This window comes from Denticeps clupeoides, chromosome 5, assembly GCF_900700375.1.
Source record: "Denticeps clupeoides chromosome 5, fDenClu1.1, whole genome shotgun sequence".
NCBI lineage: Eukaryota > Metazoa > Chordata > Actinopteri > Clupeiformes > Denticipitidae > Denticeps > Denticeps clupeoides.
The window spans coordinates 31,939,386-32,009,337 of NC_041711.1; the positions used below are offsets into that span (position 1 = coordinate 31,939,386).

General features: G+C 44.6%; 4 protein-coding genes across 14 annotated transcripts; 3 read left to right on the forward strand and 1 right to left on the reverse strand.

Annotated features, from left to right (window-relative positions):
• Positions 1-1,912: 1,912 nt before the first annotated feature.
• cspg5a (chondroitin sulfate proteoglycan 5a) lies at positions 1,913-24,841 on the forward strand. 8 transcript variants are annotated; one of them, XM_028980165.1, is made up of 7 exons: positions 1,913-2,276; positions 8,546-9,497; positions 15,338-15,526; positions 17,980-18,058; positions 19,479-19,535; positions 21,431-21,533; positions 23,361-23,493. In XM_028980165.1, the coding sequence occupies exons 1-6, from the start codon at positions 2,189-2,191 to the stop codon at positions 21,515-21,517; spliced, it is 1,452 nt and encodes a 483-aa protein (XP_028835998.1). In that variant the 5' UTR covers positions 1,913-2,188; the 3' UTR covers positions 21,518-21,533; positions 23,361-23,493. The 8 variants fall into 8 exon arrangements, with proteins under 8 accessions (XP_028835998.1, XP_028835995.1, XP_028835991.1 ...); XM_028980162.1 differs by lacking the exon at positions 21,431-21,533 and having other exon boundaries at positions 1,914-2,276; positions 17,983-18,058; positions 23,361-24,841; XM_028980160.1 differs by lacking the exon at positions 21,431-21,533 and having other exon boundaries at positions 1,915-2,276; positions 23,361-24,841.
• A 4,474-nt stretch (positions 24,842-29,315) lies between these two features.
• elp6 (elongator acetyltransferase complex subunit 6) lies at positions 29,316-31,126 on the forward strand. 3 transcript variants are annotated; one of them, XM_028979829.1, is made up of 7 exons: positions 29,316-29,723; positions 29,800-29,878; positions 29,949-30,019; positions 30,115-30,239; positions 30,327-30,531; positions 30,624-30,782; positions 30,872-31,126. In XM_028979829.1, exons 1-7 carry the CDS (start codon positions 29,670-29,672, stop codon positions 30,992-30,994), a joined length of 816 nt encoding a protein of 271 aa, XP_028835662.1. In that variant the 5' UTR covers positions 29,316-29,669; the 3' UTR covers positions 30,995-31,126. The 3 variants fall into 3 exon arrangements, with proteins under 3 accessions (XP_028835662.1, XP_028835663.1, XP_028835664.1); XM_028979830.1 differs by having other exon boundaries at positions 29,979-30,019; XM_028979831.1 differs by having other exon boundaries at positions 29,316-29,715; positions 29,800-30,019.
• Positions 31,127-31,734: 608 nt separating this feature from the next.
• Positions 31,735-47,369, forward strand: scap (SREBF chaperone). 2 transcript variants are annotated; one of them, XM_028979826.1, is made up of 22 exons: positions 31,735-31,889; positions 33,643-33,844; positions 35,078-35,198; positions 36,445-36,602; positions 36,733-36,953; positions 37,152-37,257; positions 37,332-37,504; positions 38,116-38,242; positions 38,807-38,919; positions 39,001-39,095; positions 39,190-39,288; positions 39,493-39,705; positions 39,971-40,329; positions 40,421-40,567; positions 42,182-42,383; positions 42,472-42,587; positions 42,683-43,172; positions 43,325-43,493; positions 43,585-43,751; positions 43,865-43,945; positions 44,190-44,396; positions 44,488-47,369. In XM_028979826.1, the coding sequence occupies exons 2-22, from the start codon at positions 33,723-33,725 to the stop codon at positions 44,731-44,733; spliced, it is 3,732 nt and encodes a 1,243-aa protein (XP_028835659.1). In that variant the 5' UTR covers positions 31,735-31,889; positions 33,643-33,722; the 3' UTR covers positions 44,734-47,369. The 2 variants fall into 2 exon arrangements, with proteins under 2 accessions (XP_028835659.1, XP_028835660.1); XM_028979827.1 differs by lacking the exon at positions 31,735-31,889 and adding an exon at positions 32,293-32,443.
• A 1,693-nt stretch (positions 47,370-49,062) lies between these two features.
• ptpn23a (protein tyrosine phosphatase, non-receptor type 23, a) lies at positions 49,063-60,592 on the reverse strand. The gene is made up of 25 exons (XM_028981426.1): positions 60,376-60,592; positions 58,755-58,829; positions 58,538-58,665; positions 58,380-58,456; positions 57,850-57,899; positions 57,634-57,765; positions 57,369-57,449; positions 57,141-57,272; positions 56,995-57,042; positions 56,857-56,913; positions 56,708-56,766; positions 55,959-56,038; positions 55,220-55,334; positions 54,767-54,832; positions 54,550-54,695; positions 54,171-54,476; positions 53,932-54,086; positions 53,701-53,852; positions 53,440-53,619; positions 50,599-53,347; positions 50,328-50,512; positions 50,139-50,243; positions 49,900-50,038; positions 49,710-49,823; positions 49,063-49,638 (listed from the first exon to the last, which is right to left on the reverse strand). Exons 1-25 carry the CDS (start codon positions 60,457-60,459, stop codon positions 49,063-49,065), a joined length of 5,991 nt encoding a protein of 1,996 aa, XP_028837259.1. The 5' UTR covers positions 60,460-60,592.
• Between the last annotated feature and the right edge of the window lie 9,360 nt (positions 60,593-69,952).

Genomic DNA, 69,952 nt, shown 5'->3' on the forward strand with positions numbered 1-69,952 from the left:
GTGCCAACTGTACCCACCAGGGGTCCCCGTTCTCCACGACACCCCCATTGTTCTGCATTTCCCCACCTGAGTTTAAACTCTTCAACCTACTTCAGGGACCCTTGAACTCTTCGGAATTCTACATCCACACATTTTCTCCATTTTCTGTTTCTCATGACTGGATAAATAACTGGTCAATCAATTGTATTCTTAGATTGATGGACACTTGATGTGAATAATGGTCAGGGGTCTAAACTTTAAATACACAGTTCAAGAACCTATTGCCAATCTGTTCTTAATCCTATTTCGCATGCATTGCGTTTAGTGACACAAGCCTTCAACAGACATGATTGCATGAAAGCAGCAAACCATATTGAACCGGAATCGGCTGACCTGCTGTGGGAAAGGACTCTGGATTAGCAGCAGGGAGGGCGGCAGGTGCAGAGGACGTCCCCAAGCAGAGGTTCCCGACCGAGAACACCAGTCATATCCTGCTGCCTCCGCCCTGCGGCCTGGGCTCCAATTTACAGTCATCTGATGTAACTGTCGAGGAGGGCTTCTATAACAGGTTTGATTCCATGAACACAAGGCTGAGTTTCCCCATCGCTTTGGTTTTGTGGTGTGGTGCACACCACTGTTGGTCTACTTTGTACAATGTAGACCCCCCCCCCCCACTTCACTCTTGCTGCTCTCCAAGACTCTTTTGAAGCAAAGCCTCTTGGAACTCCACACACACTCGGGTCTAGGGAGCGGCGTCTCTGGCCATGGAGACACAGGGGACCAGGAGGGAGTGACGGCTCTGGGAGGAGGACGCAGGGGAGGGGCTGGAGTGAGTTGGGAAGACTGAGGACTGGGAATCGGAAGATTCTTGTGCCGCCATGTGTACGGTGTGATTTCTGTCTCGTAGCAACAAGCAAATCGTTGCCTCTTTGGAGCTAAAAGTGTCCGGCTGTGAATTTATCCTTCCCCACAGAGGACCCGAATGCAAGCAGACTTCACTCGTTTCGATTTGACACGGTCTTGCCGGTGTGTGTGAAGGAATATTCCTGTTTTGAGGCACAATAGCTCTGCGAAAAACAGCATTAAGCAGTGGTGGTAGTAGCCCAGTGGGTCACACACTTGCCCATGAACCAGAAGATCATAAAGTCTCGGGTTCAAACCCCACTTAACCCTGAGTGTCTCCAGGGGGGCTGTCCCTTTAGCTACTCTGGACAAGGGAGTCTGCTTAATGCTGTTAACGTTTTAAAGATGATGAGGTGCCAACATTGTTACACGCTGGGACATTTAGGACACCATTTACCCTTTCACCCTCTAGATCAGAGCAGAACCCTGGTACGCTTTGGTCTGGAACTGCAAGTGAAGACCGACCCCATCCTGCACACACCTCCTCATTTCGCCATCAACACTAAATCTTCTGGTGGAGTGTAGTCTCTCTGTCTCTCTCTCTCTCTCTTGCACACACACACACACACACACACACACACACACACAACCGCCTGTTGCTGAGGTCTTTTCTCCCACAATGGTCCTGTGTGGAAGAATGCCGGCGACCCCCATCTTCACATTCACCAGCCGTGGCGAGGAGGGTCTCACGCCCACCGCCCCTTTTATTCCCTTTGACGGTGTCTCTATTAAGCCGACATCTCCGCCGCAGCGGCCCCGAATATCGACCGAGCGCAGCCGCGGACCTGATGGGGACCCGTTACCCGGATACTTTTTGCATCGTTTAAACCCCTGCAACCTTCATCGCCAGGGCGTTAAGAAAGTAAAAGAATGAATTCACAATTTAAATAAAAACCTTTCAAATGATTCACACTATATATTACAATACAATGTAGCAAAAAAGAACAGTAGTGAAGAGGGAGCGCGGGAGTGGATTGGTCGCGGCGTGGGTTAGGAGGGGGGTGGGGTGGGGTGGGTTTGGGGGCGCGGAACCGAGGCGCGGACGCGCGAGCGCGCCAGACGCGACCGAGTCCCGCGCGCCGCCCGTGTCCTCCTCGAACGCGCGGCGATGGCGCCGTAAAGGACGTCGTCCATCCGACAGACCCGAACCGAGCCGGCGATGGAGCAGAACGCAGACTGAGAGGCACGGAGGACCCACCGCTCGCTACGCGCACCTTTAAAAGGGATTTTTTAATTTTTTCGTGTGTGTGCGTCTTTGTTGTTGAGATTTGGGTTTTTTTCCCCCCCGCCGCTTAATTCTGTAACCATGTGCGGAAAGGGGATTTGCACGGGATGCTGGAGACTGCCGGTGCTGTCTGTCCTGATTCTGCACTTCATCCCGTTGTTTGCACATGGTAAGAAACCCCCCCCCCCCACACACACACACACAAACAACGGCGCATTTGGACAATAGTAACAGACACAGCCTCATTAGCCTTGTTCATTAACTGCCACTCGACACGTAATTACGCGTTTTACCTCCACGCCGCGATCTGCAAAAAAAAAAAAAATATATATATATATATATATAAAAAAGAACTGCAGGACACCTTGACCTGTCGGTCAGTGATAGCAGATAATCAGAACGAAAAGTCATTCTATAACTCGGTTTGTGACACATTCCCTCTGCGCGACGTGGTTCTATTGTGCGCGTCCCAGCGAAAGCGAGTGGAGGGTCATGCGGGGCGCGACGATGCTCAGGGGTGACGGGAAATAATAAAAAATAAAAATAATAAAACGAAACAGGGGTGTTAATCATCCCCGTTTCCGTTCTGTTCATTTATCGTGTTAAATTGGCATTTAAAAAAAAACGAAATGCGTAAAGGTCACTTCTGCGCACGGCGCTCCAGGCTCGGACCCACTGACCGTGAAACCGGCGGGAAATGATTCTGGTGTTGGTATTTGTGATTGCTTTTTGAGGAGGGGGTGTAAATAGATCCGATGGGCTGGATTCATGGGTGGGTCATCGACCGCTTTATGGAGAGGCGGCTGGGGGACAATTGCCATCTTGCATTCCTATGGTGTGCATAGCATCAGTCGCCAATGTCCACGGGGCTGGAGACACTAGAGGGGGGAAAATGATTATTTGACGCACGGTTAGTCGCGGTTAGTCGTTGCTGTTACGTGGCTGTTAACGTCAACTGGTCCACTATTGTCCACCGGATTCCAGACTCCATTTCTGCGCATCTCCGCCCAGCAACAGGACAGCGGTGCGTCTCACGGCGATTCTCATCACGTGAAAATGCACAAAATGCACAAATGTATAACTCATGTCATTATCACATGCAAAAAAAAATGGCTCCCCTATTAGAGACAAAAAAATCCTCGCGTGTCCATGATGAAAGGGAAGTGTCCTGTGCCATAATTCGCCATTTCCCTTTGTTTCCCTCGGAATAGACCGTTTCTTTGACAGTAGTAGTGGTGGAGTAGTGTGAAACAGCCATGAATGCGTGTTCCCATCCATCTTTGGTCCAGAATGCACGTTGTCACGGTAACCATCAGGATTTATGCCGCGATGACGAAACTGATTAATCAACACAGATTTATTTCCTCTGCTCTAAAATGATTTGCGTACGTCGACGGTCCATATGCATGGATTATGCAGCGTTGCCACCGTATGCCGTATAAATAATTTCTGATGGTCAGGAATAATGGAAGAGGATGTGGTGTGGGATTACAGATGCTTCCAGATTCGTAGACAGACCATCTTAGTCGTCCATAAAATTTGCCCTTATATGGTCTGCTGATTACAGCGCTCCCGTGGCAGAGACTATTTAACCCCTCCTCCATTTAATCCAAAAAGCATCTCTACCCAAATCCGCCATCCCATCCCAATTATCCCATAGCTGGATATCTGCTTGCAAGGTGGCAGGTGTTCCAGAGCTTCACCGTGGCTTCATTTCCTCAATGGGGCCCTTGTGGCAGCCAGTGTTTAAAAGGAGCTAATTTCTGAGCCGCTGTGAGTCCCAATCCCCTTTAGAGTAGCGCTGCAAATCTGATGGACATTCTGACCCAACGACCCTGAGAACCATGCTTGTTTGGCATGACCCGATTTTGAGCTGAGTGCGTGGCAATGTGTTTAAACGATATGCATGATAACTGTACAAAAAAAAAGATATCTTGTGTCATAAGTTACACTTATTTAATGTAAATGACAAAAAAATCCACAAACCAGCCAGCCGCGCCAGGTAGTGAATAATGCAGAAAAATCTTTTCTGCAGTGAATAATGCAGAAAAAAAGCACAAATTAGCACTAATCTATGTGAGAACCGCTTCTCAGAGAGCCAATAGCTCTTGTAAGTTACATCACTGAGACAGTTGGGCCACATCATAAGAGTGTTCATTCACCACAGCTTCACGTTCGAGGGGAAGAAAAAGCAGCGCGGGGAAAATGAACTAACCACATTACTTGCAATCGGATGAATTTGGCCTGAGTGATCTCCACTTCATTCAAAAGCCTGGAGTTGATCAAATCCCCAGAGCCACGATAGCCAATTGGTCAAACCATTTCAAACAATTAGAGGAAAGGCTGAAAGGTGGCCATTTTAAAATGGTTGGGTTGTGGTCTGGTCGTCCCAATTGGGCTGTGCGCAATAAATCAGTGAGAGGAAAGAATCATTCAAACTCCACATCCTGCCCGTAGTACGTCCAGAAAGCTGAATGAAGCAGATGTCAATGCACAGCAATAACTTGTATTTAAGTACATTGCCTGAGATAATGGCCTCGATGATTCGCACTGTCTGTGGTTTATTTTGAGCCTCTGATGTTCCCTTTTCTAGGTATAACGCTCCACCTGAGAACCAGGTGTCTGTGTAAGTGTGTGTTTTGCATGGAGTGTGTGTTTGTTCGATGCGGTTGTGCTCAGTTAACGTTGCTGCATCAACTCTCTGCACAGCGAGGGCAAGTCCGTTGCCATAGCAGCACATCCCTCCTCAGACCCGCCACCTGTTGAGTGGAGAAATGAAAGGATTTATGTGAAGGGAAAGAGGGGTGTGGTATGAAATCGATATGAAAGCCTTGTAATGAATCAGAGAAACCGTTTCCACTTATTGGTTATTAAATTAATAGGCCTAAAAAAAAAAAAAAAAATCTCTCGGACCCTCATGATGTGTAGTCTGGGAAATCTAGGAAAACGTAAGGGTTCGTTATTAATCAGCGAAGTGTCTTTGGCGCCCCAGTAGAGCAGTAGTTCTGGTTCAATTAGGGATTTATGAGGCCTTGCCAACTCTCACCACAGTCTTTAAAGATATGGATGGGATCTTCATTCTATTAATAATTGTGATAGGAAGTGGGATTTCTTCTCCTTTGCTGCCCTTGCCTCTATCTAACCCTCCTCCCCATCTTCCATCCTCTTCCCTTCCTCCTCAGCGGCAAGTTCTCGGCGTCCCTCCCCCACCGACTCGTTCTTCATTTCTCCCTCACTGACTCCTTCCTTCCTGACTCCAAACCCTCTGCAGTCCAGCTCAGATCCTCCTTGTTTCCCCAGGTGATAGATAATCTGTCTGGATCGATGGCCCTGGCGCTCGGTTTCCCTCCATGTTCTTCTCGCACCACAATCTCTGGGCTTGGTGGAGACGCGCTGCACAGAATTGTTGGCTGAGCAGCATTGTGTTGTGACCCATTAGACCAGTTAAAAATCCGTACGTTTCCACATCTTTCTGAGCTCTGCCCACCATCCAAGATGTACCTGAATAAGACTGCCGCCTCGTCTTCTCCAACGGCAAAAAAAAATAAAGCTTGGCATCTCACAACAGTCTACAAAAGCTCCGTTCTCCTCCACAGCCCAGACTGCTCGAGTTGTCAGCTCAGCGCTGCCATCGGCTGCCGTTCGGATCATAATTAAAAGGGGGAGCCGAACGTTACGCAACAAAGTTTGATTAGAAAGTGACACGAAGAGCATAAGGACCCAATTGTGCTGGTCCAGACCGCGGGTCCTGGGCCCTGCGGTTGTGATTTGTTCCTGGTCTTGCCAGGAGGATAATGAGATTTGGTGGCAATAGAGATTTGGATTCATGAAAGGACTCTTCCAAAGTGACCCGAATACAAGCATTAAACCTGCAATTCTGCCGGGCCGCACTCATTCCTGCACACCCCTAATCATAACTGGTTTAATACTTGCGGTGCCCTTCCATTTACATTTACATTTACGGCATTTATCAGACGCCCTTATCCAGAGCGACTTACAATCAGTATTTACAGGGACAGTCCCCCCCTGGAGACACTCAGGGTTAAGTGTCCTGCTCAGGGACACGATGGTAGTAAGTGGGATTTGATCCTGGGTCTTCTGGTTCATAGGCGAGTGTGTTATGCACTAGGCTACTACCACCCCTATACCACCCTTCCAGCGGTTCCTCGGCGCAGGTGTCCCTTTAATAATAAGCTTTCGAAATATTTCTTACGTACAATATTCACTAGTCGATGTTGAATAGTGAAAGGCCATTTAAGTGCCATGTAGTCAAATAGACCCTCCCGCTGCACAGCTTGGCTCACCATCTCTAGTTACGTCACCCTCTGTGTGGCTATGGTGTCCACTTTCATCTTTCAGGCTGAACGCGGCTTCTCAATTGGCACTTGAAAATATTTTTAAAAAGTGTGTCATTCACATGCCATGGCAGGCATCAGCTCTGCATTTATAAATCCCTGGAATTGTGATCCACAACGATGACCACAGTTACCACACTCGAGGCGTGGAAAATTCATGTCCTGAATTTCATTGAGAGATCAGTACATTAAACCCATACGCACTGTCATGTCCAGGGCTGTGGACATTGTTATGTTGATTAAGATATGCCCTGATATTCTTCTAATCATATAATCTAATCATGTAATCACATAACTAATTTGTCTTCAATTGCTATCTGTCCACACACTGATATACAATATCAATATTTCCCTTGTATTTTCTTTTACCACAGTTCAAACAGCAAGGCCACTCTCTTTCTTTTTACCTGAGCAATTCCAGAACTCCTGTTTCCTAACAACTGTACACTTTAATCAAAGTTCTTTTTTTTGGGTCAATATAAGAAGAGCTGCTTGTGGCACGGTATTCATGTATCGAATATACGAATATTCATATTCATATTCAGGTGAAACGTTTCAGCAAAGGATAATTCTGTGTTCTGTTTTTGAGGCAGATTGTCCGATGTCCTGCAGTGATGTCGAGCTGGAGGTCTCCAGGTCTCTAATCCAATTAATCTGTCAGGGAGACGTTAACATCAGAATGACTTTGTTAACACGCAGCGTTTCTCCAGAAAAGCTCCACCTTGGCTGGCTGTGAAGATTCTGGAAAGGCCGTTGGAAAACAAGGTGGAATGTACTCTGATTTGAAAGTTTTTAACAGGGGGACTCCAGAGTTACTCAAAATGTGCGGATGACTCATTCAGGGACCTCGTCCAAATTGTCCTGCTCAGTGTTTCCATTTAGGATTTCTCCACGGCCCCTGTTTCTATGATGAAGCAAACCGAATGAGAACGTCCTGAAAGCCGCTCCTCCATGACGCGGTATTAAACGACGCCCTAAAATCCGGCTTCACTCGTCATGCTCCAGATCACTTCTCCTCACGCAGTGCCGCCAAAACAAGGTCTCCAGCCTCGTTCAATGTTTTGCGCCGGTTCCCGCCGAGCGCCCGTTGTCGTCTTTTGATTGGTAGCTCGGAATGGCGAAGACACCAGGCGAGCGCAGAAATCGTGCTGCTTATTACCGCTCAAGCTTTCAGGTGAGCACTCGAGGGGGCTCTCCGAGTGCCAGCAGCGGGTGCCGAGTTCGTTGGTTAATGGCTGAGGGACAGTTGTCTGCTCCGCTGTGGTTCTATAGCTACACTGCGGATAATGTCTTTTTCGGCAGTAGAGTAACAGTGGCTGGGGGACGGATTAGCCGAGATTTGACCCTAATTTTAAAAGCCTGCTTTTTGAATGCGGGGCCTGAAATAAACACAGTTGTGTTCCTGTGTGCCGGAAAACTCGCTCATATGCCCTTCAGTGGTCACTAATCTGAAAAGGTGTCTGGTCTGGAATGACATACAACAAATATAATATAAAGACTTTTCATACAGCTCTAGGGCGTATACATTTTTTTTTAGGGATTTGATGCTTGATATTTGTACACATTTACATTTACAGCATTTACCAGACGCCCTTATCCAGAGGGACTTACAGTCCAGGGGGGGACTGTCCCTGTAACTACTGATTGTAAGTCGCTCTGGATAAGGGCGTCTGATAAATGCCGTAAATGTTAAGTGTCTTGCTCAGGGACACAATGGTAGTAAGTGGGATTTGAACCTGGGTCTTCTGGTTCATAGGCGAGTGGGTTACCCACTAGGCTACTACTCCCCTACTACACTGTTGTTAGGGATGTTTAGGAAAAAGGTCTGTCCCCTCTGGTGTGTCTCTCCTCTACAGATCACCGTGACTCCCTGTTGGGAACCCCTGTGCTCTTAGTCTCAAAGCCAAATCCTTAATCCAAGATCCTTGTCCACCCAAAGTACATTAGTAAAATTATTACACTTAATCCTGAGGATTGCTTTTTGGAATGTTGTTTATTTGGTTGCTTGTTCTTTATTCTCATGTTCTAATGGCCCCCGAGATCCCAAGTAATTTTATTAAAATAAACTGTTTCATTTTCACAGGGAATTTAATTGGAGAAAATGTCACTGATCCAGGGAGCCCTCTGAATGTGACCTCACTGCCTAATGAGAATGACGATGCAAAGATGGTTGAGGTCCTTGGCGTCACCGAACCTGACAGCCTATCAGCTGCACACAAGCCAAAAGTTGGAGAGGATGGTGGCAGTGGGATGCTGGGAGAAGACCTCCACCCGGTCACTGTACGACCCACTGAGAAGGCCAGAGGGCAGGAGATAAGTCCAGATTCAGCTGAGACTGACCACTTGCTTCCCCACGAACTTGCCAACACTCAGCAGGAAACCACAGAAGTAGACGAAGAAGAACTGAAGCAGACGGTGCACACCGACCCGCCCTGGCTGAACAACAAAGATGACCAGGAGAGCCAGGAGACCACTGTCTTTGATCTGGACCGACAGGACACCCCAATCACCACACCTTCCTCTGCTGTGCGACCCTCCAGCCCAGACGTCCTGACGGTTGACTTCTTTGACCCAGGCTCCCGCCGCCGAGATCTTGAACCCCCTTCCCCATCTGCCCATGAGCTCCAGGGACGTGACCCCACCTCCTATGACTACTTCACCCCCTACTATGACAGCGTCTTCCCCACCCCTGATGAGTACCTCTACAGCACTACCACTGACATGTACGATGACGAACTCACCACCACCCCGCCCTCCAAGCCCCCCAAGCCCCCCAAGGCTGCCAAGCCAGCCAAGCCCATCAAGCCCAGGATTCAGAGCTCCTTTAACCTTGATGACATGCTTCCCAGTGGAGCTGCTGAAGATGAGGATCCTCCTGCCCCTCCCGGCGTGGTGGATTCGTCCAATGGGTCGCAATGCCGCCAGGGCTATGAGCGCAGCAATGGAACCTGCAGGTCCATCTGTGACCGGGTGCCCAACTACTGCTTCAACGGAGGCCAGTGCTACCTTTTAGAGGGAACTGGAGTGTTTTGCCGGTAAGAGCAAAAATAGTCATGCAACCTCATTGTAGACACATACACTTGTATATATATATATATATATGCCATAACCTCCATATCAACAGTTTGTCAGGGTATCTGAGGGTTTCAAGATCATTTCAAATTGAGGTCTTGTGAATATTCTAATCCGGGCAAATCTGGATTTGACATGAATGGCTGTGAAACTCTGTAGGTTTGTCAGAGGATTAAGGGATTGAGTTAGCAGATGCGGTGATCTATAGATGAAATCTGGAATAGATTACTCCTACTTTTCTATATTGCTTGTCTTTTATTCATAAGACACAGAAGATAATTTTGTAACATGCAAAAAATGAGCTCATTTCCATCCTGTAATACACCAGGCACGTTTAAAGCACTTGGCCAGTTTGGATGTCAGCTTGCCAACATCTGCCCTGATTAACATGCAAATGTATTCTGTCTACCTAAACCCACTATGATAATGACTGAATGATTGCCTTGATTGTCAATGATGGCAGTAATGATTTTAATATAAATGATCAAACTTTTAGAGTCTGAGTAAATGGCTGCAATGTGAGACTGAGCATTTGAACTGGGTAAATGTAATAAAAACATTAATGCATATCTCACCACATTTACATGTAGCGTTAGGGACATTTGGCAATACGTTCTTGTGTAACATAGGACATAACAAAACATTTAATGGATTTCATGATGTCAAGTACACCCCTTCTCAGGTGTAGGAATCAATGGTTTTATTATTTTATCATCCTCAAAGAACCCAGATCATTATTAATGGAGGTGAGAATTGTTGTTTTTTTTACCTCGAGGCGGGACATTTTAATGACCATCAGCTTCACAGCTACCACAGCTGCACGGTCAGCCTCACTGACTCCAGGTGGCTCCTACTGTGCAGTGGTGGCCTAGCGGGTAAGGAAGCAGACCCGTAATCTGAAGGTTGCCGGTTCCGATCCCGAACCGCCAAGGTGCTGCTGAGCAAAGCACCGTCCCCACACACTGCTTCCCAGGTGTCTGTCATGGCTGCTCACCAAGGGTGATGGGTTAAATGCAGAGGACGCATTTCATTGTGCACCGTGTGCTGTGCTTGCTTGCAATCACTTCACCTTTCACCAAACCTGCTAAAAAAAAAAAACACTTGAACTGAACCTTATCCTTTTGTGCATAGTCGAAGTGGGATGTGAACGTTTCCCACACTCTGCAGTGACCACGTCCCTGCTTCAACGCACATTTAGGCTGGCCGGGTGTTTAATAGTCCCCAGTAGGACATGATGTCCCTGTTCGTGCCCAGCACTTATCACTGTGCCCAGTGGTTCAGTGTGCTCTAAAAGTGGGTCAGTGGAGCTATGGGCAGCTGTGTGTCCCATGGTTTTTTTGTAGCTGCCCACTCTAAACAGACGGACTCATTCAGTACAACAATTTGATTATAGTAAGTGCAACTTCTTGGATCTGGTGTCTTAATATAACCCCTTTCTTTTTCCGGAGCACCACCATGCGCTATGTCCATGAATTTTCTTTGAACCTCCTAGCTAAACACATCTGTAAGTATGCAACAGAAGGTTTGATTTTTTTTAGCCCAAAATGCTTTTACTAATGTTGCCCTATGCTTTTAATAATGGGTCAGGATGGTAAGTACAGAACTGTTTTAAAGAACTATTTGCACCAGCTCGGGAGATAAAACAGTGTCTGGTGATACTGAAAAACATGTGCCAGAAGGAAGTTCCCAAGAAAAATGGCCTCATTCTCCCTGCCAGATTCTGTTCATATGTGTGCATATGTGCATTTGTGGTAATGTTTGTGTCTTATGTACACTCAAATTTCAATCAAATATATATTATTGTGTGCTGAGTACGTGTTGTGTGTGGTTTGTAATCTGCAGAATTTAGTTTATCTGAGACGTTAGACAGTGTGCACATGTTGCAGGCTTCAGCAGCTTGTTGTAATTACGTGAAGGCAGAGCTAGTGGGACACACTGGCCACCCTCCTCTCAGTCTGGCAGCAAGCTGCTACAGATACATTTTTGACCTTGTGGCGCTCACTTGCAGCAAAATCTCCATATTGGAGATGCATGGTTTTTATTTAATACAATATTTGGAGATTTTAGCATAGACCATAGGAAATTGGGGTACAATTTAGCACCCAGTACATAAAAATATTAATCAATCTACGGCCTTTCATTTGACAACTGGGAGCTGGAGCATATCCCAGCAAATTTGGCTGCAGCCAGGGACAACCTCTGGGCTGGACTCCATCACATATCCAGAACCATTAATTAGCTGAGGTCAAAGACATGAACTGTGTCAGATCATAGTCTTAATATGTGACTCCAACTAATTTAATCCACCCATTTGTGCTAATGCAAAAATTTAAATGCAAGGCTGGACAGTGTGCCTTTGGAAAACAAGGTGTTTTTTTCACTCATTAGAGTTGATCAATGGGTTTGATATATGGGTGGAGTCAGTGGCCTGGTTAAATAGAACCATGTTGTGATAGACATGCCGATTAATTATAATGCTTAATCCAGCACTGATCCCCCTCCTCTGCAATCTGCTAGGTTGCCTCCAAACGGACCATCTAGGGGACTGCCTTTGCTTCAGTTTGGCAGTGGAGGGGGTCTGTGACGGGATATGTTAGGAGTGTCCAATCAACTAAATATCAAGGTGTTCTGTTGACATAATGTTTGTCATTACCCTACCCTATCCTAATTTTAATCTGTCTCTCTGAAATATTGCAAATTCCTGTAGTATTTCCATAGTCAGTCTCAGCGGAGAGAGTACGATTACTGAAGGGCAGGGAGGATTTGACTAGAAAATCCCCTTAGTATTGATTTTTTTAAAAATGCATTGGTGTAAATTATTGATTTGTTAGGAGGGAACGAGCTACTGAGAGAGACGGGCGAGGGGGACAGTGTTTGATAAAGACAGACAGGTTTTAAGATCTCATCACTCATTTTTAATGAATAGGCTGAAATGAATAGACAGATTGACTGCCAGAACATATCAAAGCTCTGCTGGCCCAGACCCGCTCCTGTGTCCCCCGAATCTGTCAGTCCTGTGATTTCGTTATTAAAGCCAACCTGCACCCCGACTACATTACTGACATGACATTACCAAAGACAGAAATAGTCCCTGAATGTGTAGACAGTGCCCCCTCCTCGGCTAGATGAACAGGGGGAGGAAGAAAGGAGCGGAGTGACAATGACACTGGGGAAGAAAAGCAGGATGAATAGCGAGGCAGAAGGGGCACTGGGACTGTTGTAAAAAGCCAGAGGTGTTTTACAGAGCCCACATTTCAGACAGGTTAAGGAAGCTTTTGAATGTAACCTCAGTGCCACTCATCAGTAGCCCTGTCACTTCTCCTTCCTGTGACTGAATGCCCGCCGTGGCCTCGTGCCAGACCTGGCCTGCTCCTGCCCCCTCCTCTCCAGCCCACAGTTGGCATGGGCACCAAAGCACAGGATACAGGATGCTGCGGTGAAAAGAAGCGAACTCGACGACCCCCCCTCCATCGCGACAGCCCCCCCGTCCTTCTCCCTGCGCTCGACCGACGCCGTGAATTGGAAAGACACGTCCCCTCCTCCTTTCACTATTTACACTCTCGGATGTGTGAGTGAGAGTGTGAGCGAGAGCAAGACCAAGTGAGCCAAACACCAGTGCTTTTCATTCCATACAATTACTAGTGTGTGTGAAGGCCTATAGACAATATGCAAAAATATGGTGTGTGTGTGTGTGTTTGAATGAAAGCCTGAGAGAACTGTTAAAAAAACACCCCGTGTCCCATTCATCCTACACATTTACATACCGTGGTGTGTGGCAGCAGTGCATTAGAAACACTGTTCTTTGTTCTGATCTCTCTCAGATTTTTTTCATTTCCTATTTTAGTCTCTTAGAGGGCAAAAGCCCACACACAGTCAATGTCAGTGTGTGTGTGTGTGTGTGTGTGTGTGTGTGTGTCAGAAAAAGCAAGAGAGAGAGAAACAGAGATAAATTGTGAAAGAGATGGAGAGAGTTAAAAAAATGTGTGTGTGTGTGTGTGTGTGTGTGTGTGCGTGTGTGTGTAGGTGCATCACATATCTGTTTATATGACATTCAGTTCGCTCTCTCCCTCATGTCCAGCTCTCATCCTGCGTTGGTGAAAATGACAGCGCAGCTGCACCCTGCCGCTCAGTCAGATGCTGTAAATCTCCACAGTGCCCACACAAAAACCCTCTTGTGTCTCAGTGTTTGTGAGTGTGTGTGTGTGTGTGTGTCTGTGTGTGAGTCTAGATATAGAGTTTACTTATCCTACAGAGCAAGAAATCCAAGTAGTAGCAGTATCCCAGTGAAGGGATTCTCTAATCTAATGTTCTTTTTTTTAACGGAATAAAACGATAAAACATTAAGTTCATTCAAATAAAATAAATAATAAAAAAGAAAATGCTTCATTTATTATTCATTATGATCAATACTAACACATATTCCACTAAATAATTTAGTTCATTAACAGGATACGGTTGCCTAGCAACATCAGCGAAAGTAGCATAAAAGCAGCTCTTGGTGCATTGATGTACATTGCAGTTGACAGAAGTCAAAGGTTTTTGTGATGTGATGGTGAATATGGCAAACGCCAGTCTTATTTTACAAGAAGTCACAAAGCCAAATGTCACTTTGCTTGGCTGGGAAAATGCACGCCCTGAACCAGTTCTTCTGTGCAGTGACACACCACAGCACAGCACCCAGTGCACACGGTGGAATGTGGTCTTTAAACCCATTCCCTGACGGAGCAGTGGGCAGCCATGACAGCAGTCCCCCCTGGACCCAATTCTGGACTCAAGTGCACATTGCAATTCAACAACAGCTTCAGAACCACCTGCTGGTGTGAGAGCTGTGAGAGCTAATGTCATGATGAAGCACGGACATTGACATTGCCTCCGGCCGTCTCCTTCACTTTTTCTCTTTTTAACCCACCACACAATTGTCTCCCCAAATGGAAGCTGACTGTTCCCAAAACGCCACCGTTGGCAGACCCCCTTCGTCCTTTAAACCTATTCGGCTGATGCCCCTGATTTTTGTTAATGCAGTGCTTGACTGCCTGCCACTAAACAGACCAAGGTGAGTGGATGAGACTTGTCTCCACCCATCTGTCTGCATAAATGAAGGCAGAAGGTGGCGTGCGGCGCGCATTTTAAGTTGCCCGTGGGTCACGGAGCCCGCTGATTCCATGAATAATTCAGTGGGACAAATGAGACAGTAGAGACTGCGCTGAGAAACACTTTGTGTTTTCTGGGAGGTCAGGAAGGATGAGAGGAAAGTATATCATTTGTGTGTATTGGGGGTATTTGTGGGTATTGGGTATTTTGTATATATATATATATATAATTTTTCAGAACGTAGATAAAATGTATGTTTATGTGGATAAAGCAACTCGCATTTTGTCTTGTAGTCAGATGGACAAATAAACACACAAAGAAGTCCAAGTGCACAGAATACATTCAAGATCTTGTGGTGGGTCCCGAAATATGCATTATAGCAACCTTCAGTCTTCAGAATGAATCATGATTAATTACAGTTAATTCATAGGAAACTGTGTCATTAATTATTTGCAAGTTTTCAATTGATTGACATCAGTACATAAATGCTAAGGTAGCATTCACTTAATTAGATATTATCAATAATTTAGATATTTTATGGAAACCCAGTCATGTGCTTTGGGTGCAAACAAGAGGGCTGTCACAGCCACCATCACTGTCATCTTTTGGGTCGTTGGAGCCCTTTTATGAAGAAATGCAGCCAGACCAGTTAACCTCCTCAGATGTCATGTTTTTATGCTCATGCCCTCTATCTCCTCTCCTTCTCTGACAGGTGTAACGTTCAGGACTATGTGTGGAACAAGGGGTCGCGGTGCGAGGCGGTGATCACGGAGTTCCAGGTGATGTGCATCGCCATCGGAGCCTCGGCCGTCATGCTCCTACTGCTCTTCATGATCATCGTCTGCTTCGCCAAGAAGCTGCACGTGCTCAAGACCGAGAACAACAAGCTGCGCAAGCGCAGGTGAGACCCCTGGCCAGCAGGGGGCAGTACAGCAAAGACGTGGAAGATCTGATAAAGAGTCGCGTTTTTAGGATGTGGGTTAAAAAAATTACGTGTGAGGCATAGATGGAGGAGAGTACGATCTGATAAAAGATATGTGGCTGAAAGGCTACGAAGAGGAGTGTGGGGAATGATGGACACTTGTAAGATGAGATGGGAAGTGAGTACAAAGGGGGAAAAAAGGGTTGAAAAAATATAGAAAAGCATCAACACGTGGAATTATGAGACTCACTGTTCACTTCCTTTTTACTCCCGTGTTGGTTTGTGATGGAAGAAAACATCTGTGTGAGCGAGGACACGTCCAACAACAGAGCCGATCGCGGCGGTGACGCTGCAGAAAAGTGGAACAGTGGGTGGACGGTGCCCTAATGCCCGCCATACGCGGCCAGCAGCCCTGCACTGTGCCGGCGCTCCAGCGCCAGCTGAAAGTAGGGCAGTGAGCTGGGGAAAGGAAAGGGTGGGAGGGGTGACCTACATACAGCTGTGAGCCTTGGAAGGATTTAAACAGCAGACTGCCTGGCGAAAAACAGTGGAAGATGATGCTGTCAAAAGACGGGGAGTGGAGGAGGAATATGGGAGAGAAGGATAGAGGGAGAGGGTCGCCATGGACAGCATCCATAATGGCCGCGTGAAAAGGCCGATTGTGAGTGGAGAGAGGAGAGCAGTGCGAGCCTCGTGAATACATCTGACGCCCACCTCTCCATCTGCTGCAGATAATTGCAGTCGGCTGTGTGGTGCGCACCATCGTTGAGCCAAGATCACTGCCTCTCTGCTAGGGGAGACGTTGCAGCGAGGGACGTTGGGAATGGGCGGGGTGAACAAAGATGGAGGGGAAGCAGAACCTACCCAGTGCCCTGGAGAAATGAAAAACGTTCATCTTCCCGGTGAAAATGGATGCACACACATTATAATCTCACAAGTAGGCGAGAAATAGGTCCCGTAATCCTGTGTGACTTAAAAGTCGTAACCGCGTGGTCCCACTGGGGATGTTAAAAATTTAATGAGTGGTTTTTATCCGCAGTCATCTAGCGTAGTTCTTTTCTGTTACCACATGCTGGGACACTTAAATCCGCTGAATTTGGACGTGCACAGCCAGGCCTCCAAAGACATGGCTAATTGGCAGCTCCTCGCCTCATCTTCGATAGAGCGGCTTTCATTAGTCAATCATGCTGATCGTTATATATATATATATATATATATATATATATATACACACACACACACACACACACACACACACACACACACACACACACCTCTGTGCAGAGACTAAGAAGAAGATGGAGCAGGAGAGCTGATGAATGGTGGGAAAGTGGATGAGAGGTTTCGGATGTTGGGATTTGAGGACATGGTGCTGTGAGGGTGGGGGTGATGAGATGGGAAATACTGACTCAAGTAAAAAATAACTAAGTTAATATATATTATGCAATTTAATTAATGTTCAGGAACAAAAAGAACAGATCCTATTTTTTATTTGAAGTTGGATTTGCACACAACATTAAAACCTTCACTTAAAGCAAATCCTTTAAGTGAAGTGAAAGTGATTGTCACTTGTGATACACAGCAGCACAGCACACAGTGCACACAGTGAAATTTGTCCTCTGCATTTAACCATCACCCTGAGTGAGCAGTGGACAGCCATTACAGGCGCCCGGGGAGCAGCGTGTGGGGACGGTGCTTTGCTCAGTGGCATCTCAGTGGAACCTTGGCGGATCGGGATTCGAACCGGCAACCTTCTGATTACGGGGCCACTTCCTTAACCACTAGGCCCCCACTGCCCCTAAGTTTAAGTTATGAGATGGGACCATCATGAATTTTTCCCACTGATGCTTCCCACAGATCTGGGAAATTTGGAGACCAAGTCAATTTCTTATGCCAGTCGGTTCTAAAGCAGACTCAGAACCACTGTTCTTTCACACTTATGTTTATGCCATGTATCAGAGCGGCTTACAATCAGTAATAACAGGGACAGTTTTGCTCAGGGACACTGTGTTAGAAAGTGGGATTTGAACCTGTGACTTTGTGGCCTTCTGGTTCATGGGTGAGTGTCTCACCCACTAGGCTACTACTGAGAGGCCTTCCTAGCAGATGTCTAGACTCTTCTACGCTGTTGCATCACTGATTGCTGCTGGTGTGTGAAGCTACATGTCCTGCCTCCAGTTTGGTCCTAGATTTGCACTAATGCTTCTCTTTCTTGCCTTTTCTCCCCTCCCTCCCTTCCCCATCCCCAAATCCATCCTTTCTAACATTTTGATCTTCTCTCTATCTGCACGCTGTCCTTTTCTCTCCTCCATTTTCATTCTGTCCTCATGTCTCTCTCTCGCGCTCTGTTTCCCTTCACAATTCCTCTTCCTTCGCTCATCTTTTTCTGCACCTTCTCCCCCTCCCCAACGTCCCCTACCCCTCCTTTGCAGCAGTAAGTACCGTCCTTCCTCGGAGCAGCACAATGATAATTTCTCGTTGTCCACCATCGCTGAGGGCTCCCACCCAAATGTAAGGAAACTGTGCGACACCCCTCCTAACCTTCCTCATGCCCGTGCTTTGGCTTACTATGATAACATTATCTGTCAGGTAACGTGTTTCTTGTCTCTCTTTCCCTCCTTTCCCATCCTCTCTGCATGGGCCTGAGTGTAACCTTTTGGGGTGGGGGGGCTAAAAAAAAAAAAAAAGGAGGGTGGTGTGCTCTCCCTGTCGAGCGGGTCTGCTCTCTGACAAGCCCACGGTTACCGCAGCAACTGCTGTTGCCATAGCAACTGGATTCCTGTAAGAGAACCTGGCCACCTCCGCTCAGTTCGTGGAGCTAGCGGCACAGTTTAGCTGCTCAATGCATCACCGATGTGAATCACCTTCAGCCACCACTGTCCACCCCGTTCATCCTCTGCTCCGTCCTGGAGACTAGTGGCCACTGTACTGATAATACACATCAGAAGAGCCAACAAACATTCACAGTATTCTATATCATTTGCTATATTTTCAGTAGGTGTCTTGTTTCCGAAGTGTCTGGTGGCCAGTCTGAAACAGGGAGAGCCCCCCCGACCTTCAACCCCCCGCCCCTGCCCTCCCTGCACCCATTCTCACCTCTGCATGCTCTGTCTCTCACATGTTCACCCCAGTGGCCATGTGAGTTGCTGCTGCTGCTGCTGTTTCTGCTGCTCCCACCGCTTGAATCACTTAATATTTATATGTTTGTATGTCGTTTCACTCGTTTATCCTGGTTCTGGGTGTGGGTGGCTGGGTGGGTGGGGCAGAGCCTCACAGGTGAGTGGGACCTAAAGAGCAGGATAAACATCTGCGATGCAACGCTCCACAGCTGCCTGTTGGCGGCGTGAGAGGGGCCTGTCACATCTAACATGGCCGCAGCATGGGTAGAAATAGAGCTAACATGGCTGTAGTTCTCTGTGTGGGATAACCATAGTACAACATCAGGTCTTTCTAAAAAAAAAAAAAACGATCTCATCCTTCCAACCCAGCGCCACTGGAGAAAATAACTCTTTATGGACTGTGTATGAGCTGAATGACTAAAACACCAACGAATGCAGTCATATGGGCCATCAGTTGATTAATATCAGATATAATATCGCCATCATCACTCAACAGCGTCTATAAACACAAGTAAACCCAGAAAAGTAAAGAAGAACTGCTGACTGTTTCTGTGTGGGCCAGTCATACAGCGCGTCTAACTACTATCACTGACACCCCCCACCCCCCAGGAATTTTTTTTTTTTATGGGGGAACACATTTTTATATATGTCCAATCAAGGGGGTCTCATTCCTGTCCCTCTTTATCTTTCTTTGTCCGCACCCTTCTGTCTATCTGCCCATCAGTCTTGCTTTCAGACTCTTTTATCTGGCTGTATGGGATTCTTTGTTATCTCTGAGGTATATAATCCTCTCCCCTGCCCCCACCCCTCAGAAAACCATGAGCAGATACACCTGGGAGTGTAAGACCAAAGAGGAGCCCGACTGCGAGGTAAGATCAATACCACCAGACTGCCCCGCCCTCCGCAGAAACTGTCCTCTCTCATTGTACTGTTGACCTGTCAATCATCTTCTCTCCGGACTTCTCCACGTGCCCCAGTCACAGTGATGTGGAAGAGTGGTCCATATAAAAATGTATACTCTTCACTTGAAGCAACTGCTGCCATTATCTCAATATTATAAAACGCTGATAATAAATATTAGGTCATAATTGATCTGACTTTAACCAAATATATATTAATTATATTTTGATTGCATTTAAAAAAAAAAAAAGAGTAAAAAGGCACTTAAGGAGCTTGCTACATTACTCTAACCGTCAGCTCTGAGAGATGTTTCTCTTGGAATAAATGAAGACCGTTACATGTTCCACTAAGTAGGCATTGTATATCCATCCTGACTGAAATTTCCTTCAAGTGTGTGCAGAGTAGAGTGACCTTTAAGCATTGGTAGAACAAGGCTATTGATTCTCATCTCAGCCCACGGGAGATCCCGATGCTGAAAGGAAAACACTCCTGTAAATTAAATGCATGCAGCGAAATGAGAGAAATCTCTTTAGACAGCAAAAGAGAATAAAAAACACAGACTGTCAGGATTTTTATTACCATCAACCAAGTGCTGCTGCTGCACGATCAATATCTGTCTGAGTAAAAGTGCTGAGTCTGGGCCATGGGCCAAAAGCACACACATGTGTGGATACACACACAACACTGTTGTTAACCGTTGCAATATATGTACATTGACACCTGCTTTATGCATGGTTATGTGGTGATACGTGATGTTTAAAACACACACGCGCACACACACAGACACACACACACACACACACACACACACACACACACACACACACATATCATATAAAATTAATACGCAGCCTTAAAATCAACCAAGAACAAAAGGTTTTAAATGACTGGCATCCCTGATCACCCCATTGATATTATATGGACCACACTTCTGATTGCATATCAGGAATGATAAACCAGACAAGAATCATTATTGACCTGTCCTGTCCCTTCTTTTCAGTCCTGGTTTGTGGGCAGTGCTGTAACGGTGCTGTGACGCTCCGAGCCATTCTGTGCTGTGTTACACCAACAAGTAGTGAATCCCTCTCCGTATAGAACTGTGTGATTGTGTCTTCTCTGTCTTCTTCGTGTCCTTCCTCTATTTTATCTGCATAAAAAAAATAAATAAATAGATAATAATAAATTAATAAAGAGTGAGCGACTGCTGTTAGCTGCATTTGTGAAATGTCTCACAATCTCAAAACCTAGAATGGTTCCTTTTGATTAAAAAATGAGTGTTCAAGTAACTGCCCTCCTGCTCATTACTGTTAGAGTCTGAAAAAAAAGATGTACGTTACGTTAGATATTCAGATTACGGTCTTTTTGGAAACCTCCAGACTTTTTATCACAGTTGAGGGGAGGTTTTTTTACATTATTTTGCAACCTGTGATCATGTAAAAACAAATTCATTAGTAATGATTTATACATTTATGACATTTATCTAGAGTGACATAATCAGTAGGGACATGGACAGTTTCCCTGAAGTCAGGGTTAAGAGCCTTTCTCTGGGACACAATGCTAACAAGTGGAGTTTGAATCCGTGACTCTTCTGGTCTAGTGGTCTTCTGGTTCATGTTACCCTCTGGGCTACTATCACCCTACTGTTCTCCAAAATATTGGATGGGTGGAGTCAAAAGGAAGGAAATTCACATTGAAGACCAATAATGGTAATTAAGGGGAAGGATACAAAGATCATCACAACTTCATATCATCAACTTGCCCTTATATCTGTGCCATTTGAAAGTAAAAAGATCCCCAAAATCCCCCAAATGAAACCCTCTCCTCTCCCAAATGGCCTGAAAACAAAAACAAGCACGTTTTCCAGTTTCATGTCGACGGAAGAAAAGAAGCCCCCTATCCCGTAACCTTGGAGGTTGCTTATCCTCACGTCCTGCCCGAAGTTACAATCTAAAGCCAGCAGCCAACGGGTAAATCTTCTCACATTAACTTCTGGGTGCTGAAAATGTGACACACTGACACACTTGTGCCTTAGCCCAGTTTGACTACACTTGCTAGGTCTGGCAACACTGTGTGCAAATCTGTAAATCTGTGTGAATGTGTGTGTGTGTGTGTGTGTGTGTGTGAATGAATCTTCTCACACAATGTGATGATAGGCACTGGTGGGACGCTGTCGCCTGCGTGGATAATGTGTGGGCATGACGCACTGTACGACTGCCATATTCTTCTCTCTAAACTAGGCCTGCACTGAAGCGAGCTACTGGATGAAATAAGCACTTTCTAAAACCTCACTTAACATTTCCAGAAAAAATTAAGGGTTTAAGGGTTATTGATCACTGCCCCGATCGGGGTTTGTTTGATGGTTATTCCACAGAGAGTGCGTGGGGTTTTGTTGCCTTTTGCAGTAGTTGCTATGTAAGGACCTGAGGAGACGGGGACAGAAGAGATGCAGAGGACTGTATGAGGGGCTGTGGGGGGGCTGCATGCTGCATGCTCATTGGGTTTTGAGGGGGAAATGCCTGTATATGTGTCTGGAATATCATGCAGCTCTCTGACATCCTTCTGTAAACCCTGCCACAGTGTGACAAAGTTTTTACATGCAATTTATTTTACATACAAAATGGGCAAATGTGCTTCTTTTGTATAATCTTTCCTTTAAAAAGTCTCATGCAACCGGAAAAAAACAGGTAGTGTTTGTGTGTTTGTATGGGTGTAAACGTGTGCTCTTTTATTGGCTCTGTAATATGGGACATGGGATAGCGTGGAGTTAATTTGTCTTAAAAATAATGTTATATCATTTTTTTGGGGAGACACGGCTGTATTTTAATAGCACGGGCCTATTGTTCATCAAGAACGTGTTCAGACTTTCCAGAAATAAATATACACAGCTATGAAAAGACTGGCTGTCAGGCTTATTAACGCTGGCTGGAAAAGGACTCATAACTGCAAAATTCTTCTGCCGCAGATCCGGCCCATATATAATACTCTCTCTAGGCCCTGATGCAGCAGAAATTATGGCCCAGATATGAGACGTCAACACTAAACACAGATGTGGGCCAGAATCTACTTTACAAGTCAGGGTCGGCTCTGGCCTGAAGCCTTTGTGCCAATTTTCATTTGACATTAGCCAGAAAAAGTCTTAATAAAAAAAAAAACTGGCCCATAAAAGGAATGTCATATCACATTATCCAGTATTTAGGCAATGCCGGACAAAATATATATCTGCTCTACCTGCTGGAATCAGTATCAGAAAATATTATTGATCCCGAAGGAAATTGCTTATGCTACAAATGCACAGAGAGACAGACATACATTTATGAGTATAAATAAAATAAGCACTAAAAATAAATGGCTCAAGCAGCATTGCACATTGTTACCTATTTACCTATTATTTACCTATTATTTAGCAGTTGAACAGCAGATGAAGAATCATATTGCACAACCCCATGTTCTTGCCCAACTTACAGGTGGTGAGTGTGAGGTAGAGAGAGTGGGCCACTTTTTGTGTGAGTGAGTGGCAGAGGGGTGAGTTTAAAAGTCTGATAGCTGTGTGAAGGAAGGATTTTGGAGTGGGTCCACATGTACTTGCTGTGTGTGGAGGAACACACAGTTCATTTAATTGAATATCTGATCATTCAAAATGTGTTTTATTTAGTGCCATTAAGATACAGCCGAAGGTGATAAAATAGTTGGAATTACACCAACTAAATAAAACCAGCATTGTAAATCGATGCTGGGATGAAGACTCGAAAAAGTGATTCGGATGAGGGATCTAACAAAGAGGTGTTGTCATTCAGGATGATCCTAATGCCCAGAACAAGCTGGAGGACCCCGTGAAGGCTCCCCCTTCCAAGGAAGACGAGTCGCTGAACATCCAGAACTCACTCACCCCCAAGCACGAGAACCACAAGGGCCTCGGCGAGGAGAATTCCTCTGAGGTAAACTCGCTGCAGAACAACATGATGTAGAACCGCATCGAGCACTCCGCTCTACTGCCACCATCTTCACCGTCACCCAGAGAGAGAAAAAGAAAAACAGCCAGACGCTGGCAGATGCCACTTCAGCCACTGTCACGACACCGCCACACCACGACCCAGACTCTGGAACGAGTTCACTCTCCTGCCCCCTGACCCCCACTCAGACTCCGCCTCGCAGCCCCGCCCATTGTCACAGTCTTTTTTTCCCCCCCTCTCTCCTGTAGACCCACCCCTAACCCAGCCCTCACAAACCTACACACTCATACAAACACACACACCTTCCCCTGCCTTATTGAATAATGGCATGCGTTGGTGTATTTTGTAAAAAGAATAAAAAAAATATACATATATGGGGTTTAAAATAAATCATTGTCATAAATGAGATAAAAGAAAAAAAAAGCTACTGAAAGGGTTTTGATGTTCGTCTGACTAATTCAGTGAGTATGTATAAATATATTGAGAAAAAAAATGCTTGGATTGATATAAAGGAAAATACACAATGTGTCTTCGTTTTCATTGATGTGATTTCTAATCCTTTGATGTACTTGTTTTATTTTGTACTTTTTTGGGAAATCAGTACAAACAGAAAAACCAGACAGTTGTTCAAATAAACCTTTTTAACATGAAAGTCCTTGTCCCAGTGTTTTCCTGGTCAAAATGTCTCACCCTCCCCACTGCTGCTGCCCTCTTCCTTCGGCACTAAGGGCTGGGCTCTCAGCCGGATCAAGTTTAAAACGGCAGAGTTCAGCCCACAACTGCTCTGTAATCCAGGTCTGGGACACTTGGCCCTTTGGGTTTTCTTGCTCTTGACTGTTTTTACGACTGTGCATGGCTCCTTTTCACACCTGCCTCTCACCCTGAGCTGCACGTGCTACCATCAGACACCACGACAGGAGGTGTGGCCCTCGCGCGTCGGTCACACTGGCGCCCTGAGCGGGGCGGAGGGTCCCCGCACGCTGACAAACTCGGGAGAGATGAGCCATAGCAACGTTGCTCTCCTCGGGCTCGTTTCCTCGCTCGCGCCTCCACGCGCTTCTCTGTGCCCGCATGCTTTTACCTGACTCTCACGCACAAGTTCCTGAGTCCCAACACAACACTGAAACCCCCACAAACACACACACACACACACTCACTGCTGTTACACTATAAACGTGCCCCATAGGACAGAATCTGTATGTGTTTTGTAACGTTTTCTATAATCCTTTCCATGAGTTCTCTTGTCCCTTGATTGAGTGAAATGTCAGTGGTTGTAAAGATTTTTATTGACTATTTAAGAAATTAAAATGACTGTTGTAAAGTAATTGCATCATTGTGATTTATCAATCTTAGTTGCGGGAATGAACACACTGCAATGTATTTGCACATTCACATCTACTTGCACATAAGCCATAACAATAAGAGCAACACATACAGACTCCCTGCTCAGCCTGAACGGCATGAAGCTCTTCATTATACACGACTAAAAACCCGTTTGGCTGTGAGAAGGTTAGATTTAGCCCCAGCTGGATTTCCCATGGTCCCTACCCTTTGAGAAAATTAATTAGGATCAGGGAAATAGCAATGACAATGCTAATTATTACCCTTTGTTTCTCTTTCTCTCCCTTTTATTATTTTTTTTATCATTCTGTTTTGTCAGACCAGAGGCCTCTGCTCGGTATGTCCCATTGTATGATGGTATTTGCTACAATACTTCTCCCATAGTTATTCGTTTGGATGGGGTAATGAATTTCAGTGTTCCCTGTTCAATGCTTCCTCACTCCTGAGGTTGGCAAAGAGAAGATAACTGCAAGTGGGTGAGGGAAAAAAACCATCTTGTGGATTCTCTATGCCTTTTATGCAGAGCATGCAGATTTACTCAGAGACTCTGAGTCTATCTCGCGCCCACTGGAGGTGGCAAAACACAATTTAGCCCGTGTTTTGTGCTCTCTCATTACAGCATTGCTCAATTGAATTGAATTACTGAAGCCCTGGTGGCTGCCATGGTAACTGTGTTTATTCAGCAGTGGAAGAGGGACTTCGGTACTCTCTGAATATGCTTTTCAACAGAGCCACAATGACTGTTTGCATGTAGTGTCTGCAAATGCATACGCTCTTCTCGAACCAAAAAAAATTGATTTGAAAACTATGAAAATTATTTAACTATGAAAATAATTTGAATTACACACATTTCAGAGAAAGACATCACTAATAATATTAAGGAATTATACAATTTAAACTGACGAATCATGACCTGGCTTCTTTCTCCATGATGTCATTTTTTTCCGACTTGGAGCAAAACCAATTCTATGTTGCTCAGCATAATTCATCTTTCTTTTCAATTCATCTTTTTCTATCAATATTCATCCCTTGTTTTCTCTTGGTTAAAAACCTATTGCCATCAATCATAGACTCTTATTCTAGCCAGTGAGTCCATGCTTACACAACGGTTCTTTAGGTGTGGTTGCCATGGAAATGCCTTTGGATGCTGTGGGGTCAAATTCTGATTGAACAGGAGCCTCCTTATCATTCACGTTGCATACTTATTTTTCTGGTGAGAATTCAATTTTCACCCAGTGGTGTGGGTCTCAGATCTTCAATAAGATCTTAAGATCCTCTTAAAGACTTCACGTTATCCTACATGCCTTACATTTTTGCAAGGCTCCTCCTCCTCCTCTTCACACATAAAAAAACACTGCTGCCTGTAGCCACAGGGCTAGTGGATGTGTGATGAGGAGATCGTCCTCTTAGCTGCCATGAGGCCACTGTGACACAGGCTCTGTCATTGGCTGAGGATGTGGTGGAACGATGTCATACGGAGTGCTTTTCCATTGCACACACGAAGGATTGGCGGCGCTGTTGCCTGGGAGACTGTGTTTTGGAATGAGGAAGAAGTGTATTAGACACTGAACTGATTAACCTATTAAGAAACACTGAATTATTAATGAGGAGTTCACTTGCTATGTGGAAAGAGCATCTGAGGGAGCCCCTTGTGATGGAAATTTGGTCAATAGATTGCAACTCTATAGGAAAATCCATCCCTTTCTTACGAAATGTAATTTGTCCCACTCCGTCTGGCGCTGCCTTTTGATTTTGATCCTTGCAAGACGTACCAAAAAGTGGCAATGATGGCAGTAAAGGAATTGGGTCAGAAGGCAGAAAAAGGAATTTAAGTCAATTGTGGACAAAACAAGCTTAGAACAGTCGTTTAGGTTTTGAGAAATTTGCATTTCTTGTTGAATTTGTAATCGTCCAGATTTGTATCATTATCCATTATGCAGTGTATCTCTGTTTCTTTTTTGCATGCTTGCATTTGTGTGTCCATATCATTGTTCAGCATGGGATGACCATCGACGTGGAGCTGCACTTACCCCAAAATGCCAAGATCCCGCCGCCATCCAGTCCGCATGCACACTATGACGTGTACCTCTACAAGGTGGCCAAATCGTCCCGCAACGGAAGGACGCGGGACAGGGTGAGGTGGGAGGACTGCTCTTACACCCCCCTCTCTCCCTGTCCGGCATACAGCCCAGTCAGCACACGATCTCTGCCTGCAGTGATGCCAAGGCGGTCTCGACGTCACACGCTGAAGACCTGCACGCCTTGAGGCACTCCTCGAGCCCTTGGCACATTTTCACTAATACTGTTTATGGTGAATTATGGTGAAACTTCTGTGGATAAGGTTTTTTAAAGGAAATTAAGAGATTACTGACAAAACATAGAGTTTAATCCTAAACACATGGAATTTAGATACACGTTTGAGGGGTTAATGGTGAAACCAACATTTCTTGTACTCAGTCAGGTGGACTTCATGGCCTGCAAACATAATGGAAAAGGATCGTATGTGGATGCACAAACAGCGATGTGGAGCATCCAAATCATGCTTGTGTTCACAGTGAATAAAGAGTGAATTTTCCAGCCTGTGTGTTTCCTTCTTAATGTTTTATAAAAGACTGTATTCTATTCAGAGGTCAGTGTTTGAGAGTTATTGAGGCATACAAACAGAGAATTATTTAAAACTAGCTGTGTGAGAAATAAATAGTAAAAACCAGGTCAGAGAATACATTTGCACTGGTGTGTGCGCAGTTTTTAAATGAGTGTGAGGGTAGTCATGCAAAGTGTGCCTTTCCTCGCAGTCTTCTCTCCAAAATACCACATTTCCACATCATTTATTCAGCTAATGAAGAGAATAACAATGATTTCAGTTGTTATGTTGCCCTTGCATTATTATGGCTTTCCCATAAAGGGTGAAAAACATAATGATGTCCAAATACCTGTCCCCTGAATGGAGAAGTGTGCCTAGACATGCTTGTTAACGTGGGAAAATGTCTCAGACAGTTCCCCTCAAGGGTTGTGCAAGCATGAGACCCTGAGACATGATTCAATAAAATAATGTTCATCCAAACTCAAGCATGAACATGGGCTTCCACATCCCTCACTGAGGCACTTCGTAAGAAGATCTGCATAACACTACACTACACTACCAGACTTTAAATGCCTTCTGAACATATAAAACTGTACTGGTGCACCAATGCAGGATTATATTGCAAATGTGTTTTCGCTTCTTGGAGTTGTTATGGTTACGATATAAAGGTTCTCTCCTCCAGCTGGACATTACATCTCCCTTGCATGTTTGGTGCTCAACTTTGACAGAACGAATGGCTGCAAGCACCCAGAGTCATTCTGAGCAGCACGTCTCCCTAAACTGTGTGAGTGTGTGTGTGTGTGTGCATGTGTGAACAGTGGCGTGCAGCCAGTGGACCCCTGACTTGGATACAGCAGAGGGGCCGTCTCCCTGGCTGCTGGGAGCTCCAGGGCGCCTTTGTGACACATGGGATTAAATTACCATGCTCCATTAGCCTCTGTGTGACACAAAGACACAGGGGGCTGCCAGAAATTTATATGCACTCACATATCCATGCTCTCTCTCTCTCTCTCTCTACACCCTCACACGTCTTGTTATATTCATTCCAACACATATCTTCATGAACAGAGACAAATGAATTATTGCAGGCCAGAGACGAACGTTCACTGGCATGGAAATACGATGCCAGCGGCTGTTTATTCTAAACTCAGTCAAAAGAGTCATTTTCAAATTTAGAGAGAACTTGACACTGACAAAGAACTAATGGGTTCACATTGTGAGATATGGGAATGGTTACAGAAAAGGTCCGAGGAAAGTGGTGGACAGGACTTGGGTCAGAAGGCCTGCAATTGTAAAAGCCGACTGTCTGAAGTGGAGAACAGCATAAACAAGGCCAGCACTGCCATCTAGTGGCTGGGGGTGGAACCAAATCTATTAGACAATTTATTCTGCCTTGAAGTACATTTGCAGAGACGATCAAATGCAGTTATCGTATACCATAAATGCAAAAATAAATCCAATGTATACACAAGTACGTAAAGTGAAGTGATTGTGAAACACATCACAGCACAACGAAATGTGTCCTCTGCATTTAACCATCACCCTTGGTGAGCAGTGGGCAGCCATGACAGGCGCCCACTGCAGTGTGTGGGGACGGTGCTCTGCTCAGTGGCACCTCAGCGGATCGGGATTCGAACCGACAACCTTCTGATTACGGGGCCGCTTCCTTAACCGCTAGGCCACCACTGACGTAAAAACACATCCATGAATATACATTGCCCAAAACAGGAGCAGTTGACAAATAATTGCCAAAAGCCACATTTAACATCAACAGTCACATGGTTGTACCACGGTTTTCTATTCAGAACCTGTCCAGTGTAAACCACATGCGAATAATAAAACGCGTTTCTCACTTATGTCCCTCCTCGGTTCCGTTACGTCGATCATGCTTATAAGACTGAAGTGTGCTCAGGACCGACTACGAATTCGTTTTTATGTTAAAGAGAAAAAACGCCATAGTTAAACATTTGCGTGAACGTGCTATCAAAGTACATTGACATTAAGATACGAAGATATTACGAAGTAGGGAATTAAAACGAACAATACAGAAGGCTAGTACAATTACGGAAGCTAGCTAGCTAGCCATTAGCCATATTGCCCATGTTGCTCCATAATAAACAGTTGGCCGAACGCTTATTGTTCTCGTAGTTCCGTTATAAGTAGAACGTAAATCGTTCGTAAGAGGTCACGCATCGGAACATACCAGGCTTACACACTTCGTGAACGTCATGTATGCAGAGCTGAACAGTATCCTCAACGCCAGTCCGGACAACTGTAAGCAGGTGCGCCACTTCATTGCCTCGACTTATCGTAAAGTCACAATCGCATGCAGTGATTTGCCATGTGTTGTTTTAACAGGGCGAGTTCACTCTGATATCGGACAGGAAAGCGGACGCCTCGTTCCTTGTTCATCATTTCCTCTCCTTCTATTTGCGCGGTGAGTTTGTGCGGATTTTCCGCAGCGTCTCCGAACACGGCTATTATGATTTTCCTTTTCTTTTCTTCAGCGGGATGCAAAGTTTGCTTTTTGGGTTTAGCGCAGTCTTTCAGTCATTACAGCGCTGTCGCTCAAAGGCTGGTACGTTGGAAAAACAACACGCCCAATGATAATACATGGACCGCAGTAACAGCATTTAAATCTTCCATTGGCGTCCTGCTGGTGTTTGGATGCAGGGTGTGAGTCTGACCCAAGCGAAGGAGAAGGGGCAGCTTGTGTTCTATGAAGGCCTGAAGGACTGTCTTGGAGTTCTTTTACGCGAAGGCTCAACCCATGAAAGTCCCACCCTGGACTTTCTTCGGTGAGGGAACATGAACAGATGGGCTTTACCCTTCTCGGAACGTACAATGTCGCGTCTTATTTCCTTTTTGTTCTCGTGGCCCTTCAGGCCTCACTGCTCCGATCTGAAAGGTCTGTATGACTTTGTGAGCTCCTCCGTGGCCCGGGTTGGTGATGCTGCTGGAACAGGACCATGGGCTCCTCCGGTGCTGCTCGTGGATGACCTGAGCGTTCTGCTCAGCCTTGGTGTCAGTGCTGGAGCTGTGCTTGACTTCACGCACTACTGCAAAGCCACCATTTGCACTGAGTTGCAGGTTTAACTTTTTTAATTCTATTTAAGTATACTAACAAAGGTAATTTAATGCAAATTTAAGAGTACTGTAAAATGTAATTTGTGAATGTGCAGGGTAATATGGTGACATTAATAAGATGTGAAGAGGAAGAGGAAGAACAAGGCGATGAGCAAGGCTCTGACGTCCTTTTGAAGGGACTCATCCATCAGTGCAGCTTGGCGCTTCAGGTTCAGGGCCTTCTGACTGGCTACTGCAAGCACATACATGGAGAGGTTAGAACATGTCTAACATTTTTTGGCTCAGTATGTTGTTTTAACGCATAAAACATGCATTGTCTGTCGTCATTGTTTCTCTCCTGCAGGTGGAAGTATGGTGGCGTGGTGTGGCTAATGGAATGCAGATGCAGAAAAAGGTTTTGCAGTACAAGGTCCATGACAAGGGGGCAGTATTCTTTGCTCGTGGGACCTCTAGTGTTGTACTCTGAGAGTATGGGTCTAGATTTGTAAAGCTCTGCTTTTGCCAAGAGGTGATGTGTTCTGTAAATGTACATGCAATGTACATGCAAATGTGTTTTTATACACAATTACTGTATGATAAATGGAAAAATGGTCAAGTACCTTTTTGTGGACAATTTATTTATTAAAATATAATCACAACATTCCTTATTTTCCCTGTCTTAGTTTTAAAGGGTTTAGTTATTCCCAGTTTGCATACTTTCAAGAGTTTTCTGATTTTAGGTACCGTTTTCTACCAGCATAATTCAGTATTAAACCTAGAAAACCACTGGTCAAAATTCAAGGAATCGGTTTACATAAATATATAAAGGCCCACCTGTTGTATACATTTGTTTCTTTATGTCAGTGTTGTGGTGATTTCTCTTTCAGTTGAACTATAGGAGTGAAAGTGAAGTGATTTGAGAAGCGCAGCGCACTGTCACACAACGAATCGTGTCCTCTGTTTTTAAGCCGTCACCCTTGGTGCCATGACAGGCGCGCCCGGGGAGCAGTGTGTGGGGACGGTGCCTTGCTCAGTGGCAACCTCCTGATTAGGGGTCCGCTTCCTTGCCCCACCTGTATGGCTTCTGGTGAAAGTAATTGCGAGCCCAGAGTTACGGACAACACACGCGTTGTGCACCAGGCTCCGAGCAACGCAGCCGTGTCGAGAGGAAGCCGGTTGCGGCGCAGTGAGGATCACTGTCATGCACGGTCGGTGGACACGCGTTCACCCTCGTCGTCCAGGAGGGGGCGCACCGCCCGCCCAGTTTAATGTACGGACGCGACGCGATGCTGTCACTGTACCAAACGTCCCGTCAGCCGCGAAGGCGAGCGCCCGCCGGGACCCTCCCGCGAAAATAAGCACGGCGGACGGAATCCGCGCCGGTAAGTCTCGTCTCCAGACGGGAGCCGCGTTTCGAGCGGGCGGCGGCTCGCAGCAGGCTAGCTGTTTGGCCTCCTTTAGCATTAGCATTAGCTCCAGTGGGCCCTGCTCAGGAGTGATGGACCGCAGTGCCGTGTGGTCGCTCTGTACCGCAGCCTTTAAGCGCCCGTTTGATGCCACGACATTGACTTCCAGCGGCTTGTCCTGCCAAGGCTTCTGGCGTCGGGCTGAGGCAGCGGCTAACTGCGTTGCTAACGTTGCTAGCCATCCTTAGCCACTGGCCACAAACACGCCGGAGTTTTTAAGTAAAGGCAAGTGCGTCAGTCTAAGAGTCTTAACTTTCTGGCACAGCACCGGGCTGCTGTTGCGTGGACCAGTAGCGTTATTTTAATGGCGCGGGTGCACGTTGTCGCACCGAAACGCCCGGTGTTGACGTGACGAAGCCACACCTGGAAAGCGTGGAACTTTAAAAAAAAAAAAAAAGCGCCCCTCCACGAAGCCGCCGTTGCAACTCTGAAGGTGGCCGGGGGGACAGAATGGACGCGTTGTCACCCGGGTAAGACGCGAGACGTTCTCCCGCGTTACACGACGAAATCTCGCGAACCCATCCACGACCACGCGTGTCCGTGGCACGGTGCGGGAAGTGCTGTTTACTTGTCGGGGTACCCGGCTCGTGTCATCGACCAGGCTGTGGGAAATACATCTTAACACCACCGGAGGTTGGTCCTGCTTGGGACCAGGACACCTTATTGATCCGTGCACAACACCGCATCGTTCGCTGGGCGTTATTGTCGCCTGTAGCCTTGAACCTTCAGACAGTGATAAGACCTGGCAAAGTTTGTATTGATTCTTTAGTCACACCGTGATCACACGTATTTTTCTATTCGCCTTATTAAATAGGATTTGACTAGTGGGAGTTCATGTTGCAATTCTTTGATCATTCTCTTGTGTTAGTGTATTATTGTATTATTTGTGTGGAAAATGGCTTCAGTGCACTTCTGTTGTTTTTATATTTTGGCCTTTTCAGCCTGGAAGTAGAATAAACCCGAATGTAAATGGTTCTCCACACTACACTATCTTCATTCATGAGAGTTATTTTTTTTTTTTATTAAACTGCGGCATCTCTTACCGCTTTCTCGATCTTGATCTTAATCTCAGAAGAGAATTATTGGCTTTTATTTGTCTTTTTTTTGTTGTTGTTGTTGTGGTTGTACACCGTTAAGAAAGCGAGAGGGGGGAAAAATGGAAAAATAAGTCTGGAGCTTGTTCGTGCTGCTGTGATCGGATCAATCCCGGATTAACTCACTGACTGAGACACCGAGTACCTGCCAAATCAAGTCTTCCGGTACCCTGTCATAACCTCATTCCACCGGAGTTATCGCAAGCGCACGGACGAGATTTATTGCATTTTCCTGCGGAATGTTTGGTGTCCACAGACAAATATCTCACAGGACATGCCGTCACAGGTACGCCCAGTTAACCCATCCCGGCTGAATGACTTCTTTCTACACCTAATTTCACAGTTTGAAGAATATAGTCCTATGGTGGGCCTAGCTGGACTGGTATTTACCAGGGAGTGTACACTGTGGAGTTCGCAGAGCTTCAGGCATGTTGGTGCAATGGCAGGAGTGGCTAGCTAAGTGCTACTGGTCAGCTGTTTTTTGGGCTTTAGTGAATTTTACCCTTCACTACATCGTTTGGTTCCCGTAGCATTGTCTGTGCCATTGAATGAGCATAATTTTGTCCCCTCGTCAGGTCCCTGAATGTCCACCGGCACCTTCTTGTCGACCCGGCATTGTACCCCAATGGCTGTTAGCTGACCCTGCCCCCCAAGGATGACGGTGAGAGAGCGGCTGCGACAAAACATCTCGGCTGCCTTTTACCGGCACGGACTGCTGTGCGCCTCTTACCCGGTACCCATCGTCCTCTTCACCTCTGCCAGTATTCTGACTTGCTGGTAAGTCCATTGGAATCTTGTGGGGGAAACTGTTGCAGAAGTGAGAGTCGGAAGAGTGTTTTTTTTTTTTTTTTTAGTTTAAGGGCAGATGAAAAGAACACAGCTGGATTAGGCAGAGAGCTCGGTCTGCGGATCAGGGCGCGGCCAACTCCTCACTACATCAAAGGAGTCTCCGAGATTGAGGGAGCAACACAATGAGGGGAAAACGCTTCGCTGCCAGAGAAAACTCCCATCCCTTTTGCCTCTGTCAGCACTGGGTGAATGAAGGCCCTAGGGCAGAGTTGAAGAACAAACCCAAGCAGAAAAAAAGAAAGTGGCTCTGAGAAAGCGACCCGTAGCGAAAAGGCCAACTGGCCCTGGGCTTTTCAGTGGGAACAGACCAGGTCTTTGTGGTGGTACAGTCCACAAAGCAATTAGCGGGCACAGTTTAACGTTTTGAGGAGAAAGAGAGTCCCAGAGCTCCCACCGTCCAAACATTTCCAAGACGCAGTCCTCTGGGATGCTGTTAATATTTAAACACGTCCCACGAACAGACAACGATCAATTTTCTCAGCGCATGGGCTGATTGGTTAAAGCCATTATGCAGACATGCTGCTTTTGCATTGACAAGGTAAGCCAAAGACGGCAATGTGTGATGTAAACGCAGGACACAAAAATGGCACACAATTAGTCTAAAGCTCATATGACCTCCCTTGCCCCTTCACACTACAGGAGGCTGTGGCAGACAACAGAAAACTGTGGTCATTTTCTTCATGTATTATACATTTCTTCTTGTGTGATGCTAATTCAGTGCAATAAAAACACTTTGGCTTAAAAAGCGTAACAGATGTTCCCATCAATTACTTTAGCAGCTCGGGTTGGGTTTAGCACTGTTAGGGGTGCTTACTTGCCAGTAACCAAAAACCTGATCATTGTTGTGCAATGGTTTTGGTTTCAAGAGTTCCAGAGCAGCAGGGGGTTGAGGGATGCATGACTGATCTAGGGGATTTATGCTGATCATTTATTCATTAGCTTACTTAGAGTAAGTGAAAATGTAGATTACTGTTCTGCAGTTAGCATTATAATCCTTCTGGTTTTCTCTGAGCTCATCCATTCTATATGATGAAAGTGAAGGGAAGTGGGAAACGAGTGACCAGGACGTTGCATTACTTTTAATCTCTCTGTATGGTCTGAGTGCTGTTTAAATGCATTAAAGTGAAGCCAGTTCTCAGTTCTCTAACTTTCTACCCTTAGTTACCCCTTGCTGAAGCTGCCTCTGCCTGGGACGGGACCTGTGGTGTTCACCACAGGTGTAAGAGACTACACCATCCCTTACCATGAGCCTCAGGGTGAAATCGGGGAGAGACCCGAGTGGGTAAGTCTGTTCAAACATGTATGCAAGTGGCCATCTCACATTCTTGCACAGAAACGTTATGTAATAACTCATGGTGATTACCATAACTCAACTCTCCATTTTATGAAAGGGTTAGTTAAGTGAAGTGATTGTCATTGTCAAGCTATGCAGCACACAACCCATCACCCTTGGTGAGCAGTGGGCAGCCACGAAAGGTGCCGGTAAGCAGTGTGGTACTTTGCTCAGTGGCACCTTGGCGGTTCGGGATTCGAACCAGAAACCTTCCGATTATGTGTCTGTTTCCTTACCCGCTATATGCAGAGCTAGAATAGCCAGCTTGCATAGGACACAGTTACACTGAACAGGGGTGGTAGTAACCTACAGCCTAAGGCACTTGCCACAAATTTGCAGGTTCAAACACTACTTACTACCATTACGTCACTGAGACGCTTAACCCTGAGTGCCTCCAGGGGGGGACTGTCCCTGTAACTACTGATTGCAATTCGCTCTGGATAAGGGCGTCTGATAAATGCTGTAAATGTAAATGAACCGACTCGTTCATGTGAATAAAAACCAAAGCAAAAATTGCTGCAACATTGTTTAGCACCACACTTTTATATACATTATTTTATTTTGGTTTTAAGAGAAGTCTGAAAGCAGCTCAACAGCATGAAAATGCCACCACCATCAGACCACAGTAGAAGAATGCCACCACCAGACCACAGTAGAAGCACTGTGTGGAGTCATGCCGTTAGTAAATTGCCCTGACAAGTTTCTTAAGCTCGAACAATTTTCTCAAGTTCTGTGTAGCCTATTATGAAGACATGGAGAAAATGTCATGACCGCCTAGAGCGGTCAGATATGTGGTTGTCAAGACTGCTACAAAGGACCCTGTGGTAGTTGTAATTGAGTTACATGCTTCCATGCGGAGATGGAGGGCACTGTGCGGTGGACCAGGGCCCAGGCCCATCACAATGTGGCTTTTGTTGATGAGTGGCAAAAAGTCATTGTTATGTTGGGGTGGACAGCTGTAGCTTTGCTGGATACCAATCGACAGACACCAGCTTTTTGGCCCCTGTTATGTCCTGTGTTTGGCACACAGTTTGCATTTCGCTTTATTTTCAGTGGTGCATGTTCTGGTCAGCAAAATGTATTTCTCTTTGGGAGTTTTGTCTCGGAGGAGTAATGTCTTTATCCATATCATTGATTTCAAGCTTTGAAGGTTGTTCATTATTCCATGCATACCAGTTTCATGTGTCTTCCCTAGTATCGAGGACCTCCAGTGGCCTACATCCAGCAGGTGCTGGTCAAAGCTGCGGTGTCCCCCTGGGACAACACACTTGTCCCTGTTGATGTGTTCCGCTCTCCCATCGGACGAGTGTTTAGCCTCCTAGAAGAGATCCGCAACCATGTGTACACAGATAGGTACTGTGTAGAGGCTGTACCCTTGGTTTATGTTCACATGAAAAAGCGAATAAATGTGTTGCGAAATTTATTTATTTCTCTGTCTCTTCTTTCTTTCTTTTTTTCTTTACAAATCCCAAATTCCATTCAGTTCTGGTGTTCGTAGCCTGGAGTCACTTTGCCTGCAAGTGACAGACTTGTTGCCAGGGTTACGGCGCATGCAGACAATTCTGCCCGAGCATGGTTGCCTGCTAGTTTCCCCGGGCAACTACTGGCAGAACCAGCGAGATCTGTTTGACTTAGACTCTGATCTCCTGAAGACAATCCACCAGCATGAGCCCAAAGGCTTTCACATCTCCACCTCTCTCAGAGGTAAGAGCCGAGCTTGATTTCAGCATTAAATATATATTCCGTGTGAAGCATAACACTACCAGGCCAGCGTCAGTGGTCTCCCTTTGAAAAATGTAATGCTAAAAATACACTTGTCGCTATAAAAGCGACGGAAGAGAATGCATGATTCCAGAAGTCCATTGATATTTTTTATTTAAAATATCGCCTTTCTCGTCTTAGACCTGCTTTTTGGTGTCATGAAGGAACACACAGGCGTCAGTCTGTACAGCAAGAAGCGTGTGGTTACCTACACCATCACCATTGCACTGAGCAGCTATGACCCAAGGTCAGTCCGGTCTTCAATGATTAGCAAATTGACATGTTTTCTAAGAGGCTTACTAGGCAAGGCTCCTGTTGCAGGTTCCTGGGTAGTCTGCGGGCCCGGCTGAAGCAATTGCACCCCTCCCTGAATTGCACTCTGCGGGACGACCACATGGTCCATGTCCACTTCAAAGAGGAGATTGGTATTGCTGAGCTGATTCCATTGGTCACCACCTACATCATTCTCTTCGCCTACATCTACTTTTCCACACGTATGTCACATTCTCCGTCTGCTGCAGTTAAATTATTTGTTCCGGAGATCCCCCTTAATTCATGTCTATGTTATATGTTTTGTGAGTTTTAAACCAGACAAGGGAACACAACATTTTTGTATGACACTTTTCCACAACTGGTTATTGTTAAGTAAGAGAAGAGGTAGATTTTGTTGTGGAAATGCTTTCTGATCTTTTTTTTTCTGTGGGTGTCTATCTGCAGGCTTGCTTGCAAAATGTAAAAGTTCTGGTGTGGTTGGTGGCCATCAGGCAATGTGGCCTTAGAACAAGTCCTTAACCTGGCAGCAACACTCAGATTATGAAGGCCGTTGGTTTTGCGGTTCTTGACTCAGCACCCACCAAGTCTGTACTTGTCTGGCCAAGGGATTATCCCAGAACAGTACACTCACTCAGCCAGAAAAGTTTACTCTGATAAGGCTTTCCACAGCACAGCACTCACTTTCATTGTCTTGACAAAAATCCTTAAATTTTATTTGCGTGTATATGTGTTTTGAGATGCTTCAGAGGGAATTATTTGCAATGGTCTTGTGACGTCCCTTGTGTGCACGTGTAAATTAAAAAAAAAAAAATTCTCTCTCTCTGGGACGTAGGCAAGATTGACATGGTGAAGTCCAAATGGGGCCTTGCCCTGGCTGCCGTAGTGACCGTGCTCAGTTCTCTGCTCATGTCAGTGGGGCTCTGTACCCTCTTTGGTCTGACGCCCACACTAAATGGAGGGTAAGGCACAAACACACACATACACACACACATGTAGAGTTCTCTTGATGACACTGGGTCATTGCTCCCATTCAAGTCTGCTTAATGTTTAATGTGAAGGTCAGGTTAATATACTACTATTGGCAGCTGCAGGGAAGCCATTTATTGGTGGCAGGGCAGGGCTAAGGGGGATTCCCCTAGTGCAGCCGACTCTGGTGTGGTGGGGAGAAATATCTGTGGACCAATCATTGTGCGCGTAGTAAGTTACTGACAGAGTGGTGTGATTTTCCCCCATACATACTCATTTGGGTCATTGAGGTCTTCGGGTGTTCTTGATCCAGAATTCCAAAACACTTCCACCTACATTTCTCAGGTCATGAATGTAACAGTGTGTTCCAGCACCTGGCTTACCACTTCTCTTTGGTAAATAGAATTGAGAAAATTTGACGTTTGTTCGCCATGTGGCCTGGTTTATTTACACACTCAACTTTGACCTACATACCTGAAGCATGGTCCACAGAAATAAACTGGCTCCATAGTAATAAAGATCCTCCCTCTTCTGTTTTTCTTTCCGCTTGTTTACAGAGAGATCTTCCCCTACCTGGTGGTAGTTATTGGGCTAGAGAATGTTCTGGTTTTAACTAAATCTGTGGTTTCCACCCCTGTTGACCTTGAGGTGAAACTCCGTATTGCTCAGGGTAAGAAATGTGGGAAATTGGGAATAACGTTTGAATTCAAAACATAGATATAAAATGTCACATTGTCTGAACATTCTACAGGCCTGAGCAATGAGAGCTGGTCCATCATGAAGAACGTGGCCACTGAACTGGGCATTATTCTCATTGGATACTTTACTCTGGTTCCTGCCATACAGGTACTGTGCAGGTCCTTCACAACATCCTACACTACATCTTTGTCATAGATGACACAATTTCTAATGGCTTTTCTGTGACCATGCTGCTGTCCAGGAGTTCTGTCTCTTTGCTGTTGTGGGCCTGGTGTCGGACTTCTTCCTCCAAATGTTTTTCTTCACTACTGTCCTCTCCATTGACATCCGGCGCATGGAGGTAAACAAGCACCGTTTAACTACCATAGCGCACAGTTCTGGTTCAAGTTGTTCCAAATTGACATTGTTGAACGCAAATGAATTTAAGCGGTTATGGTTTTTAGCCACATAGTGAAGGTGACATGTTTAAAGCAACCACACTCACTTGACAAGATGTGTAACACCTGTCGCTGTTGTCATTTCTGTTCCTTTCACATTCGTTAAGCTGGCTGATTTAAACAGGCGCCTTCCTGCGGAGGCAGGTATGCCCCAGCCCAAACCAGGTCCCCTTCGTCCACGGGAAACACCTCCGCCTCCGAGACAGTCTCCCCACACCATCACGCTCCAGGCCCCGGCCTTCCGGAACCTTCGCCTACCCAAGCGGTTGCGGGTTGTGTACTTCCTGGCTCGCACTCGTCTGGCTCAGCGCATCATCATGGTGAGGCTTTGCTTATTTGAGGTGTGAAAGATCTTTAACAGAGAGGATTATGTTTTTGGGGCTTATCTGTGGGCAATATAACAATAAAATGTTGTGACGTTGTATGTGATGTGGCGTAAGTACACATTATCTCACATTATGCAATATTTGTATAATGTATTTATTACACAATGATTTTTTCTCTATTATAAAAAAATAACAGCCAAACAAATATATAAATATATTTTTCACAGGATTATGTATATAAAAATAATTCTTTTTGCAGGTTGGAACAGTAATCTGGATTGGAATCTTGGTGTACACTGACCCTGCCGGACTGAGGACTTATTTAGCTGCTCAAGTGTCAGAACAGAGCCCTCTGGGCGAGTCCGGACTGCCCCCCCACTTGGGCGTGGCTCCAGTCTTCCCTGGAGGTGACCCCACTAGCACACTCAGTGTGCTTCCAGCCCCAGAACCCACAATCATACCTGAGAACCATTCCAATGGTCATGACAGCCTGGGCCACATTACCCCAGTGAGTCCCCAAATCAGTTGGGGCCCTGAGGATGAGGATGGTTGGAAGCACCTCTACTTACGCCAATGGCCCTCTCTTTTCAGCTACTACAATATTACTCTGGCTAAAAGGTACACTGGATTTTGTTTGAGTCTACATCTGTCAATTTTTTTTTTTTATCTCTGTCAGTTTCAAGTATCTATATCTACTTATGTCTCATAGGTACATCAGCATCCTCCCTGTGATCCCTGTAACCCTTCACCTCAGCCCACAGGAGGCTATAGAGACACGCCACCCCCAGGACACGCGGCATCAACCACCCCCAATCCCCAGGACACCAGACCAGCAAAACGACCTTACGCTTTACAAGTCAGTTCCCATACACATTTTCATTTCCTTTGTTGAATGTGTGCAGATTACTGATTGGTTAAGTAGTTTAATTCCTTCCTTGTAGTATCTTGTTTGTCATCTGAGGTGTAGAGTCGCCAACAGATTTAAACCCTCAGCAATGAGTCATGTCTTTATTCCCTCTGGCAGAGAGGACCCTGTCCGTATCCTAAATCCCTTTTCTACAGTGTCATCCATACAAAAAAAAAAGTCTTGTACAAAATCCTGTTACATTGCATGAGCTGAGCTCCTGTTCCTTATAACTGCAAAAGAGAAATTTTGGCTGTAGGAAACGATTGCATTTAATGTCAGATGTCGATGTGCATGTGGTAGTTTTAATATTGTGATGTGAAATATATGACTAAAACCGTGTGTCTGCTAGAAAGAGAGAGAGTATAAATTAGATTAGATATATTTACAGAGAGTATAAAAGGCCATCCGTCACACAGTAGAGCACTATGACCCTCACAATTGTACTAGAATTATTAATTTTATTTGTTTATTGACTCACTGTGTGACCTACTGAACTGTTCCTGTACAGTGTGCTTGAGTTGAGTTATATTAATTTAATGAAATTCAAATTAATTTAGCCTCAAATAAAACACTTGATATCTAATTCTTACCAAATACTATATTACCAAATATTTTACTTCTGTTTATTGACATATTGCACATAGTTGTTCGATGTTAGCTGGACAATTATTTCAGAACAAGAAAAGAAGTTAGTATTGTGAACAATAAAAAACAATGAGTTAGATAGCAATATAGAATTTAAGCACATTGCAAATATTATTTATAATATAAACAGTACATTATACTGTAAAATTCTTATTATACTGTAAAAGTTGATGTTAGATTCCATGTCTTTTCTCCCTAATTAATTAACTAATTTTTCCGCTCACTCTGGTTAAACTTGTATGGAACTTTATCACTGCATAGGTCTGGAATTCTGTTTTCAACATATAGTACAGAAGAAGCAAAAGACCACAGTCTCAACACAACACGTACACAAACACGCACGGCCATAATAACTTCCCCGTCTGTTAATACACTTTATTGTTAAAAGGTATGTTCCAGCCCCCAGCCTTCAGAAACCATCACCTCGCCAAGCTGCTCTGAAGTGGTGCAACAGTAGCAGGAACACTAGAGCCACTTTCTGAATTTGGAATGTACACATCTTTTTGTTATTTGCAGTGCCTGTTCTGGTATTTCTGGAGCCACTTGTTTTGACCCGGGTGTGCATTTGCCTTGCCACTACAATGGGCCATTCAGTAAACGTGTGTGTGTGTGTGTGTGTGTGTGTGTCTGTGTTTAGAGCATGGGTGGCGCTTTATTTTTTGTGGCTGCTGGAAGGACTAGACCTGTAGAAATAGCAATATAAAAAAAACGAACTAAAACACATGGTCTTCAGCACTGTGTGATCAAACAATCAGTTCTACCGTGCCCTGGTTGGCTGATTAAATATTCTCTATATCATAATGATCATTATAAATCTACATTAAGCAATTCAACTAAATGTTAATATTTAGCTGACATTCATCTCATAGAGCCAACAGCATGTTGTATTTAACCTCTCACATTGCATGTTCTGAGCAGAGTGGCAGCTTTGGGCTTGGCAGCTGGCGTTCTCCTCGTCCTGTTGCTCTTCTGCCTCTATCGAGTCCTGTGCCCTCGCAACTACGGGCAGAACGGAGTTCCACATGGACGCCGGCGACGCGGTGACCTGCCGTGTGATGAATACGGCTACTCGCCACCAGTCAGTGAGATATCTCCCTTGCTGTTGAGGGGGCACAGCATGGTAAAATTACTCTGTGTACTTTATTTATTTGCATTATTTCGCTGGCAGAAAATGTAAGAATTAAACATATACACGTTTTGTGCAATAGGACATTGAATGTTTGGCTAGTGATGGGATGCTGCTGGCCAGTTGTTGTCTGGCAGGACAGATCCGTGTGTGGGATGCCCAGACTGGGGACTGCCTTACAATCATTCCCAACAATGGGTATGAGGATTTGAATTATTCTTTCATCTCATCTTAAGTTGTTTATAACCTTTTATGTCCATCAGTGTGCTTATGCTCTTTGTCTGTGTTAATAGCCTGCGGCGAAGCAGCAGTAGTGGAGGCTGGGAGCATCGTGATGGGTGGGATCCTATGACCATGCCTGAACCAGATACTCTAAGTGGAGCTGATACAGGGGCATGTTTAGAGGGTGCGGAGTGTGACGGATACCCCTTGAGGAGGAGGCTCACTCCTTCGCGCCCTGCACTGTTTGTGGACCAGCCAGACTTGACTCCTCTCATTGACACAAACTTTAGTGAGCTCCCACCATCTCAGAAGCCTCCCAAAAATGGCTTTGACTTTGGGGAGCTGGTTGATCGGGCGTACCAGGAACATGAGCCCTCGCCCTCGTTAGCCTTTACACCTTCTCCCACAGCACCACAGCCTCGGCGTCCCAGTGTAGGGGACCAGCCTGTCATGTCTCCTGACCCCTGCTCACCTGGACCTACTGACTGGGACAGCTCAGTGTGGGCTATGGAGTTGAGAGGAAACCTTATTGCTGCAGGGAGGAGCAGTGGCAAGTTGGAGGTAAGAGACTTACAGAGAGAATTAATATTATTATTATTATTATTATATTTTATGAATGACACACCATCAACACAGACCGACGTCCCAATAGAACACCAGATTTCAGTGGTATGGTATATGGGATAAAATGGTCTGTGTGTGTATTTTCACAGCTGTGGGACGCTGTGGAAGGATCATTGCGATGCTGCAATGAGGATGGTGTTTCTGGAATTACCGCATTGGCCTTCCATAACAACAGAATTGTAGCAGCCCGGTTAAACGGGTCCCTGGACTTCTTCACTGTGGAAACCAACAAGCCTTTGGGCTTGCTGCAGTACCGTGGTAAGAGAAACGGTTTCACGGCATCTGTGAACCAAGCCACACGGGTGATGCGCATCGCTTCTCCTGACTTTTGCACTTGAATCCTTTTCAGGCGCCCCTGGGCGTGGCAGCATGCCCCCCTCTCCCTGCTACAGGAGTGAGGATGTGATAAACTGTCAGCTGACGCGCTCAGTGCAGTGTGCCCACCAGAAGCCCATCACCGTGCTGAGGGCAGCTGCTGGCAGGGTGGTCACCGGCAGCCAGGACCACACGGTCAGGGTGAGTGTGTGTGTGTCTCTTGAAGAAAGAGACGGTATGAAATCAAGAACGTTTCCTCAAATGCTTTTAAGTTATGAATGATCAGTTCTGAAATTTTGGTCTTCACGTGTCAGGTGTATCGCCTAGAGGATTCCTGCTGCCTCTTTACTCTGCAGGGTCACTCTGGAGGAATCACTTCTATATATATTGACCAGGTTTGTGAAATCAGCTAATAAACAAACATAATAAATAAATATATTAATAAACATATAAACTAAAATATATTGAAATGGCTGTTGGTCAACAGAACATAAGTTATGAAATATAATTGCTGTGCCTTTGGACCATTTGCACTTTTAATGAGGCATGCCGGAAAAAATGAATTTTTTTAAGCATTATTTGATATGTAGCCCTTCTCAGATCCAGAGAGTGAATTGTCTCCTGTCATTTTCGCTGCAGACCATGGTTCTGGCCAGTGGAGGTCAGGACGGAGCCATCTGCTTATGGGATGTTCTGACAGGGAGCCGTGTCAGTCATGTTTATGGCCACCGTGGAGATGTCACCTCTCTGGTGTGTACAACTTCCTGTGTGATCAGCAGCGGGCTTGATGACCTCATATGCATCTGGGATCGCAGCACGGGCATCAAACTCTACTCCATACAGCAGGTGTGGGAGTGTTCTTGTTTTTACAAAAATCAATACAATTTAAGCAGTTTAATCAAAATTCAATTAACATATTTCTTCTCCCCCGTTTCAGGAGGTTGGCTGTGGGGCCAGTCTGGGAGTGATCTCTGAGAGCTTGCTGGTGACCGGTGGTCAGGGTTGTGTGTCTTTCTGGGACTTGAACTTTGGGGACCTGCTGCAAACAGTGTATCTGGGCCAGAACAGTGAGGGCCAGGGTGTGCGACAGCTCCTGGTGTTGGAAAATGCAGCTATCGTTTGTGACTTTGGCAGCGAGCTCAGCCTGGTCTACGTACCCTCAGTGCTGGAGAAGCTGGACTGAATCCCGCAGGCCCAAAACGGCCATGCTGCACTGATCAAGCTTCCCCTCTCAGTGGCTCTTCCAGGTTTTTCTGTAAAAACTTCTTGAGTTTACCCGTTTTTTTGGGCTGGAGGTCTACAGATCAGAGGAGGATGTTTCCATAGCCTGGGTTCTTGTTCGTTTGGACTAACAGACAAAAAGGAAACAGGAGTCCTGGTCCAGATCTCCTCAGAGGGGCCCTCTTTATGGATGATGGACCCTTTTATATTTTATTTTTTACAATATCGCTGGATAGCTTTCATAGCATTTTTATACTTCAGTAAACGCTGACTTTAAACTGAATGTTTAGACCTTTTACTCCTCAGAGAATTGTGGATCTCAATTGTCTGGGCACGCTGAATGAAATTTACTGATTAAATTTTGAGACTGATCATACTCCGTTTGTTGCTCGGGTTTTTAATGTGACCGCGTATGTTGGAAACAAATAATAACTGTTTCCTCCGGCGAAACGTGAATTGTTTGAGCAGTTTTTGCTGCCGTGGCACCATTTGTTAAACCCTTTGTGTGTAGCAGCTTTGCACTCTAATCAGGGGTGTTTCGAGCCAAGCCTGTGCTCAGCATTTTTCAAATATTACCCAGAGCTATAGTGATATTGAAGGAAAATCCTCTGTTTGGCTCTTAAAATATGGTCCCACATTCACCTCTAATTCAATCCTTAACCAGATGTTAGGTGCATAGACCTTTGAGATCCACTCTAGTGCTGTGTAGTTTATGTTGCTACATAGTGCTGCTAATATGTTTAATTATGCTGGTGAGGTTAATAGCTCCTAGTGCAGCAGTTTTTAGCACCAGGTTAAATGTGACATTAAGGTGTGTGTGTGTGTGTGTGTGTGTGTGTGTGTGTGTGTGTGTGTGTGTGTGTATATGTATGCATGAGAAAAATTGGGAGGGGAATGAGTATGATGTAAGCTTTCTTGGTGAAACACTGGTGGTGAACAGTGTTTTCAGTGTCGGGTGAAAGGATGTGGGTGCTTTCAAATGTGATGAACATACTGTAATCATTTGTGCCTCCCGGTGGAGGGGTCCGTTTTAATGTTTTAAACTCATTATTTATTAGCGATCAATTTTAAGTAACAGTTTGTATACGTAAATAAAATGCGGAGAGGGTGTCATATATATGTTGAAAACACAAAGTTAATTTAGCTTAATATGAACAATATGATAAAGGTGGTGGCTGAATGTGAGGTATAAGTCTCTTATAACAGAGACTTCTCTCCCAGTGTAGCTCAGAGATGGTAAGTCACTGTCTGGACCACAGGGAATATTTTTAAAGGGCTGGTGAAGTATGGAAGAATTATTGTGTTCTACTCAAACCATAATGTTGAATTTCTTAATGCTTTTTGCTGCATGACTAGAAGGTAAAAATGGTTTTGAGTTCTGGGAGAAACAATGCAGTTGAAACTGGGACCAGTCAGTGAAGTTACTGAAGACAGACGACATGAAAACTTTGACCTGGGGAATTGAAGGGGGTGGGGTATCATCAAAATGGTTTTCAATGTCTGTATGTAAATGTCCAATTCAACTCTCATGTCAGTATAGCCAATTGGAGGATGTATGAAGACTCATATAAATGAAAAGCAGGTCTTCGTATTGATATATTATATCACATGCAGATATAGGTAGGAACTTGTATCTGCTGAAATTTCCATGGGCTAATACAGTCTCTCTCTGTATCTTTCATTTACACTCACACACACCCCCCAGTCCATTTTGGGCCCAAGCCAGTACTACAAAACACTAGTTGAGCGGAGTAAAGTTGCAAACGCACCTAGTTAAGTACGTAGGACATGCACTCAACAACCAATACGGTGTGTTGTAATTTATTAGGTTTATTTTTTGATTGTAAATAGCGAGGAACTTTTTTTTTTTTTGTTTTTGTTTTTTTATTGTTAGGTTAAATTATTGTTTTGGCAAGTTTTGAAATGCAAAAGTGTGAAAGTTCATTGTGGAGAATACTGTAAATTTATAGTGAATACTGAATTACTGGCTTTATAGTTTACCAGATTAATTTATAGCTCATTATGGGCTGTCTTTAAAATAATCTGCACCTTTCCTGTCCAGGAAGTTTTTCCATATTTCTGGAATATTTTCTAATAGATAAGCATTTTCAGTGCTGTACAGTTTCAGCTGCCTTTTGGGATTCTTTGTTAGGGCCAGTAAAACCATAGTATTTGCTAATGGATTTCCGTAAGTCTGAGCTGTATAGAATTTGTACACAATTCTTTGGTGTCTTACTCAGTTTATTTTTGAGCAGGTCTTGAGAATTACATTATACTATCTATGAATGTGAGAAACCTTGGTGACGTCACAGTTCCTGATATTTTCTGCTCCTCTTTTGTTCAGAAACGCCTACATGTAATAGTTATTCACGCTCGAGCTGAATTTCCCAAGGCTGGAATGATCTTTCACTTCAGCCAAACCTGGTAATATGGAGGAAGCTGCTCTCTTGCATTAGGACCATAGGCACCATAGAGGTGTGAGGGTGGACATTTCCACACTGTGTAAAAAGCCAAGCAGATGTAACTAATGTTCTGTACTATTTTTGACACAAAGAGAACTTTGTACTAATTTACAAATAAAAGGCTTTGATATCTTGACATTTCTGTGTGTGATTAAGTCCTAATTACACATTTTTTTCATCATATAATGTTCCACCCACAAGGTCTCAAATGAAGATCTACACGAGATCACTTGGTGAGGTCATTTCCTCACATGGATTATCCTACCACTGCTATGCTGACGACACACAACTCCTCTTCTCCTTTCCTCCCTCTGATCTTCATGCTGCTTCCAAAATCTCTGCATGTCTAACAGACATCTCGTCTTGGATGGCAGCCCATCACCTCCAACTCAATCCCACCAAAACTGAACTAATATTCATTCCAGCAGATTCTTCACCACATCAGGATCTTGCTATTTACCTGGACAACTCGCAGCTCTCTCCTTCTGCAACAGCACACAGCCTTGGAGTAACAATAGACAACCAACTCTCCTTCTCAACTCACATCAGCAATCTTTCCCGCTCATGTAGATTCCTTCTCTACAATATCAGACGAATCCGTCCTTATCTATCAACCCAGGCCACCCAACTACTGGTTCAGTCCTTAGTAATCTCACGACTGGACTACTGCAACTCCCTTCTAGCTGGTCTACCACTATGTACCATCTGACCTCTACAACTCATACAAAATGCAGCAGCACGACTGATCTTCAACCTTCCCAAATTCTCCCACACCGCCCCTCTGCTACGTTCCCTCCACTGGCTCCCAGTAGCTGCACGCATCAGGTTCAAAATACTGATGCTGGCCTACAAAGCCAAACATGGAGTAGCACCATCCTACCTCACAGCCCTTATTACACCTCGCACTGCACCTCGTATACTCCGAGCCTCCAGTACTGCTCGCCTGGTCCCTCCATCTCTGAAGGTAAAAGGAAAACATTCATCTAGACTCTTCTCCGTCTTGGCCCCTCGGTGGTGGAATGAACTTCCCCTCGAGGTCAGAACAGCTCAGTCACTGAGCACCTTCACACGGCAGCTCAAGACCTTCCTCTTTAAAGAATATTTAGATTAAATTGTAATTTTCTTGTTAAGAACTTTGTGTACAGAATCTACAACAGAGTGAATAAAACAGATGTATTCATAGTTGGGGGTCCTAGTGAACCGGAATTGATCTCTTCATCGATGGTAACTTGAAAGCGCGTTGTAAGTCGCTCTGGATAAGGGCGTCTGCCAAATGCCATAAATGTAAATGTAAGAATTCAACCCCCAACACTGACAGGAAAAGCCACTCACAACATCTAGTACATTTCATTTTAATGATTATTTACACATTAATAACAGAAAGAACGAACTGTTATATTGATAGCAATCAATCGGAGAGATTACTGGATACAGAATGTAAAAGCAGTATTTCAAAAAGAAATATAACATACGTCAGCTAGAATTTGGCCCTAAACACAAAGACAGCAGACCACTGTACCTATAAGTGTGCAACCGTCAACAACACACCATACGGAGGAGCCAGAACAAAATACTCTCACTCCTCTGATCAAAGATCTTTTTCATTATGACTAGATGTCTCCCTGCAAACAGCCAACTTGTTACCATCTCCTCTTATGGGTGCTTTTGGCATGTAAAGATAGCAGGCACCCGGTGTACTATAATTGTCAAAGCCGTGAGGGGTGTTCATGCTTGGGGTGTGTCTGGGGGGGACACACATCAGAAAGTTTCCCTGCCAAGATGACTAAATGCATTAAAAGGGGCTAGACACAAAGGGTGACGTCCCTGGTTCAGGTCTTGTTGAGAGTCCAGAGAGGGTCCAGGCAGCTGAGTGGATCGTCTCCCTGCGGTGGCCCCTTCAGGCCTTGCCCCTCCTGTGGCTGGAGGAAGCTTTGCTTGTTAATGCGCTGCTTCCCCCGACAGGTTGGGTCTAGCGTGAAGGCTTCAGGTGTCAGAGATGCCAGCAGATCAAGAGAGGAGGATGACGGGGATGGCGCTGTGTTTGGCGCCGGGTCAGGAGGAAGTTGGCTGTTGGCTGCCAAGGGCACGGGATTGACATCCAGCCCGTTGTCTTGCTTAGTTGGAGGAGGAGACTGAGTTTTTACTGGTGAAGTGGATGTGGTGGGTGGAGGACTGTAACTGGCTGGCTGAGACTCACTGGGAGAAAAGTCATGTGGAGGTGAACATTCACCAAGAGTTTCGTGCTGGGGAACATCCCCTAGAGCAGTAGGATCCAGGGTGGCATTTGGATCAGACTCTGTGGAATTTTGGGGGCGAATGCTGAGCTTTGCCACAGTGGCCTGGATGGAGCTAATGGGCATGTCTCCTCCCAAAACAAGGTCCTGGGACTCCTGCCATGTGTAGGGCTGGATAAGGGAAAAATGGTTTAAAAATACTTCATTCTTGTCTTGTCAACTGAACTGCTGAGTGCATTTACCTTCACCGCTGTGCTGTTCATTGTTTTAGTGCTAGGCATGCTGCAGATTCCATGGCGCTGAAGGACCTGCTCAGCGTGTTTCAGAACAGCTTCATAGCAGAATTTCAGGTGTAGCTGTATAGGACAATAAAACATCAGCAACCATTGGTAAAATACTAAGGAACTCATGGCACTTCACTTGTGTACCAACCTTCTCTTGCAGCATGTTCTTCCTCTGCTGCCTCATTTTTTGGACGAGAAGGATCAAGTCAGGAATGCCATTTCCAGCCTCAAGCTCCTGTAGTGCAGCATAAAGCAGGCAAAAGGCACCAGTACGGCCCACACCCGAGCTAAAAAAAAAAAAAAGATCAACAAAACCTAGATTAGTCCACAAATCTTGAGGTTTCTTGCAAAGGACCGTGCTCAAATAAAAAACGTAAGACTTTGAACCTGCAGTGCACGACAATCGGAGTGTGTAGAGGCCTCTGGTGCAAGTAATGGCCGTGGACCTCCTGAATGAAGTGGATGAGGTTGCTCTTGCTTTCAGGCAGCCCTCTGTAAAAAGAGACCGTGTGGACAAGTTCAGGTCTGGATCATCCTGGTGCCAGTTCTGCGTGTCTGGGTAATGTGCCCTCTTACAGCTCGGGCCAGGAGGTGAACTGCAGGTGGATGGCAGTGCGTTTTAGGCTCTGGTCCCGGTACTGGAGGCTGATCATCCGTTCCACGTGAGTCTGTGTAGTCTTCTGTGTTGTGAGCGTCAGTGTGATTGGGCCCTGGGAGAGCTGCTGGCCTCTTTCTGATGGAAAGTAGCGCGGCACTTTTTGCTAGAGAAACGGACAAGAATGTCAGTGGTTACGCTACAATTATAAGGCTTTTTGATGTGTACATACAAATGTAGGTTTACAGCTACCTTCTCCAGTTCCAGTTCAGATACCAGCATGACTATCACAGAGACCTTCTGCTCATAAACCATAAGCCAGAAATCAGCCGCTGTGCCAGTTAGTGGAGACTGAGTCGCAATGAGTCGAGGACAGTATGGTGAGAGGTCCTCAATAAAGCTCGCGTTGATGTAGTCATCTTTGCCAGACTGCAGTACCACACGGTTGCTGTCGTAGGGCATTACGTCCTGGTGGCGATTCTTCATGGTGTAGCACCGAGCTATGGCAATGGAGAGCTGCCGAGCATCCTTCTCCTGTTGATCTTGCAAATCCTTCCAATGGGCATCCAGTTCTGACAGACTCCCATCACCAGTTGGATGCTCCAGTGATTGGACGGTTGACTTGAACCGTTCAAGTTCCGCACACAGCTGTGAGACACGCTGTGGTGACTGGTATGGGTCCCCTTCGATTATCCGGACACCTTCTGACTTCTTTCGCCGCTGGCCATCCTCTTGAGGATCAGCTTTAGTCGGTAACAGGACATTTGCAGTGTCTTTGGTGCCCCCGTGCTGGCTCTCTGGACTTGACGAGAGTAGGTCATCTGTGCTAGAGTTCTGACGTTGGAATAGGGTGTCTACAGCTGGTACTGAGGAAGACGAGTTGGAGGAGAGCTGAGGGTGCTGTGTTCCTCCCACTGGGGTGAGGGAAGGGGAGGGTCTCTGAGGGTTAACACCAAGAGATGAAGGGCCAGGGGAAGGAGAGGGAGAAGGGGACGGTGAGGGCAGGATGTTTGGCTGTTGACCTACTACTGATGCTCCAGAAGATGGTGGTATTATACTCTGAGGATGACTTGATGGTCCTCCTGGAACAGAGGTCTGCAAGGCTCCAGGTGCAGCGTTTCCACCAGGAGGGGGAGCAGCATAAGATGTGGAAGCAGGGATCTGCTGAGGGACCAGAGTCTGGGGAGTTAAAGGGGTCTGAGCTTGCTGGGAACCAGCTGTGGGTGCATGGTGAGTCACCACAGATGGAGGCCCTGGATAGCATACTGCTCCTGGGTGTGGTGGTCCAGGTTGCTGAGGCATATGAATAGGGTGATGGGGTACATGAGGCGGCATCTGTGGGTGGGGCTGTGTGTGTGCTTGCAAATGAGGTTGCTGCTGTGGTGTAAAAGCATTAGGGTGCAGGGGAGGCTGGGAGGGAAACTGAACAGCAGAATGCATTTGAGCCTGAGCAGTGAGGGAACCCTGCAGGGGCTGTCCTGGAAATGCTGAAGGGTGAAGTGGCTGAGATGGCATTTGTGCATGTGAAGAATGAGGGACTTGCTGGGAAACAGAAGGCATCGGAGGAGACATTTGCTTTGAAATGGCTGGAATCTGTGAATGTGCCGACGATGGCACTGCCTGAGATGTTGGTGGCACCTGTGGATGGCAAGGCATGACTGGCTGAGGAACTGGTGGCATTTGTGTTTGAGAAGGGGGTACTGATTGAGAAGCTAAAGGCATATGAGAGTGAGAAGGTGGTATTGCCTGTGGAACTTGTGGCAGCTGTGCAGCGGAGTTTGGGATTCCAGGTTGGGGACTCATGGGCATTTGCATATGTGGACCAGGGGTCATCTGCTGAATAGGATGAGGCATTGGTGGATGTGGACATGGGTGCATTTGCTGGCTGACAAGGGCCATATAAGGCTGGGGAACAATGGGCACTTGTTGTTTGGGTTGGGGTATGTTAGACATGGCAGCAGAAGGCATCTGATGTGTGGAGCCAGGGATTTGTTGATGGGGGACATGAGTAGGCAACTGGCTCTGGGTGACTGGACTTAAAGGTTGTGATGGAGGGTGAGAACCAGGAATCAGTGAAGACACAGCATAGCTTTGGTGGAGCTGTGTTTGTGGATGAGGTGCTTGGGGTGCACTTGAATGCATGTGAGGTGGGACTTGCCCCATTAAATGTTGTTGGAGATTGGTGGGTCCAGCTTGTCTAGGCTGAGCTATGTAGGCTGGATGCTGGGGTTGGGCCTGTAGAGGCACCTGAGGTCCAAGTCCTGGTCTGGGCAAGGCCTGATAGTGTGGCTGTTGTTGCCCAGAGGCGGGAGGCCGGGGGAGGTGGTGGTGCTGCAGCTGAGAAGGCAAGCTCTGGGGAACACCAGGCTGTGCCATGTACTGTGGGTAAGGAGGCATCTGTGGGGGCAGAACATACCCACCAGAGACAGGAGTGGGTATGTGTGGAGTAGGCTGAACAGGGGCGGGTGGGTTGCTGGGGATGGGTGTCTGGACACTATCCACAGTGGTGGTGGAGGGTCTGATTGGAATAGGTCCAGCTGGAGGTTGTCCGGGCTGTGAATTTGAAATTGGAGGGATATAGCCAGATACAGGTGGAGTCTGAGAAGCAGTGGGTTGGGGTGTGGGTAGTCGAGAATATTGCTGAGGTAGAGGACCATGAGGCAAACTGTGGGGAAAGCCCTGTGTTGGTAGTGGTGTAGGGAGGCAAGGAATTCGAGCCAAGAGCTGAGGAGAAGGCAGGTTTGGGGGAAATCTAATGGGCGCTGCACCAGGCCATTGCATAGAAGTGCTGACCCCTGCAGGTGGACGCATTGTTGGAGGGAGACTGAATTCTGGAGGCATGCTGCACAATTCCTCTGGAAGGTCACCACCCAAGGCTAAGATGGCAGCTGTTAGCTGAGCCAGCTCAGGGTCTTCAAGGCTGGGGTCTACATCTGAGGCCTTCTTCTGAATAGGGGGCTTGGGAGCTGTTGGCCTTGCTGGGGTTTTCTTTTGAAGCTCTCTGAAGGATGAATTAATACAATTTATAGCCAAACAGTGATGCAATTAACATTGTTGCAATCAAAGATAAATGACTTTATAAATAGTCCTCACCTCTCCAGTAAACCTTGCCGCTCTTCCTCTCTCAATTTACAGACAGATTTAGCTCTCTCTAGTAGCTTTGATGCCTTGGCCTCCAAATCCTCATAAAACTCCTTCCCCTCTTGGGACTTCTTCATTAAGTCTTCATAAGCTTCATAGGAGGCCACCAGTGTCTGCACTGTGCTGTTCCACCTTCAGACGACAGCAGATGAGGAATTGTTGAGAAACACAATGGAATGTAGAACAGAAATTACTGGATTATTCCAAGCTTACTTGTGTTCAGTCTCAGCTAAAATCTTGCGGACTGAGGCATACTGTACATTGGCTTCAGTCAAGGCTTTTAGTATGTTCTCTTGGGCAGCAAGGTTCTGATCAATATACACCTTCACCTGCTCATACTTCTTCAGCTGCTCTTCAAAAATTCTCTGAAATGGATAACAAGACCACAAACTCATAAATACATGAAAGATCACTGGCAACACTATTTATTATCTGGAGTCACACCTTCATATCTGCACGCTCTGTGGTGACCAGTGCAGCAGTGATATCATCCTGCTGGATTAGCTCACGCAGCTGCTTTTCCAGGGAGCTCCGCTGGTCTTGCATCTCTTGTACTTTACCCAGAATCCTCTTCATGCACTGGAGACCAGCAACCTCATCTGTGAATGAATGAATGAATCACTCACACACACAGTACTTTTCTTCTTAAATTAACCACACTAGTAAAAAAAAAAAAAACACACCTTCAGTGAGCTGTGGCTTTGGCAGTGCCTCTTTTAGATTTTCAAGTGGTCCTCCCAGCAAGCGTAGATTACTGATGTGTAGATTCATGGCTCGATGGAGTTCAGTGTTGGTGAAGCTGGCTTTTTCATGAGCCTCTAGGTACTTCTCGAGGTCTCTACGAATCTCAGACAGTGCAGAAGGTTGGCCTGGCACTGCCGGCTTCCCAGCAGCCTCCTCCAAGCTCCTCTCCCCAGCCTCATCTGACTCCAACACACTCCGAATCTCTCGCAACGAGGACTCAACGTCAGTGAACACACCTGACAGGACTAGGGACAAAACAGGAAGGTGTATTTTGGTGCCAAAGGCAATTTTGTGAGAAAGTGTGAGCAAGTGACTAACCCTGCATTGACTGTATAAGGTTCTTCACAGTATCTGGTCTCACACTAAGAGCAGCACACTTTTCCATCAACACAGTTGGGATGTTGTTGTACATGTTCATATTGTCTATAGAGTCAGGGTCTAGACTCAGAGAGTCCATGAACTGCCTGCAAAATGAAAGCGACATATATTAAAATAGGGACACTATTCTATCGTCAAACTTTCTTTCAATACTTACTCCAGAGTCTCATTTTTACTGTCAATCTTAGCCATAACATCCCGCAACAGCTTGGCCTTCTCTTCACTATAAAATTAAGCCAAAGACAAAGCAGTGCTGAGCGATTATTTATTTCACATACTAATATAACTAGTTTTAATTTTTAAGCTGTATTACTGGGTGTATCTTCGCTTGCAGGGTAAATTTTATTTGCACATTAATCTTCAACTGACAAGTAACAAAAATCACACCCTCTATTGGCATAAAAACAGTTAATTTGGTGGGCCACCTGGCTGATGAGCAACTTGAACTAATTATAAAAAAAAAAAAAGAACATTTAGAACATTCAGATCCCTAAATGATAAATAACATATTTTCTTTTTGTATTGTCTGATAGTCCTATCCATGCAAGGCAATTCCATCCATGCAAGGCAATTAAAACAACCATGAGAAAAGACATATAAAACCCCTAACCTGTAAAGAGAGGAGGCCTCATGGGCAGCCATCGGGACCAGTTTTGAGAATATGTCGGGACCCGTGACACTGGGATCAGTTGGGTTTACAGGCAATGCTTTGACCAGCGGTGCTCCTATTGAGAGACACAGAAAGAGTTAAAAGTGTCCTCTAATTAAAATGATCTTATGAAGAAAGACATTAATTACGTATTTATATGACTGCATTACAATTGAGGACTAAGTGGTTATGGTGAGTGATTGTGAACAGTAAAATTGCAGATGATGCCCATAGAACAGCAGTCTCAACACAGTCAACATTTGGTTGACAATACATATGACAGATGTGACAGAAGCACAGAGCAGTGGATCCCACTCATTTTTTTCCTGAAGCCCCCTTCTCCTCCTCAATAGAAATTGAGCACAAACCTGACCCAACCAGGCACAGGCCAAGATTTACAGCTCTGGTTTAAACAGTATACAGGATTACAAAGAATTTTAATGATCCTATTGGGTGTGTTATTGGGATTTTATAAATTTAATGTTTACAAAAATAATTTTGGTAACATCAGCGCAGATAAAATCTCTGGTGTGGACCCCAGGTTGGAAATCACGGTCCTAGAGGGTAAGACCTCAAAGTGACAGGATCAAAGCAATCTACAGCCATTGTGTCTCTGAGCAAGACGATTAACCCTGGCGACTGTCCTTGTAACTACTGATGCGAAGTAACTCCTGCTAAATGTCAAATGTGCATGATGTACCTTTGACAGATGGTAGTGTTTCTAAGGAGGGAACAGTCTCATGGTAGATGAAGTCATTATCTTTCTTTGCTGAGTTAAACCTGTAGAAAATACACAAGAAAAAAGGCAAGAACCAGAAGCTGTGGAATCATAATTCTGTCATATTAATGTGACAAAAAACCTACCAGCCACATTTGGTGGACAAATAAAAGTCACATACAAATAATAATGTAATTATAAAGAGCATGAATTGTCTTGTTTCATTCTATGAAATTTTGTAAAGAATGGTTGTGTAATTGAAATGGTGTTATGGTGTTGATCAAATCAATACAGAGCACATATTTTCATATGTGAATCAGAAACCAAAATGAAGGATTACAAAATGTCACCACCAAAGTACACCTGGTCCATTAATTATTTTATTAAATTGAACATTTGTCTCAAATGTTTAGAATTCCTATGTTGATTGGGTGATTTTTTATTAACACTTTATTTTATCATTTTCATCTTATATTGCTAATGTGCTGTGAGGAGTAATGTTTTAGTGAATGGTGAGTGGGGTTGTCTGTGCTCTTCTTCTTGAGAGTCTAAATATTTACCTTATGAATTAATCATGCTTGAATATTGCAGACCTAGTATTATTTTTAACACATTGCTAATTACAAATTAAAATAAAAAAAAAGCTAAGGGGCTAGTTGATTCTGGAATCCACGATGACAGGTATAGAAATATTAACACAGTGATGGAAAGTTATGATGCTAAGCACTTACTTTCCTCCAATGACATCCATGGTGAATCTCAGGGCTTCCTGGACACTGTCAGGTTGCCCCTGTTAAAAAAAAAAAAAAAAAAAAAAATATGTTAAGGGGACAATTTTTGCCTTAAAGCCTACTGCCATAGCTGTATCTATAACCGATACCTTAGCCAACTTCATAGCCTCAGTGAGCTTGTCCAGAGAGCTCTGCAGGTAAGCCAGCTGTGAAACAAGACAATAAACAAGAATTTAAAAGAAACCAAAGACTAATTAACTAAGCAAATACATTTATGAGAAGATTACCCTTTCTCCATATTTCTGTTGCTCCTCTGCCTGTTTGCCCATGTGCAGCTGTGGACAAAGAAGAGGAGTCAATAGACACAGCAAGGACAAGAAAACAATGGCGCAGCTGTACACACTTCCAGTATTGTTCCTTCTCAAAAACTCACATGAGCAATTGCAGCGAAGTAGTAGATCTTCATTTGCACTAGTTTCTTCCAATCTTTCTGAATCTTTCCTAACATGGACGCAGTTTCTGAATTCTCCAGTGCTCTACATGCTTCTTTGTAATAATCCACTACCTGCAAAAAAACATTTAAAAAATTTGGGGGCTTCAAAAAGCTATTTCTGGTTAACAATATGTGATATAAACAGATTTAAGACTATGAATACACCACCTGAGCACTGATCCTGGCCACAAGGAAGCTTTTTCGGTTGTCCAGCATGGATTTCTCAAGAAGACATTCTTGAGCCTGGCCCTGGAATGAAGCAAAACACGACATGAACACCAATACCACACATCAAAGTGTACCACAGTATATCAAAGTGGTTTGTATACTGTGAACACTGTGGTGCACAGCTGGTGTTGAAGAACAAATTTAAAAAGGTATGCACGATTACTTTATTGTGTATTATGTTAAGGGAAAGTAAATGTAACTTCACCAGCATTAGATTAATGTTTAGATTGAGGATCTGGTGGCTCATGTCCACACTGAAGTTGTGGCTGAAGTGATCTCTGAGGTAGGTGAAGGCCCCAGCAGAGCACTGGAAGTGTGTACAGGACACCTTCATCCCCTAAAAAAAATGATCAGAAAAATGTCAGGAACAGTCAACAGTATGCTCAACAGAACTCCAATGAATAGATTCCCATGTCCACACCTCTTCTGACACCCTGTTGTCCATTGCTCCCAACATAGAGTGCAAAGCTCCTACACGAAGAGAAACCCAGAGTTAAGATTTATAATAGGTTTGTAAATCAATATTTCCAGAGCAATCCATAAGACATCTAGACATATCAGTGCTTACGGAGTACCCTAATTATAAGTAGGGTGGTAGTAGCCTAGTGGGTAACAAACTTGGCTATGAACCAGAAGGTTCATATCCCACTTACTACCCACTTGTCCCTGAGCAAAACACTTAACCCTAAATTGCTCCAGAGGGACCGTCCCTGTAACTACTGATTGTATGTCGCTCTGGATAAGGGCGTCTGATAAATGGCGTAAATGTAAATACTTACCAGGAGTAGCTCAGGGTTAAATGTCTTGCTCTGGGAGTAGGTAGGGTTTGAACCTGTGACTTTGTGGTCTTCTTAGGTGGGTGTGTTACCCACTAGGCTAATACCAACCTTAGGCCTTCAACGCTGCCATTGTATTTGATATAATTAGCCAATTTTTGGCTCTTCAGCTTACCGAGGTTATAGAGAATGCATGCCTGTTCATAGCTAATGTCATCATGGGTAACAGTCTTCCCAGAGAAGATCTCGGTCCTGAGAGGAAGCAATCAGATCTCAGTCATATAATCCAATGGTTGAGTGTGTGTACAGACAAAAGCAGATGTCAATATCTACCAAGAGATGGGCACAGCCGCCTCTTGCTCAGGTCCCATAGGAACACGACTTTGTAGGTAATGAAGCTGTCCAAAATATTTACGTAGTGTGCTGCAGCCTTCAAAATCCCGCGTCACGTTTACTGCACTCTGTCAAAGAAAAAACAATGCTGAATAACATATACTGGCTGCACACAAATTAAAATAAAGGGAAAAGAATAGTTTCTCTAAAAACTTGCCTGCCTTAGCTGATCAAGTTTCTTTAGCTGCTCATTGTAGTTGTCTGGGTCCTCCCCATAATTCTTCAGGATGAACTGTAAAATGTAAGTTGATTTTGCAGTGCATAAAATGAAATCCCAATGAAATACCAGGGTGTGTAGTGACTTTATCTTTTAAGAATTTCTCAACAGGACCTATGTTCAGAAAGACTCGGAGAGAAGTGGAGACAATGAGTGACAGGAGAATGGTGGCTAAGCTGTCGTCCCTATTGGAAATCAGCTCCTGCAATGGCAGGCTCCTTCACCCATGATGTGGAAAGGAGAGATTCAGAAGGTCCTTCATTCAAACCACTGTCAAGACTCTACAACATGGCCCCGCGGCTGATCATACATACTGATATACATTGACTTCATGGCAATTTAATGTGCAATATATCTCCACTCTGTACATATATTCTGTGTGTATATGTTACATTACACACACACACACACACACACACACACACACTTGAATACAGATAATTTATTTGTATAGTGTATTTTTATATTATACTGTCAGCATAGTCTTTATACTATTTACTTTTTTGCGGTCCACTTTCTGACATGACTATGTAAAATTAATAAACTTTAAACAATATACTTTATAATATAATATATTATAATAGCAAAGAACATCTTATGTTAGTACAAATACTCCGAGAGTAGTGACTTATTCATAAAACTCTCCAAATGACTTTAAAGCTACCACAGCCCCCCCAAGCCTAGGCCCTTAATGCAACAGAGAACAACCAAGAATGTAAGAACTATTACAGCATTTACAGCATTTATCAGACGCCTTTATCCACAGCGACTTACAACCAGTAGTTACAGGGACAGTCCCCCTGGAGCAACTTGGGGTTAAGTGTCTTGCTCGGGGACACAATGGTAATAAGTGGGATTTGAACCTGGGTGTTACCTACTAGGCTACTACCAGCCTAGTAGCCTCTTCCCATTCAATATACATTTTACCCTGTATGTGGGTAATTATGATCAGACACTGATTCTACTCTGACTTATAACTGTACTGCAAGTGATTTTGCAGTAAAACTGGGCAGGGCCAGAACGACAGAATGTTCTAGATCATGAGGTCAACAGAATACTGGAATTATATATCTAGAGCACTGCAGTACCAGAAGTAACCCAGTAAACGTTGTTTCACAGAGGGGAGACAATTGATCAGGCACATCAAATCGGCCTATTTACACCTCCTGTCTCTACACAGCAGATAAGCAAATAATCACATTACTCAAGTCAGCGGGACCGAATTAGACTCTGTACTCGTATATAGGCATTAGGAAGTGAAACGGCAGGCCAAATATCAGACGGGAATCTGTGGGTTCCTGAGGAGACTAGAGTCCCTACGTGGCCAACGCGCAAACAGGCTGCCTGTAAAATGTCAACAATGCTAGCAGGAGCTTAGCTCAGCACAGCCCAACAACGCTAGCAAAACCTGCCGTCAAGGAAACCGAGAAGTGGCCATCGGCGCCGCCACACACGGGACGTGTCACATTTTTTTTGGGGACAAGAGACTAATTATTCAACGAGGGACAGCCCAAGCGGAGGGTGCTTTACACTGTTGCTGAACTCATCCTCTTCCCCTCACCTGCTTCACGGACGTGCTAAACTGGAACTCCCCAGCCTCCTTCAGATCCAGCCAGATCATCGGCATGCGCGGCACGGCCTCCATCGCGGCGGCGGCGACGACGTGCCTCGCACCGGCAGCTTGGAACGTCAAACAACAAACGCGCGGAGGATCTGGCTTTTCCCACCACACGGCAAACGACTATGTCATAACTCATTTACAGTCCAACAGGAAGCTGGCGATGTTTAGGACATGACGTCACGGGGCGCGTCCCTTTTGGAGGACCATGGGAAATGGAGTCAGATCCGTTTAAAGGAAACAGCGCCGCCACTGGCACATCGGAGAACGTTGTACCCTACCCGAGAGTATGAGAAAAGAATGAAAAGGCTTTTATATGACTCGCTGTGACAAGTAAACATTGCGGTGTTAATAGGCGCGTCTAAGACACTGTAAATATTCCGATTTGACTAATTACCATAGGAACCAATAAATCCTGCAACGCCTGGATAACGAACTTGAATATACTTTCAGGTGAGTGGTGTTCAGGCGAACAAAGGAAAGGACAAATTTGCCTTATTTATTAAAATTATATGACAATCATATACAAATAAAAACAATAAATAAGAAATGGATTAAATCGCATTGCTCTCCTTACAGTGAACAGAAAGGGAGCTGGAAGTCAGACGGTCTAACCCTGGCACAGTCGGTGTAAAGAGATATGGGCAGGGGCAGCTTCGGCACTGTGTAAGTGTGTGTAAGTGTGTGTAAGTGTGTGAGTGTTCCTGTATACTGACATACATACCAGGTTATTTAGGACAGAAGTTCTGCCTACAGCCAGTGGATAGCAGCATTGCTCTTTGTTACAATATCATGGTGTCTATTCACACACTAGAAAATTGATGTTTAATAAGTAATAAAGCGAAGTGAAACACTGCAGCACAGCACACGGTGACACAATGAAACGTGTCCTCTGCTTTTAACCATCACCCTTGGTGAGCAGTGGGCAGCCATGAAAGGCACGTGGGGAGCAGTTTGTGGGGATGGAGCTTTGCTCCACTTATGCTCAGAGCATATATCTATTACATTTATAGCAGCATTTGCACATTTTTTGTACTCAGTGTCACACACGTGCACTTTTCCGGAGAAACGTTGTTTCGTACTGTCTAACACGTATACGTGAATTACATTTCCTGTTAAAGTGTGAGTATCTCAGATATTCAAGTATTCAAATGAAACAATGTACACGTCCTCCAATAAAAAAAATTACTTTTGCAATTGTATGTTAAGTGATACATATATTGTTCATTTTGCATGGGCGTGAGCACACCCACGCACTCACACACACACACACATACACACACAAACGGCTTAATTTTTTTGGTATTGTTTTGCTTTTAGGTGGGCACGTTGAAAATAGCATCTATCACCTGCGTTCCCTTGCGCTAGATTGAAGAAGATCATTCTGTTTGTGTCAGGAGGGCAGTGGACAGTAAAAAAGTCAGGAGAAAGGGCAACCAATTAGGAAGAGCGGTTCTCTTCAGTATACTAAGGGCAAGTGATGCTACGCCAGGAGTCTTTATTCCTCTGCCCCCAGGTGCCAGGCTGAGCCTTCAGCTTGTTACCACATCTCAGCTGTGCCTGGCACCCCCTGACCCACCACATGCAGAGTGTTGGCACTGGCCTTGAATGCCACTGTGTCCTGGAACTCAGTCCTTCTCTGTCCTGCTCTGTGTCTCTCATCCTTCCCTTCTTCTCTTCCAGCGCATTGTCTCTTGCTTTGTCTTTTTTCCGTCTCCCTGTGTGTCTCTGCGGGTCCCTCATCCTCCATCAAGCTTCCTGCCGTGATTGCTTTTTTCGTCCCCGATGCCCCTGCAGCATTCTTTCTTTGACCTGCTCGGTTTTGTTTCTCTGCGGGTGACAAATGTCAGTACTTTGTGGCGTGAGCACATATTCAAATGGAAATCCAGAGTCTCTTTTTCAATGTATTTCAATTACTTAATTTAACTGCGTTCACAGAACAGGCCTCAGTTGTTTGCCATGTGTGTGATATTTGTGTCTTTGAGACCATTTAAAATTTGCCCAAAATCTCTCCAGGGTTCTGAATATTAACCCTTAACCTCTAACAAGAACATTAATGATCTTGTGCTCTTCGTTTTCTTTCATTCATGATGTTTGATGCAGTATAAACAACTACTAAAGTACAAGTTATCTTCATCTCTTTTTCACCTTGATAAGTGCCCACATTCACATAGTTTTTTCGGACTTATTATTCAATCATTCTTGTGCAATCATCCTTGTGCAATACTCACACGCTGAATTATTGACTAGGCGTTTATACCAAATCATATTGAAGAGAGTGAAAATGTCAAATAGAATGTCAAATAGAATCTAATGAGTGTTATTTCTGTCAAGATCAAGATTAATTGCTTGGCCTATTTGCCATATATTAACAATCCCCCATCTCTGGAGAAAGTTCATTACTGTTTATGACAGGCTATTTAATTGTGATGTTAAAGGATGGCAATAAATGCTATTTTAATGCTAATAATATGAAATAGTCATACATAGGGTAAACACAGGATGGTTTAAAATTTGCAGTCTCCTCCAGAGACTACTCAAGGCAAAACAGGTCTTCTTTGTCCTCAAGAAAGTTTTGAAGACTCTTTCAAACTGCTTACACCCTACCTTGCATCAATTGTGCACTTCCTCTTGTGATTTCAATGCACTTTTTCATATTTAATAAAAAATTCTCAGACATATCAGGAGACGTAGTAGAAGCAGGAGGACTGTCTGTTCTAGGAGAAACTGTTCAGGATGCGGTTGACCCCTGTCTGGATGCCTGGATCACCAACTACTTCACCAGCAGACTGCAGTATGTCATCCTGAAGAACATCACTTCTTTGTGGCCAACATGGCCATCATGAGATGCATCAGGGATGACCAGGAAGAGGAGAACAGGAGTCTGATGAGGAAAGGGCCAAAGCAGACACAACTTCCCAAGGAAGCTGTAGTCTTACAAACATCTGCAGGAAGCTCCTGTCAATGTTCTACCAATCTGTGGTTGCCAGCATCCTCTTCTGTTTGTGGGGAGCAGAACAAAAAAAGGACTAATTAAGGCTAGAAAAACTTATCACGAGGGCTCTGTGTTTGGCATCTGGTCACTGTGAACATTATGGAAAATCTCTGGCACCTCCTGCACACTGTCATAAACAACCAGAGGAGCCTGCTCAGTGACACCCTAACAGACTTAAAAACTCCTTTGTGTCACGATCCGGTCCGAAATGGGGGTTACTCCGGTCCGGGATCCGGCTTTTCCCACCACACGGCAAACGACTATGTCATAACTCATTTACAGTCCAACAGGAAGCTGGTGTGATTGCTGCTGTTTTTATGTTCAATATTAAGAAAATTGTATATTTTATACATACATTTTATTTAGTGCATTTCCTATATAGCTTTATACATCTTCTTATATTTTATGTTGTATGTACTGCTGCTATAAACTACATTTCCCTGGAAAACCTTTCAAGAGTGATTTATGATTTAATATACACACACTGAACACAAGCTTCCTTGGCGATCCAGGTGTAGGGTTTCTACTATCTGTCTCCCGCTCACTAACCTGAGGGGCTCAGCAGAAATTGTTATTTTTACCTCTCCTATTTGTCCAGCTCTATTTCATGTGTGCGTCTTCTGTTCTCTTTGCTCACTTTGTTTCACTTTTATGATCCCACACTGCCCTTTTACTCTGAGACAGATCTAGGGCTTTCCTGGGTTTTAAATAATAGGTTGGTTCAGCAGTATAGAGACTTCAGAAACTGGTTCAGTGTAAATCATGCAAAAAACACTCTTTATACTTACTATTACTTTGCTTGAGCCAAGTAATAACTACTTTAAAGGTCCCAAATGAGTGTATGTATGTTGGACTTCTACTACTCCTACTCCCACTTCTGAAAGATAATCCTGTATTGGGGGCAGTGGTGGTCCCACTTACTAACACCGCATCCCTGAGCAAAACTGTCCCTGTTACTACTGATTGTAAGTCGCTCTGAAAAATGGCATAAATTCCTAAAAGAAAAATAAAAGAAATGTGAAAGAACAGTGGTTCTGAGTCTGCTTTAGAACCGACTTGAGATTGGCATAAGAAATTTAGCACTTGACCTGGCCAGGTGCTCTGCAAAAATTGACTCCAAAAAATTCCCAGATCTGTGGGAAGCATCAGTGGGAAAAAATCATGATGGTCCCGTCTCATAACTTAAGTGGTGGCCTAGCGGATTAAGTGGTGGCCTAGCGGATAAGGAAGCGGCCCAGTAATCAGAAGGTTGCCGGTTCGAATCACCATTGAGGTCCCACTGAGCAAAGCACCGTCCCCACACACTGGTCCCCGGGCGCCTGTCATGGCTGCCCACTGCTCACTCAGGGTGATGGGTTAAATGCAGAGGACAAATCTCACTGTGTGCAACGTGTGCTGTGCTGTTGTGTATCCCAAGTGACAATCACTTTACTTTACTAACTGTCACATAGCCTTATTGGTAGAAAACATTGGTATGTTTAGATGCTTTTCTAGCAAGTATTTTTCCTCACTGAGCACATCCAAGAACCTGTTCCCACCTTGAACTTATTTTGGTGGGTACTAACCGCTGCATACCAAAAACACTTACAGAACATACAGAGGGTGGTAGTAGCTCAGTGGGTAACACAGTCAGTGAAGAACCAGAAGGCCCAGGATCAAACCCCACTTACTACCTTTGTGTCCCTGAGCAAGACACTTAACCCTGAGTTGCTCCATGATGATATTGAGACTGAATATTGATGTGCATTTGATCGTTTTTTTGCATTTTATATATAGTTTAAAGAGGTTAAACTATAGAAGTTGTTTTTGTGTTTTGATGAAGGCCTTCATCAAATGTCCAACCATGCTTGAACCCTATTGTCTAAGCATAATGCAATGGTACAGAACTCAAAACTCAATGGTACAGAACCCCCAATACTTAGGGAAGCATAGTGTTGATGGTTGTGCTGAAGTGAATTTTGCAACTGTAATGTTATAAACCTCCTGTATTGCTACAAAGTTTTTATCTTCAGTTATAAACATATCATGATCATATTATTGACAACAGTTCTGCTTTAAAGCAGTTATTGCAGAATTGACAGTAATGTTAATTGCAAGTTATTATCGTGAACAACTTACTTATAATACATTGCATTGCACAATTCTCTCTGATTCCTACCCATACAAAAGTCCTCTAGTCTGATCTATTCTCCATACATGGCTGAGAACCGCCCTTCTCTGCTCAGGTCTTGAAAAAATAAAACAGTCAATCTGAACAATCAGGCTGATGGTGGCACTGTAGTGTTGTCTTGTACCTCTAGCCCCATACAGTATATCCTAATTTGTGAGTGATGGAAACAGAAACATCTTTTAATACATTTTCTGGCTCTAAAGGTCTACCTACCTATTTTTTTGGTAATTTGCATGATGTTCAACATCTACAAACTGACCTTGGACTTCATGTGATTGTTACAAAATTAGATGAACTGCAAATTGAGAGGAGACAAAAATATCTGAGCTAAATGATCTTACAATATCTTACAACCTCTGATTCCCATCATTCTTGGCATGGTCAGCCAATAAGCACTACACAGCTTTGTAAATCCACAATTTGACATTGAAAATGGGAATTTTACATGTTTTTCCTTGCTCAGTCCCAAAAGTCTTATCAACCTAAGTCTTCATACCATAATTGACACCTGTTCATGCACCTGTTTACACCTGTCCTTTAATTACAGTATGATGAAGGCTAGGTTAAAATGCATGTAAACAAAAAACTGATGTCTCTGTCTTATGCTTGCTCCATTGCTGGTAGCCATGAGGGATTTTTATTAAAAACTCCATGTAACTCCACAAAAGTTGTGAAAGTGAAGTGATTGTCATTGTGACACTGTGCGGCACAGCACATGGTGACACAATGAAATGTGTCCTGCACTTTAAACCATCACCCTTGGTGAGCAGTGGGCAACCATGACAGCCGCCTGGGGAGCAGTGTGTGGGGACGGTGCTTTGCTTAGTTTGCTTAGAATTAATGAATGCCACTGGTGATGTTTAAAATGATTTATCTTGGCCTGACTTGACATCCACTAGGTCGTACCCACACACATACTCACAGCTTTACCGGATTCAAACTCACAACATTGGAGGTGTGAGTAACTTTCCACATGGCTAACTGCCATGCCACCATGTGACCCCATGTCTACTGTCATTCTCATTCAGATGCATTTACCCAGTGTTTCCCAAATCTGGTCCTGGAGGAATGTCTTCACGCCAACATCACCTTAATTAGGCTCAAGCATTTCTGTGATGCCAGGTTGAATGTGAGTTGGATTGGAAACTTACTAAAGTGAAGTGATTGTTACATGTGATACACAGCAGCCCAGCACATGGTGCACACAGTGAAATGTGTCCTCTGCATTTAACCCAACACCCTGAGTGAACAGTGGGCAGCCATGACTGGGGAGCAGTGTGTGGGGATGGTGCTTTGCTCAGTGGCACCTCAGTGGCAATTTGGCAGATTGGGATTCGAACAATCTTCTAATAGGGGCCGCTTCCTTAACTGCTAGGCCACCACTGCCACATTGGCAGATGTTCCTCCAGGACAAAGATTGGGAAACACAGCATTATCCCACTATTGTTACTCTGATAAAGGAAATGGCGAATTCTAGTCATGATATTAACAAAAGATCAACTCTAGGTTAATTATGTTAGCTATAAATTCAGCAGGCTTATGCTATAGATATTGGAAAGGAACCATTATTCACTCCAAATGAAAAATGAGATCTTAGTTGGTGTATTAATTCATACATACATAAATCGTACTGTAATAATGCTAAAGGCTCAAATAAAACTTCAGAAACTGAATAAAGTTCAGCTCTTCACAGTGACCTGAAGACCAATTTAGCAAAGATCCTCAGTGCCAGAGGTGCTTTAATTTATGGTGCTGCCAGTTGATTAGCTCCCAGAAGGATTTCAAATTGGGACAGGAATATGTTTAAAACTCATCTTGCTGATATGATTTTCTCAGATGGCAAAATTATTTAAATAATAGCTCTGATTATTATGGCTATTTGTACCTAATATGGATTGAAGAAGAGGGCTTAGGGATGGTTCAGTATATTTGATGTGGTTACTAATCACATTGCAATATGTGCAGCAATGTCAAGTTCACCAATCAGTAACATAAAGGGCTTCAGCATGGCTATAAGATCATATAATATTTTCTGTCACTAGGTGTCTTTCATGATCTGTGTCATTGATCTGAGACATAGAGTAATGGGGCTTAATTAATGGTATGCAATACTAATAGTATGAGTTACACATTGAGTCAATGGCCTTTGCCAATAAAAGGGTTGTGGAGATAAGCAAAAACAATCTTAAAAGAAGAACCATCACAAGAGCTCCCTAGGCTAAAATGATCATTTTAAATGTTGTTTCATCTGACTTGAGGCCTAATAGTCTGGACTCTCAGGTGAACAGAAAGGAAGAGCTGTCAACCAATCACCAACTGGTGATGAGTTATATTAGTTGCATGGGATGAATGCAGGTCAGACCTGGAAGACCCAAGTGAACTGTTAGGATATTTTGAGAAGGATTGGCTTTGTGAGAATAATACAGCTACTATATTAGTGAGAACTTCTTACAACAATAGACCAATTTATCTCGCTTGCACAATTGTGAAGGGCCATGGAAGTATGACAATCCAGTCTACATGTGCTTCGTGGCCTTGACCATGTCCCTCAGCATTTGGTTTGGGGGTTCTGCAGAACTACAGAGTGTCTGGGGCATTGCTGCATATATGTCTTGTACCTGTGTGAATGCAGTATGAGTTGCAGGGTGGTTTATTCTCAAATAAAGGAAAAGGCAATCTTGAGATTGATATGTGGATCAGATAAACAGTTTTGCAGGAGCTTCACTGATCTGTAGTGGTGAAGAGAGAGCAAATTGTAAAAACTAGAGTCGCCTATGGTCCTGACCTGTGGGCAATGAACAAGAACAAGTTTCTTAGTAGTTTGAAGTACATAAATGATTGTCCGTTTCTCATTGTCCATACTAAACTATTAACATTTTATGAACACACGTTGTTCATATAAGCATGTAAACAACATTACATCAGACGAAATAAACATTGACACCGTGCGCGCCCTTTGGACCACATGCAGATCCATGCTGGGGCTGATTTTCCTCTCCCTGGTCCATGCTCTCTGAAGACCCACAATGCAGCACACCCTCTCACCCAAACGCTGAGCATGTGACCAATTACCGCCTACATAACAGTCCAATCACTTTTCACATGTGTAATTTACACCCTTATCAGCCTATGAATCATGAACATTTTATATGTTCATATAATAAATGACAAAAAACATTAGACCCAATTAAACAAAAATAATTTACTGTCCTAAGACAATTACAGATATGATGCATGGACACTTTAACACGAGGAGAGCCTCAAAGCTGAGAGGAGCAAGCTGGTGTGCTTTGTGCGTGTCATAAAAATACCCGAAAGGTCATTATTGTTTTTTTTTCTTCGGGGAAGGCCCGGGAACCACTGGAGAGATTACATCTCCCGGTTGTCTACAGAGAACCTTGGAATCCCTCAGTGGCTCTAGATTGTTGCTGTAAGAGCTGTCTGTCAGATCAGCTGAACCTGCTGCCTTCACAACCCTCATTTAGAAACCAGGTGGAAACTTACTGGATGATATTGCAGTAAATATTTATTTGTTTGTAAAAAGGCAGATTATGTTAAAAATGTTAAAATGATTGAGAAGAATTATGTTAAAAAAAACTCTGAGGGTTATGTGATGATTGCTTAACCAAATTGTAGTCCACACCTCTAATCTGACTTCTGATCAAGAATCTATATGTGAGCGTGGTAGTGTACTCGCACTTTGTGGATACAATTGCTGAGAGAGCAAGGCAAAATGGCACTCACTCAGTCTCATTGACAATCCATAACAGGGTAGTGTTGTAGTTCTTGAGACTGGTGTTTTTTGGGGTCTCTGCCTTGTCTTGGTCTCGAAGCGCATGTCACAATGACTGGACATGACAAGAAATGAGGACGCATACACACAATGTCACGAAACAGGGATTTAGTAGATGGTGAACAGGACAAGGGAAACATCAAGTAACAACGACCCGACGTCGAACAGACATGAACAGGGCAGCTTTATACAATCATACACAGGTGAAAACAATCAGGAAACATAATAGCACAGGACGAACATGAAACTCTGGATCCGGAGTTGCCCCTTCCGGACCGCATCATGACAGCTAATTGGTCTTGGTTTTGTCTTGGTCTTAAATGCACACGTGCATGGTTTTCTATTGCCCATTAGCAAGGTGTGCTCGCTTTTTGCCGCAGAGCGAGGAGATGACAGGGTGGGCTGAGCAGTATTTTGTATTTTTGGAGAGATATTTTGTTTTTTTGGAAGCAGCTAGATCACTAGTATGTAGCCCCATGAAGTACCATGAAATGGAAAAATATTATCCCTAATAACTCTTTGGCCATTTTCTCTGCACTTTGTGAACATCCATTTATAACCA

Excerpts from the sequence above, each read along its gene's own strand:
- cspg5a (XM_028980158.1), top strand. The coding sequence starts at position 2,189 with ATGTGCGGAAAGGGGATTTGCACGGGATGCTGGAGACTGCCGGTGCTG. Across the intron at positions 9,498-15,337 it reads GGAACTGGAGTGTTTTGCCG|GTGTAACGTTCAGGACTATG; the intron begins GTAAGAGCAAAA and ends CTTCTCTGACAG. Across the intron at positions 18,137-23,360 it reads ATGATAACATTATCTGTCAG|GATGATCCTAATGCCCAGAA; the intron begins GTAACGTGTTTC and ends GTTGTCATTCAG.
- elp6 (XM_028979829.1), top strand. The coding sequence starts at position 29,670 with ATGTATGCAGAGCTGAACAGTATCCTCAACGCCAGTCCGGACAACTGT. Across the intron at positions 30,020-30,114 it reads GCGCTGTCGCTCAAAGGCTG|GGTGTGAGTCTGACCCAAGC; the intron begins GTACGTTGGAAA and ends GTTTGGATGCAG. Across the intron at positions 30,532-30,623 it reads CCATTTGCACTGAGTTGCAG|GGTAATATGGTGACATTAAT; the intron begins GTTTAACTTTTT and ends GTGAATGTGCAG.
- scap (XM_028979826.1), top strand. The coding sequence starts at position 33,723 with ATGACGGTGAGAGAGCGGCTGCGACAAAACATCTCGGCTGCCTTTTAC. Across the intron at positions 37,505-38,115 it reads CTACATCTACTTTTCCACAC|GCAAGATTGACATGGTGAAG; the intron begins GTATGTCACATT and ends TCTGGGACGTAG. Across the intron at positions 44,397-44,487 it reads AACTCTACTCCATACAGCAG|GAGGTTGGCTGTGGGGCCAG; the intron begins GTGTGGGAGTGT and ends CCCCCGTTTCAG.
- ptpn23a (XM_028981426.1), bottom strand. The coding sequence starts at position 60,459 with ATGGAGGCCGTGCCGCGCATGCCGATGATCTGGCTGGATCTGAAGGAG. Across the intron at positions 56,767-56,856 it reads AGGCTATGAAGTTGGCTAAG|GGGCAACCTGACAGTGTCCA; the intron begins GTATCGGTTATA and ends TTTTTTTAACAG. Across the intron at positions 54,696-54,766 it reads AGTAAAAATGAGACTCTGGA|GCAGTTCATGGACTCTCTGA; the intron begins GTAAGTATTGAA and ends TTCATTTTGCAG.